Source organism: Ictidomys tridecemlineatus, chromosome 2, assembly GCF_052094955.1.
Source record: "Ictidomys tridecemlineatus isolate mIctTri1 chromosome 2, mIctTri1.hap1, whole genome shotgun sequence".
NCBI lineage: Eukaryota > Metazoa > Chordata > Mammalia > Rodentia > Sciuridae > Ictidomys > Ictidomys tridecemlineatus.
Genome location: NC_135478.1, coordinates 5,838,005 through 5,910,093, shown reverse-complemented (window position 1 = coordinate 5,910,093; position 72,089 = coordinate 5,838,005). Strand labels below are relative to the sequence as shown.

The 72,089-nt window shown below is 39.7% G+C and overlaps 6 protein-coding genes across 6 annotated transcripts; 1 reads left to right on the top strand and 5 right to left on the bottom strand.

Annotated features, from left to right (window-relative positions):
* Nucleotides 1–11,619: 11,619 nt before the first annotated feature.
* On the bottom strand, nt 11,620–12,556 carry LOC101954369 (olfactory receptor 7G2). Its single transcript, XM_005332160.3, is given in 2 exon segments — nt 11,620–12,079; nt 12,081–12,556. Coding segments are annotated over 2 exon segments (936 nt in total).
* A 16,393-nt stretch (nt 12,557–28,949) lies between these two features.
* Nucleotides 28,950–29,888, top strand: LOC101968650 (olfactory receptor 7G2). The gene has a single exon (XM_005332265.3). The coding sequence runs from the start codon at nt 28,950–28,952 to the stop codon at nt 29,886–29,888; it is 939 nt and encodes a 312-aa protein (XP_005332322.2).
* Nucleotides 29,889–33,195: 3,307 nt separating this feature from the next.
* LOC106145103 (olfactory receptor 7G2-like) lies at nt 33,196–41,752 on the bottom strand. The gene is made up of 2 exons (XM_078031600.1): nt 41,508–41,752; nt 33,196–34,135 (listed from the first exon to the last, which is right to left on the bottom strand). The coding sequence occupies exons 1-2, from the start codon at nt 41,750–41,752 to the stop codon at nt 33,196–33,198; spliced, it is 1,185 nt and encodes a 394-aa protein (XP_077887726.1).
* Nucleotides 41,753–44,316: 2,564 nt separating this feature from the next.
* On the bottom strand, nt 44,317–45,421 carry LOC144370712 (olfactory receptor 7G2-like). The gene is made up of 2 exons (XM_078031586.1): nt 45,375–45,421; nt 44,317–45,268 (listed from the first exon to the last, which is right to left on the bottom strand). Exons 1-2 carry the CDS (start codon nt 45,419–45,421, stop codon nt 44,317–44,319), a joined length of 999 nt encoding a protein of 332 aa, XP_077887712.1.
* A 6,842-nt stretch (nt 45,422–52,263) lies between these two features.
* LOC101967785 (olfactory receptor 7G2) lies at nt 52,264–53,202 on the bottom strand. Its single transcript, XM_013361445.2, has one exon. It carries the CDS (start codon nt 53,200–53,202, stop codon nt 52,264–52,266), a length of 939 nt encoding a protein of 312 aa, XP_013216899.2.
* Nucleotides 53,203–58,529: 5,327 nt separating this feature from the next.
* Nucleotides 58,530–59,495, bottom strand: LOC144370710 (olfactory receptor 7G2-like). The gene has a single exon (XM_078031582.1). It carries the CDS (start codon nt 59,481–59,483, stop codon nt 58,530–58,532), a length of 954 nt encoding a protein of 317 aa, XP_077887708.1. The 5' UTR covers nt 59,484–59,495.
* Nucleotides 59,496–72,089: the final 12,594 nt, after the last annotated feature.

The window sequence follows — 72,089 nt, the reverse complement described above, 5'->3', positions numbered from 1 at the left end:
TCTGAGACTACACCATGAAAAAAGGTGCTGTCACTATAACCCCTGCTACTGGCTCTGTGTCACTGGACCCCAGCTAAGAAATTGTGGTTAGAGAATTGAAGTCATGCTATTTTCTCAAGATGGTGGGCCAGAGGGAGGCAGCATTCTGTGTTGCTCCATGGTCCAGATCTCACCTAGTTGGAATACTGCATCTCTGAGAGTGGTAGAGGACCCCTAGAGAGCTGCTCTCCACAGAAATCACCAGTGCTCTGACCCTGCGCAGGGCTCTGGGCCTCAGGGTTCAAGTAGGACACCTGGCATTGGAGCTGGGCCCAAAGCCCAAAGTTCTAGCCCACACAAGGCTCAGTGAGCACCATAACAGAATCACCTATCAGCACATTTGCAGATCTCCAAAACCTCACTCCGCTCCCACACAGGTCACTCAGATGCTCCCTACCCACAGTACAACACCATCACCCAGCTGCCCCCACCTTCCCAGGCTTCCCCCACCTCCCCAGACACCGTGCTGAAAGCAGGCCACTGCCATCTTGGCTCAACCTTTTCTCCATATTAGCTGGGGGCAGTTCCCAGATGGGATCTCCAGCGGCCAGGTACCAGGCTTCCAACCTTCCCCCTCCCCAGCAGCGGTGAACCAACACAGTAGCTGCCCAACACAGGTGTGCAGTGTGACCAAGGAGCCACCCACGGGAGCCCTGGGGTGAGAGGTTCCTCAACTGGGAACTGCCAGGGGAGAGGGAGGTGGGGCTAAAGTCTGGAGTCCAACAGAGAGACCAGGAGCTGGGAAATCTCCAGGTAGAGAGGTGATAGGACTGGGCACTCAAGTCATACCAGTGGTCCCAGAAAGAGACCCGTGAGGTCAGTCTCCCTGCAGGGCTGACAGTGCCACTCCCCATTCCAGGCACCCTGCACCAGGACCTGTCTTCCCACCTGGTTACCTCCGCCATCCCGAGGGCAGAGACACCAGCTTCAGCAGAGGACGTCACCTACTGGAGGAGAAGAGAAGCAGGACAGACACGGAGCTCCAAAGCTAGCTACAACCCTGGCTTCTCCCCCGGCCCTCACACACCAACATATGTGAAACCAAGAACTTTGCATGAAACACGGCTTTGAGGACTGAGTCATCTGAATGATATAATATAGAGGTGTTGTATATGCCATTTTTTCTTTTCTTTTCCTTTTTCTTCTTTCATTTTTCTTTCCCCTCCAAATTTTACTGTTTTAACATCCTGTATTTTTCTAAATACATACGTGTGCTTGTTTTATGTGCTCTACTGTCGTCCCACACACGTGCCTACCCTAAATTACTTCCAGTCTATTCTCTTCCTACTAACCCTCTTCACTAGATTTCCCTTCCACACTTCCTAAGATCTATTAACTCTGTATCCTCACATCCTACCTCCTCTGCACATCGTCCTACGCCCCACCCCCAGTCACTGTCCACCATCAGAATCTGTAAGCCTTTTTACAAAACTACTGATTATAGTTTAGATAATAATTGAATCCAACATTTCTGTACATTGAGACTAAGCTGTAAACGTCTTAATAACAACAAATTGTTCATAGGTGGTATATTGTTGTCATTGGGATCTGTTAACATAAATATATGTGTCCCAATTGTCCTTCCCCACAAAGGAGAGGTCTTGGAACCCTACAAGAGCACTACAAACCTATAGGGTAAAAACAATGACAGTCTACCCCAGACCCACAGAGCTGGAAAGGAAGACCCACGAGCAACATGAAAAGACAAGGGAAGAAAGTGCCCCAAACAAATGAGACACCACTTCATTAGAATCATTGGCAGCCACAGCAGGAGGAATGACAGAGAAGGGGTTCAGGGTGCACAAGGTTACAATGTTCTGTGAACTCAAGGAAGATATAAGAGAGCAAATACAGGCAGTGAAAGTTCACTTCATCAAGGAGATACATAAACATTTACAGAAAGCAAAAGATCACCTCAACAGGAAGATAGATATTCTAAAAAAAAAATGGAAATCCTTTAAATAAAATAAACAATAAGCCAAATTAAAAGCTCAAAGGAAAGCATCACCAACAGAGTAAACTACTTGGAAGATAAGACACCAGACAATGAAGACAAAATATATAATCTTGAGAAGAAGATAGATCACACAGTGATAAAGGTAAGAAACCATGAGCAGAACATTCAAGAAGTATGGGATAGCATAAAAAGACCAAATTTAAGAGTTCTTGATATATAGGAAGGCATAGAGGTCCAAATCAAAGGAATGAACAATCTATTCAATGAAATAATGTGAGAAAACTTTCCAAACATGAAGAATGAATTGGAAATTCAAATTCAAGAAGTCTACAGAGTGCTGAATGTACAAAATCACAACAGATCCACACCAAGGCACATTATAATAAAAATGCCAAACATATAGAATAAGGAGAGAATTTTAAAAACCACAACAGAAAGGAATCAGATTACATATAGGGGAAAATCAATTAGGATAACAGCAGATCTCTTAACACAGACCCTGAAAGCTAGAAGAACCTGGAACAACATATCCAAGCTCTGAAAGAAAATGGGTGCCAATTAAAATCTTGTATCCAGAAAAATCCAGCTTTATATTTGAAGATGAAATAAAAATCTTCCATGAATAACAAAAGTTAAAAGAATTTATAGTGAGAAAACTGACACTACAAAATATCCTTGGAAAAATATTCCATGAAGAGGAAGCAAAAACCAACAATGAAAATCAGCAGAGGGGGCTGGGGATGTGGCTCAAGCAGTAATGCGCTCGACTGGCATGTGTGGGGCGCTGGGTTCGATCCTCAGCACACACATAAAAATAAAATAAAGATGTTGTGTCCACTGAAAACTGAAAAATAAATATTTAAAACTTCTCTCTCTCTCTCTCTCTCTCTCTCTCTCTCTCTCTCTCTCTCTCTCTCTCCCTCTCTCTCCTCTCTTTAAAAAAAAGTAAAAGAAAAAGAAAATCAGCAGAGGAAGGTAGTACCTTAAAGAAAAAACTAATCAAAGAAGAAAATCAAGCCAAGTTAAATAACAAACATAAACAAATATGGCTGGAAATACAAACCATGTCTCAATAGTAAATGTTAATTGCTTAAACTCACCAATCAAAAGACACCAGCTAGCAGATTGAATTTAAAAAAAAAAAAAGACCCAACAATATGCTGCCTCCAGGAGACTCATAGGAAAAGACATACACAGACTGAAGGTGAAAGGTTGGGAAAAATCATACCACTCACATGGAATGCAGAAGCAAGCAGGGGTTTCCATCCTCATATCAAATAGACTTCAAGCCAAAGTTAATCAAAAGAGATAAAGATGGACATTACATACTTCTCAAGAGAACCATACACCAACAAGACAGAACAATCATAAACATATGTGCCCCAAACAATGGTGCAGCTATGTTTGTCAAACAAACTCTTCTCAAGTTCAAGAGCCAAATTGAACACAACACAATAATCTTGAGTGACTTTAATACACCTCTTACACCACTGGATAGATCTTCAGGACAAAATTTAAATAAAGAAACTATAGAACTCAATAATACAATCAATAACTTAGACTTAACTGACATATATAGAATATATATGTATCCTGCATCAAGTGGATACACTTTCTTCAGCAGCACATGGATCCTTCTCTAAAATAGACCACAAACCATGCCACTAAACAACTCTTAGCAAATAAAAAAAATAGAGATACTACCGTGCATTTTATCAGATCATGATGGAATGAAATTGGAAATTAATGACAAAATAAAAAATAAAAATTTCTCCATCACCTGGAGACTAAACAATATGTTACTGAATGAACAATGAGTTACAGAAGACATCAAGGAGGAAATTAAAAAATTCTTAGAGGTAAATGAGAACATATGAAAGCAGTTCTAAAAGGAAAGTTCATTGTATGGAGTTTGTTCCTTAAAAGAAGAAAAAGTCAACAAATAAATGACCTCACACTACATCTCAAAGCCCTAGAAACAGAAGAACAAATCAACAGCAAAAGCAGTAGAAGGCAAGAAATAATTAAAATTAAAGCTGAAATCCATGAAATCGAAACAAAAGAAATAATTGAAAAAATTGACAAAATAAAAAGTTGGTTCATTGAAAAAAATTAAAATTGACAGACCCTTAGCTACCCTAACGAAGAGAAAGAAAGAGAGAGAGAACTCAAATTACCAGCATTCATGATGAAAAAGGAAATATCACAACAGACACTACAGAAATAAAGAGGATAATTAGAAATTATTTTGAAAATTTACACTCCAATAAAATAGAAGATATTGAAGGCATCGACAAATTTCCTAAGTCATATGACTTGTCCAGACTGAATCAGGAAGATATACACAATTTAAACAGACCAATATCAAGTGATGAAATACAAGACACCATCAGAAGCCTACCAACCAAGAAATGCCCAGGACCAGATGGATACACAGCCAAGTTCTACAAGTCTTTAAGAAAGAACTAATACCAATACTCTTCAATTTATTTCAGGAAGTAGAAAAACAGGCAGCACTTCCAAACACATTCTATGAGGCCAATATCACCCTGATCCCAAAACCAGACAAAGACACATCAAAGAAAGAAAACTTCAGACCAATATCTCTAATGAATATAGATGCAAAAATTCTCAATAAAATTCTGACAAATTGAATACAAAAACGTATCAAAAAGATCATGCACCATGATCATGTGGGATTCATCCCAGGGATGCATGCAAGGTTGGTTCAACACAAGGAAATCAATAAATGTAATTCATCACATCAAAAGACTCAAAAATAAGAGTCATATGATCATCTCAATAGATGCAGAAAAAGCATTTGACAAAATACAGCACCCCTTCAAAACACTAGAAAAACTAAGGATAACAGGAACATATCTCAATACTGAAAGAGGGTTGCCCTCTTTCACCCCTTCTATTTAATATAGTTCTTGAAACACTGGCCAGAGCAATTAGACAAATGAAAGAAATTAAAGGGATACACATAGGAAAAGAAGAACTTAAATTAGCACTATTTGCTGATGATATGATTCTATACCTTGAAGACCCAAAAAGCTCCACCTGAAAACTTCTAGAACTAGTAAATGAATTCAGCAAAATAGCAGGTTATAAAATCAACAGCCATAAATCAAAGGCATTTCTGTATATCAGTGACAAATCCTCTGAGAGGGAAATGAGGAAAACTACCCCATTTATAATAGTCTCAAAAAAATACTTGGGAATAAACTTAACAAAAGAAGTGAAAGACCTCTACAATGAAAACTACAACATGCTAAAGAAAGAAATCAAAGAAGACCTTAGAAGATGGAAAGATCTACCTTGCTATTAGATAGGCAGAATTAATATTATCAAAATGACCATACTACCAAAAACACTATACAGATTTAATGCAAATCTGATCAAAATCCCAATGGCATTCCTCATAGAAATAGAAAAAGCAATCATGAAGTTCATCTGGAAAAATAGAAGACCCAGAATAGTTAAAGCAATCCTTAGCAGAAAGAGTGAAGCAGGAAATAGTGGCATCACTATACCAGACCTTAAAGTATACTACAGAGTAATAGTAACAAAAACAGCATGGTATTGGCACCAAAACAGACTGGTAGACCAATGGTACAGAATAGAGTACACAGAGATTAACCCATAAAATTAAAATTATCTTATATTAGCCAAAAGTGCCAAAAACATGCACTGCAGAAAAGATATCATCTTCAACAAATGATGCTGGGAAAACTGGAAATCCATATGCAACAAAATGAAATTAAACCCCTATCTCTCACCATACACAAAACTTAACTCAAAATGGATCAAGGACCTGGGAAATAAACCAGAGACTGAGTCTAATAGAATAAAAATTAGGTCCTAATCTTCATCATGTGGGATTAGACCCCAACCTCCTTAATAAGATTCCTATAGTGCAAGAATTAAAACCAAGAATCAATAAATTCAATGGGCTCAAACTAAAAAGTTTCTTCTCACAAAAGAAACAATCTTTGAGTTTAACAGAGAGATAGCCTACATCTTGGGAGCAAATTTTTACCCCTCACACATCAGATAGAGCACTAATCTCTAGAGTATATAAAGAACTCAAAAAGCTAAACACCAAAAAAACAAATAACCCAATCAATAAATGGGCCAAGGACCTGAACAGACACTTCTCAGAAGAGGATAACCAATCAATCAACAAATACATGAAAAAATGTTCATTATCTCTAGCAATTAGAGAAATGCAAATCAAAACTACTCTAAGATGCCATCAGTCAGAATGGCAGCTATTGTGAAGACAAACAATAATAATCCTTGGCGAGGATCTGGGGGGAAAGGCACACTCATACACAGCTGGTGGGACTGCAAATTGGTGAAGCCAATATGGAAAGCAGTATGCAGATTCCTTTGTAAACTTGGAATGGAACCACCATTTGACCTAGCTATCTCTCGCCTTGGTCTATACCCAAAGAACTTTAAAAAAGCATACTACAGGGACACAGCCACATCAATGTTTATAGCAGCACAATTCATAATAGTTAAACTATGGAACCAACCTAGATGCCCTTCCGTAGATGAATGGATTTTAAAAATGTGACATTTATACACAATGGAATATTACTCAGCAATAAAAGAGAATAAATTCATGGCATTTACAGATCAATAGATGGCATTGGAGAAGATAATGCTAAGTGAAGTTAGCCAATCCGCAAAAAACAAATGACAAATGTTTTCTCTGATATAAGGTGACTGACTCATAGTGGGGTAGGGAGGGGGAGCATGGGAGGAACAGACAAACTCTAGATAGGGCAGAGGGGTGAGAGGGGAAGGGAGAGGGCAGGAAGTTAGCAATGATGGTGGAATGTGATGATCATTGTTATCCAAAGTACATGTATGAAGACATGAATTGGTGTGAACATACTTTATATACAAACAGAGATATGAAAAATTGTTCTATATGTGTAATAAGAATTGGGAGCATTCCACTGTCATGTATTTTAAAAGTAAAAGCAATTTTAAAAAAAGGGATCACCTACCTATTTCCTGTATAATTGCAAGTGACAATATAGAGAATCTAATACTTCTAACAAACTCGGAAATTTAAAGTGATGATCATATATATGAAATGGTGGAAATTGATCCATTTTTATTATTATACTTAACAATTTCTAAAATATTCTGTGTAATCATCTGAACTAAGTATGCCATATAACTATGTTCCATTGCCTTTTAAAAGTGACTCTACCAACTGTTCCCATAAATAAAAACTGTTTCCATAATAAAAAAAAAAGATGTAAGACATTAGGGTACAGAGAGTGTCGCAGTAGGCAAAGATGCAACTTACACAGTCGAGGGGGAGAAATACAGAATGTGCATGTGCTTCTGCTCTTTCAATGTTTTATTCACTAAAATCACTCAATACAATCAGTCTATAGGTTCTCTATCAAGAAAATGACAATCTTTAAGGCTGGGCACTGCAACAGAATCATTTCAAAGCACACAATGCTAATTCTAAGCGCTGCAAACACACTGAATCACGACAGACTCGTTACAGACATTCCCTCTGTGTGCTAAGCTCAAGTCTCAAGTCTTAGGTCTTCAGTCCAGCAGATGCACGCTCACTCAGACCACAGTGATCAGGTCAGGCACCCATGGAGGCTTCTCCTGGGGTGGAGTTGGCAGCTGGCTGAGGAGATGGTTGTAGGAAAAGTCGCTCTTCTCACCACTAGGGTCGGGAGACTACTGCAGAGATTGAGAGCCGTGAGGATGATGCAGAGGGTCAGGCAGATGATGATGAGAGTTGGATGTCAGTCCAGGTCCTCATTAGGCTCTCGGCTGGCTCTAATGTGTGTTCATTTGCTCCATCATTTATACTAAATTTGGAAACTTCTTCTCACCCTTTAGGTCCTACCAGCTGTTACCAGGGTTCTTAGTGGCATCTTGTATTTTAGAGCCAGGACATATGGCTTGATGATTTCCACCCTGAACTTGCACCTCTGACTCTTATCAGGGCAAAGGCAAGTCACCTGTGACTTCACCCTAACTCATATCTGGGTTGTGGAAAGTGACTTGTCTTTATCAGGCCATGCCTGATTGACATATTGGAGGGCTCTCAAGACTTATGCCTGGTGGGACTGCAGGTTTATTTTTAAACGGAGTTGCTTAGGCTAAGGCTATCCTAACAGTTAGGCTAAGACCATCCTTACAGAGAGATATTATTCCAACAAGAGAATGCAGAAAAATATGAGCACATAAATAATCAACTTATTTATTGATGAATTGGAGGAAAAAAAATCTGTGGATTTCTACCGGATGTCAAACAAACAAACAAAAAAAAACAAATTCTAGTGTCACTGAAAGCTCAGTCTTTGTCCCCAGTGCCAATTTAATAAGGAGGACACAGTTTTGAGAAAAAGAAAAAAAGAAGGTTTATTGCTTTGCTAGCAAAGGAGAAGCAAGGGGACTCCTGTCCCAGAGGCGGAGATTCTGCCCATCAGGGAAAACCGAGGACTTTCAGAGAAACGGTGCCAAGGCTACATTCCAGGTGCGCCCTGATGGTACGTTGAAATTCACCTGTCAATTTGGGAGACAGTCCTGTCCTAGATTTTCCAGTGACTTCTCCTTCCTGTGGTGGGTGTGTGCTCAAGAGGTGATAAGGAGGCCTAGGAAAGGAAATGGTAATCTCCTTCCCTGCCCCCAGGTTAGGGAGGGGGAGAGGGGGGGAGAGGAAAATAAAAACAAGCCCCTTTAAAATCACCTGAGAGCCAGGAGGACTCCATCCTAAAGGTGAAGTGGACGCAGCTACACGCCTTTCAACTACGAGTGAAACTCTAAACCTTTTATACCTTGAACACAGCCCTTGCTGCTCTGCCACTGCGACTTATTTTTAAAAGGACGTGTTTCTTTCTCTTCCTCTCCTTCCTCCTCCTAATCTCTCCACTCCCTCATCTCAGGGAACAGTATTCCCTTTCCTCCCCACCTCAGGCAGAGTTGTCTGTCCTTGACCCACACCCACCACAGGAACCAAGTTATACAGAGTTTGGGGATGGCACCAGAAGATCTCAAAAAAGACCATCTCCCAAATTAACGAAGGAATTACAATCTGACAGAGAAGGCACGGAATGTGGCCTTTGAATCGCCTCTTTAAAAGCCCCCTGCTCCCTTGGATGGAGAGAATCACAGCCTTTGGGACAGGAGGTGTCTGTATTTCTCCTTGTTGTCAAAGCACAAAATCTTTTTCCCAAAACCATGTTCTCACTACTGGATTGGCATCAGGAACAAGGACCGAGATAACAAGCCCACAGCATTGGAGGAAATACAGGCATATTCAACCCTAGTAAAGGGAACACCTGGCCTCCACTGTGCACTGTAACGCTGGTGTAAAAGAGTCAAACAGATAACTAAGACTTGGCAGTCACATGACTAAAAGGGGTTGACTCTAGTTAAAGAAAGACCTTCGGTATATTAACAGAAAAGACAAACACCTCAACCAAATATCTTCATCCAAATTGGCGAAAGTGGCTCATTTAATACATGGAAAAACAAAAATAAATAAGTAGCGGCAGAAAAAAAGTAAATTAGCAAAACCATATTTCACAAGACCAGATGGTCTGGGAGATGGAAGTTCACTGATTATGTGGAACACCAGCGTCACCTAGTGGCCAGGCAAGTTAGTTCAACCACTTAAGAAAATTCCACCTAACAGCACAAAGCGGTAATTTATACCCTTACAGACAGTAATTCCACCAGCAGGAAAAAAAACATGTCAAAACTCCATCGGGAATTCTCCATAGGGAGAATGTTAAACCAGCTTTATTCAAACTAGCAATAATGACTATGCAAAATTATTTTTTGTTGTAACCTCACATCATTTAAGAATGGGATTGAAAAGGAATGAACACCTGCTAAACCCAGTAAGATAAGGGACCCCCAGAAGTGCCACCAAGACCCAGAATCCATTTATAACATTGAATGTCAAAAAGAAGTAAATTGACATGCTAAGTGAAATAAGATAAGCCAATCCCAAAAAAACCAAAGGCCGAATGTTTTCTCTAATATGCAGATACTAGGGAAGAATAGAGTTACCTTAGATTAGGTAGAGAGAAGTGAAGGGAGGGGAGGAGAGGGAATGTGGGGATAGGAAAGACAGTAGAATGAAACATAAATCATTACTGTATGTATATATGTGGCTGCATGACCAATGTGATTCTGCAACATGTAAACTCAGAAAAATGAGAAATTATGTCCCATCTATGTGTGATCTGTCAAAGTGCATAAATGCATTCTACTGTCATGTCTAAATAATTAAAACAAATTTAAATTTTTTTAAAATTATTAGCAATCAAAACAGCCTGCCCTAATTCAGTTTCTATTCCCACTTCTATGTATCTTATAATGATATATGAAATTACAGTTAAGGCTCATCTATATTATCTGGAATAAGATGATTCTCTGCAAAAAATAAAATGCATTTCAACATGAAACGCTCCTATCACGTATGTACATTGAACAAGTGAGGAGATTTGGGACAGAAAGGTATCATTTTGAGGGTCCCCACTTACTCATTCAGTGACATAGATGGCTTCTGTGGGATTTTGCAAAGCTGCAACCAACTTGGAAAACAGAGGAGAAAAAAACCCATCACAGAGACCACCCCACATGGGATTCAATGAAGCAGTCGTCTCCAGAGCTACATAATCCTACATCAGAAATTCTCTACATGAACAATATTTCTCCTCCTTGTCTCAGTGTATCAGAGTTAGGGTTTCTTTTTCTATGAGAAGCGATGGCATTTCACACAGTGTCCAAGTACCACAAATCAACTTCAAGATACTGACATATTCAATTGATGTGAATTTTATAAATATGGAAACTGAGACGTGTGATGGGGTGTGACCTTATCAGGATGCAGCTTTCCAGGGAACATCTCAGTGATCACCTACCTGAGTGTGAATAGCCACATCATTGCCTTAGGGTCAGTCTAATTGTGAGAGGTGCAACACACATGGCCCTAACCATGGAATCAAGCTGAAGATAGTCTCTAGACATGATCTTGACCTTGCACACATCTTCCCCTACCCTACCAGCCTTCAACAACTCTCCTTATTCTGAGACTGATCCATAAAATATCACTAATATTCAACCCCCCAACCCAGGTTGCATTTGATGGACTCAAAGCAATTACACAGAGATTGAAGACTGAAATAATTTTTGCAAACATCATAAACAATGAGAAATATGAATTCTGAGTACAAATGCACTTCAATATCTTTTCCTCCCAACCACAGGATCTGGGGAAGCTACATTCTCCACGTGTCACTATTCACCTCCTCCAACTTCCCTACTTTTCAGAAGGCACCACATTCGCTAAAAATATTTATGATTTGCTAAAATTAGACCCCCTCCTTCAGGGTCTGCTTTTTTTAAACCAATGCAAAGCATTCCTGTTTGGAGAATTGAAATCCTGAGTCAAACGTCAGAGAGCAAGACAAAAAGCAATGGGAAGTTGAAAGAGAAGCTATATTTTCTTGTCATTTTAGAAGGATGTGGAGACAGAAGCATCAGGCATGTTGGCACATCATAAATCCCCTCACTTTGGCTGACTCTAGAAACACGAGTCTCAAGCGATCGACAGATCATAGAAAAGAAGCCAGTTTTCCCATGAGGTTCTTCAAGGCTTTCTTCATGTCCCTGTTCCTCAGGCTGTAGATAAAGGGATTCAGCATTTGAGGGACCACAGAGTACATCACTGAAGCCACTGCAGTCTTCCTGGGGGAGTCATTAACTACAGAGCTAATGTACACCCCCAAACCTGTCCCATAGAACAGGGAGACAACACACAGGTGAGACGCACAGGTGGAAAAGGCCTTGTGCTTTCCTTCTGCTGAGGGCATCCTCAAGACAGAGGACACAATGTGAGTGTAAGAGAAAACGATCCCAGAGAGAGGAACACCAGCAAAGATGCATATTGCAACATAGATCAGAATGTTATCCACGAGGGTGTCAGAACAGGCCAGCTTGATGACCTGAGCGAGTTCACAGAAGAAGTGGGGGACCTCGAGGTCCGTGCAGAAGGACAGCCGCAGCACCATCAGACTGCAGGAGGCCGTCCACCATGCTCATGGGCAGAGAGACCAGGACCAGCAGGACACAGAGGCGGGGGTTCATGATGACTGTGTACCTCAGGGGGTGACAAATGGCCACATAGCGGTCATAAGCCATCACCGCAAGCAGACAATTTTCCATGAGTGCAAAAATTATGACAAAGCAGGCTTGGGAGAGACAGCCTGTGTAAGTGACGCTCTGGTCCTGGGTGTGGATATTTTGCAGCATTTTGGGGACTGTGGTGGTGCTTAAGCAGATGTCATTAAAGGAAAGATTACAGAGGAAGAAGTACATGGGGGTGTGGAGGCGGGGGTCAGAGCTGACCACCAGGATGATGAGCAGGTTCCCCAGCACTGTGACCAGGTACATGGACAGGAACAGGCTGAAGATGAGGGGCTGCAGAGCTGGGTCATCTGTCAGTCCCAGGAGAAGGAATTCTGAAACAGCTGTGTGGTTTCTGGGTCCCATGTCACTGGTGAATCTGAAGAATGAAGCAGAAGGATAAAAAATGTGTGCAGAGCTCAATTCACAATAGCTCAACTGTGGAACCAACCTAGGTGTCCTTCAACAGATGAATGGATAAAGAAACTGTGGTATATGTGCACACTGGAATACTACTCATCTTTAAAGAAGAATGAAATTATGGCAATTGCCAGTAAATGGATGGAGAATATCATGCTAAGTGAAATAAACCAAATCCCCCCAAAACAAAGGCTGAATGTTTTTTCTGATATGTGGATGCTAATTAACAGTAGGGAGGGGCGAGGTAAAAACAGAAGTACTTTGGATTAGGCAGAAGGGAATGAAGGGAGGAGGTAGGAAGGATAGTAGAGTTAACTGGACATTATCCTATGGACATACATAATTACACGACCAGTGTGATTCTTCAAATTTACAACCAGGAGAATTAGAAGTTATACTCCATTTATTTATCATGTGTCAAAGTGCATTCTACTGTCATGTAAAACTAATTGGAACCAAAAAAATGAAGATCTTTCACTTGCACGTACACACAAAAAAAAAATGTGTGCAGAGCAGGAACAGTATTTGGAAAGATTATAGGAATGAAGGCTCTTTCTTTGTCCCTACTTTGTCCCCACTCCAGACTTACTAATAATACATGCTGAGGAGGAGGATGGTAGTATATATTTCAAGAAGCCCTCTAAACGGCTCCGATGTATGCTGAATTTTGAGAACGAGTACCTTAAAAACAAAACCTTTCTGATAGTTACGGTGAACTCAGTGTTCACATGTCTCCTCTACCGCTTCTCCATCTCCTCTTCTTCACTCATCCCTCCTTTTCCCTCCATGCCCTTTATTTAAATAAACTTTTATTGACCACCGCTTCATGCATCATCCTGAGTATAGAGAATGAAGCCAAGAAAAATATATAGTTTCCATTCAGGATTTTTCTAAGCCATATAAAAAAGAATGGAATTTTGAAATCTGTCTTCTAAAGAAATGGTTCCATGACTGTGGCTTGCTTCAGAATTGTCTCAGGAGTTTTTTGTTGTAGACGTCTCATTCCCTAATATCTTTTCCACTTACCCCTGAGGACCCTTAGGCAAGGGTCATGGATGTAAGACCCACCCTGGGTGCTTAGCTCAGACTGGGGCCAAGCTCCGATAGTCCAAATGCTGGGTGGACTCTGAATCAGTCTCTGTAAATGAGATTTACAGTACAGAATGCTAGCATTCCTGCATGCTTAGTCAGGTCTAATAATTTTTCTTTGCAATTTTAACGTTTTCTTCCTGATCAAATTCTCTAGTCTTTCCCTTGTCTTCAAAGTATGTCCATCTCTGGGGTAGATGGCACCCGGCCCTGTTATCTGAGGAAGACAGAAAATTCAGTCTCTATTCTTGAGTTCGCTGAACTATTCCACAGCACTGAATGTCATTGTTTTTGGCCATTAATTATAAGGGCAGAGAGGCTCCTTAATCTCTTAAATTCTCTATCTCATCCCAAGAGAATTCTCTTAAACTGATAGATGACATATAAATTTAATATATATATATAATATTTAATATTTAATACATAATATATATATATATTATACACACACACTAAAGGACAGAAAAGTGAGAATGGACATCTAAGAAAACAGGTCAAAATATAATGACTTTATGATACTCAGAGAAAAGAACTTTATAAGATAAATATAATTATAAGAACATCAGGGTCCAACTAGGAGCTTACTACAGAGCCATGGTCTCTGTCCTCCGAGGGAGACAAAAGATGCCATGACAGCATTTACCGTGTGGTGCAGTCTTGGTCCTACTCACTTTGAATGCCATCCAGACTTCATCACATGCTTTGTGAAGGGCAAAGACATCAACTCTATGAGAAGCCTGAGGTTCTATTTGTGTGATAGGAACTGCACGTTGGATATGCTAATCAACTTGGCGGTGGTCAGCATTTTGCAAAATATACAATGTGCACCTGATCGTCTCATTGTACACACACAAATTTTATTCAATTTTGTTCTATGAAGGTGGAGAAAAAAAACTGGGAATATTTCATGATGAGAAACACCTAGAACAAAAGTACCCAGCACAGTGATCTCCACATGGGACTCTCATACTGATATCTTCTATTGGTTTCTCTTGATTGTCATAAACTATTGACCTTGGAAGTATCCGTTTCTCAGAGAGAAACAATGTGTCTGGGAAGCTGAGAAAGGCAGAAAGCAAGGAAATAAAACTAGCAAGAGAAACACAAATATCAGAGAGGTGCTTCATGGGCAAAAGTCCCTTGGGCGTAATAGCCATTTAGAAAAATAGGAGGGAAACATGAGAGATTACGATATTTATTTGGCGTGGGCAAATGACAAAATAAATACAAATTTAAAATCAAGTGACTTTGAGCAAAATCGATCAGACAGGGTATTAGTCGGGGTGTTCTAGTCAGGAACAGAACCAACCAGATATGGACATGTTTAATCATAAAGGGGGATTTATCAGAAGGGCTTACACAGAAGCGAGATAGTCCCACAGTGGCCATCTGCATGCTGGAGAGCCAGAGGGAAAAGTAGCTACTCATTCCAGGAAGCTCGAGCCTCAGATTAAGAGGGACCAATGACACAGGAACAGGCTGAAGCTCTGAGGAGTCCTGGAGAAACGTGGGTGGGAGTCTGTGCTGGAAGAGTGAAGGAATGGAGTCTGAGGTCCCCAAATGATGGAATTTGTATTCACGCAGCTTCCTCCTTCTTCCTCTTGTGTTCCACCTGGGCTTCCAGCCTACTGGACAGTGCTGCCCTCTTTCAGGACTGGTGTCCCCCCTCAGTTTTCCCGCCCACAGGTCGATTGTTACTGCAAATGCCATTGGCACCCCCAGAAGTCCCTCATCCTCTACGTTTCCCACATCTCTCAATCCAAAAATCAAGGTGACAATTCAGATTTAATATCACACTCAGAGAAAAAGTGTCATGTTTTCTCTCATGTGGATAAAGAAGAGAGAAGAAAGGAATGATATCATGAAAGGAGAAGGGTGACCATTAAGGTAGAAGGAGGGTGTCACAGGGAGGGAGGAGGAGAGAGTGTGGGGAGGTGTTGGGAAAGAAAACTGATCAAACAGTGTTTTCACGTATGTGTGAATGAGCAACAAGGGAATCCACCATTCTGTATAGTGGATATGCATCAATAAAATGAACTAAATCATAAATAAATTAAAATTGCTATTGTGTGCATATATGAATGTGAAATAATTATAATGCAACAATTTTTAAAAATGAAAGTGAATTCATTAAATATATGAATCACACTTCCAAAGCATTAACTAAAGGAGCTACCATTACCTTGCTGGATTCAAGAAGAATGTTGTCCCAGACTTCACCTGGATATTGAAGATGAAAGATGGGTCTCCAGGAAATGAGGACAGACTGAATGAGGCAGTGTAACCCTGGTCAGGAAGGCTCATCTGTGGGAGGAAGCCCAGGTGCTGCTTCCCGACTGGGCAGGGATGCTGAGTGAGGTGGCCCCACAGTCACTCCTAGATTCTCTGTATCTCTGGAGATCAATATCCAGAGCTCCTCATTAAAATAGCTATTTTACAAACAATCTGATCCCAAGAGTGCAGGTCCTTGAAGACCAACTCTGCAGGAGTGAGGGATTTAGGGTGGCTGGATCCTGACCCTTGGGGCCATGATTGCACACTCAGCTCTCTGCCCTGTCTCTGCTCAGCTGCATTGCACGGGCCCTGATCATGCAAGACCAGGCACTTTTCCAGTCTTCCTTTTAGGTTACAAACAAAAGAATCTCTTTTAATGATTTCAGAAAGCCTTATTAAATTTTAGGTATAAAGATATTCCCTTTGCATGCGGGTATAATGTATTTGTAAATATTAGATAAGATGTTGTGTGAGTTAATTTGTAGCTGCTGTGATAAATAATTGAGATAAATCAAGATCAAAACAATAAAGATAAGGGCCTAATTTAAATAGAAAAGACGGAAACAGTACAGAGGATCAATGTATTAAAGGGTTAGCTTTTTGAAAGACAGACAAGATTGATAAACTCTTAGGCAAACTAACCAAAAGAAAGAGAGGGAAGTCTCAAATTAGTAAAATTAGAGATGAAAAAGGAGATATTACAACAGACAACACTGAAATCCAGAAGATCTGTAGGAACTATTTTGAAAACTTATATACCAAAATATTGGAAAAATCTGCCCAAAATGGATAAATTTATAAACATATATGACCTACCAAATTAAATCAAGGAAATATTGTTCTGAAAAGCCCAATAACAAGCAATTAGATTGAAGCAGTAATTAAAATAAACTTCCATCATAGAAGAGCTGAAGACCAGATGGATTCACAGCTGAATTTTACGAGATCATTTAAAGAAAAATGAACACCAGCATTCTTGAAATTATTCCATAGAAATTAACACTACAAAGCCAGTATCATACTGATACCTAAACCAGAAGGAGTCATCAAAGAAAGAAACTATGAAACAATGTCCTTGATGAACATGAAGGAAACACATGTCCATTTTCAAAATCAGTTCAGTGGCAGAGTAGCATAAAGTAGACCACTGTTAACAAACATAGATGCAAAAATCCTTAACAAAATATCTGAAAATCAAATTCAGAAGCACATCAATAAGATTATACATCATGATCAACACAATTTCCATCCAGGGATGCAGGAAGTTGGAAATCAATAAATGGAATACACCCCATGAATATCAGGGAAAAAAATATGTGATCATCTCAATAGGTGCAGAGAAACTTTTAATGAAATTCAACACCCTCTTTCACCACTGGATAGATCTTCCAAACAAAAGATAAACAAAGAAACTGTAGAACTCAATAATACAATCAATAATGTAGACTCAACTGACATATATAGAGTATATTATCCATCAACGAGGGAATACACTTTCTTCTCAGCAGCACATGGATCTTTCTCTAAAATAGACCATATCATATGCCACAAAGCAAATATTAGTAAATACAAAAAAAGTACAGATACTATCCTGAATTTTATCAGACCACAATGGAATGAGATTAGAAATCAATACTAAAATTAAAAAATAAAGGCTACTCCAACACCTGGAGACTATAAATAATATGTTATTGAATGAACAATGAATGGGTTGCAAAAGCTATCAAGGAGGAGATTAAAATTCTTAAAGGTAAATGAGAACTCTGATAAAACATATCAAAATCTCTGGGACACTCTAAAGGCAGCTCTAAGAGGAAAGTTCATTTGCATGGAGTTCATTCCTTCAAAGAAGAAAAAGTCAACAAATAAATGACCTAACATTACATCTCAAAGCCCTAGAAAGAAAAGAACAAATCAACCCCAAAAGCAGTAGGAGACAGGAAATAATTAAAATCAGAACTCAAATCAATGAAATTGAAACAAAAGAAACAATTGAAAAAATTGACAAAACAAAAATTTGATTCTTTGAGAAAATAAATAAAATTGTTAAGCATTAGCCAGGCTCACAAGAGAAGGAGAGAAAAAACTCAAATTACAACCATCTGTGATGAAAAGGGAAATATTGTGACAGACATTACAGAAACACAGAAGATAATTAGAAATTATTTTGAAAACTTGTACTCCAATAAAATGGATAATATTGAAGGCATCGACAAACTTCTAGAGGTATATAATATGCCCAAACTAAATCAGGATGATATAAACAATTTGAACAGATCAGTTTCAAGCAAGGAAATAGAGGATGCCATCAGAAGCCTACCAACCAAGAAAAGCCCAGGACCAGATGGATACACAGCTGAGTTCTACAAGACTTTTAAAAAAGAGCTAACACCAATACTTCTCACACTATTTCATGAAATAGAAAAAGAGGGAACACTTCCAAACACATTCTATGATGCCAATAAAACCCTAATTCCAAAACCAGACACATCAAAGAAAGAAAACTTCAGAGGAATATCTCTAAGGAATATAGATGCAAAAAGTTCTCAATAAAATTCTGGCAAATTGAATACAAAAACATATCAAAAAGATAGTGCATCATGATCAAGTAGGGTTCATCCCAGGAATGCAAGGTTGGTTCAACATATCAAAATCAATAAATGTAATTCATCAACCCAATAGACTCAAAGATAAAAATCATATGATCATCTTAATAGATGCTGAGAAAGCATTTGATAAAATACAGCATCCCTTTATGTTCAAAACACTAGAAAAACTAGGGATAACAGGAACATACCTCAATATTGTAAAGGCTATCTATGCTAAGCCCCAGGCCAACATCATTCTAAAAGGAGAAAAATTGAAAGCATTCCCTCTAAAAACTGGAGCAAGACAGAGATGCCCTCTGTCACCACTTCCATTTAACATAGTTCTTGAAACTCTAGCCAGAGCAATCAGACAGATGAAAGAAATTAAAGGAATATGGATAGGAAAAGAAGAACTCAAATTATCACTATTTGCAGATGATATGAGTCTGTACCAAGAAGACCCAAAACGTTCCACCAGAAATCTCCTAGAACTAATAAATGAATTCAGCAAAGTAGCTGGATATAAAAATCAACATCCATAAAGCAAAGGCATTTCTGTACATCAGTAACAAATCCATTGAAAGAGAAACTAGAAAAATCACCCCATTTACAATAGCCTCAAAAAAAATATAAAACACTTAGGAATAAACTTAACAAAAGAGGTGAAAGACCTTTACGATGAAAACTACACCATGCTAAAGAAAGAAATTATAGAAGGCCTTAGAAGATGAAAAGAACTTGTTCTTGGATAGGCAGAATTAATATTGTCAAAATGACATACTACCAAAAGCACTATACAGATTCAATGCAATCCCAGTCAAAATCCCAATGAAATTCCTTATAGAAATAGAAAAGGCAATCATGAAATTCATCTGGAAAAATAAGAGACCCAGAATAGCCAAAGCAATCCTTAGCAAGAAGAGTGAAGCAGGTGTCATTACTGTTCCAGACCTTAAATTATGCTACAGAGCAATAGTAATAAGAACAGCATGGTATTGGCACAAAATTAGGCCTGAAGACCAATGATAAAGAATAGAGGACACAGAATCTAACCCACATAACTACAGTTATCTTATATTAGACAAAGGTGCCAAAAACATACTTTGAAGAAAAGATAGCTTCTTCAACAAATGGTGCTGGGAAAACTGAAAATCCACATGTAACAAAATAAAATTAAATCTCTATCTCTCACCATGCACAAAACTCAACTCAAGGGCTGGGTTTTTGGCTCAGCGTTAGAGTGTTCGCCTCGCACGGGTGGGACCCCAGTTCTTTTCTCATCACCACATAAAAATAAAGGCATTATGTTGTGTCCATATATACCTAAATATATATAAACTCAAAGTGGATCAAAGACATATGAATTAAACCAGAGACTTTGCGCCTAATGGAAGAAAAAGTAGACCCAAATCTTCATCATGTTGGATTAGGCCCCCAACTTTCTTAACAAGCATCCTATAGTGCAAAAATTAAAACCAAGAATCAATAAATGGGATGGATTCAAACTAAAAAGTTTTCTTCTCAACAAAAGAAATCATCAGTGAGGTGAATAGAGAGCCTACAGAATGGAAGAAAATCTTTACCACAAGCACATCAGATAGAGCACTAATCTCTAGGATATATAAAGCACTCACAAACCTTAACACCAAAAAAACAAATAACCCAATCAATAAATGGGCCAAGGAACTGAACAGGCACTTCTCAGAAGAGGATATACAATCAATCAACAAACATATGAAAAAATGTTCAACTTCTCTAGCAATTAGAGAAATGCAAATCGAAATTACTTTAAGATTTCATCTCACTCCAGTCAGAATGGCAGCTATCAAGAATACAAACAACAATAAGTGTTAACAAGAATGTGGGGGAAAAGGCACACTCATACATTGCTAGTGGGACTGCAAATTGGTGCAGCCAATATGGAAAGCAGTATGGAGATTCCTTTGTAAACTTGGAATGGAACCACCATTTGACCCAGCTATCCCACTCCTTGATCTGTATCCAAAGGACTTAAAAACAGCATACTACAGGGACACAGTCATAGTGATGTTTATAGCAGCACAATTCACAATAATTAAATTATGGAACAACCTGGATGCCCTTCAGTAGATGAATGAGTAGGAAAACTTTGGTATATATACACAATGGAACATTCTCAGCATTTTCAGATAAAAGGATGAATTGGAGAATATAATACTAAGTAAAGCAAGTCAATCCCAAAAAAACAAAGGCCGAATGTTTTCTTTGATGTGAGGATGCTGATTTATAATGGCAATGAGTGCAGAGCATGAGAGGAACGGAGGAACTTTAGATAGGGCAAAGGGGAGGGAGGGGAGAGGAGGTGGTAGACGGGTAGAAATGATGGTGGGATGAGTTAGACATCAATACCCTAAGTACATGTATAAGACACAAATGTGTACAATCAGTGACTTGAAAACTTGTGCTCTATATGTGTAATATGAAATGAATTGCATTCTTCCATCATGTATAACAATTAGAATAAATAAATAATTTAATTAAAAAATTTAACACCCTGCTGATAAAAAGCCCCCCAAAAAATAGGAAAAGAAGGGATTCCCCTCAACATAACAAAGGCTGATATAACAAACCCAAATCCAGCATCATATTAAATGCAGAAGAACTACAAACATTTCCTCTAAAATCAGGAAGAAGAACAATGTCCAATCCCACTACACCTACTCAATTCAGTACTTGAAATTTTATCCAGGCAAGAGAAAGACATAAAATGGACACAGATAGGACAGGAAGGAGTCAAATTATCTCTATTTACAGTGATCGTCCTATACTTAAAAGACACTAAAAAAAATCCAGCAGAAGAATTCCATATCTGACAAACAAATTTGGCAAAGGAGCAGGACACAATATTTATATTGGAAATTAATTGTTTTCCTACCCCAAACCAACAAACCAATTTAGAAAGAAACAAGGGAAAGAATTACATCCATGATCACCTTAAAAAAATACCTAGGAATAAAACTAGCCAAAGAGGGTAAAGACCTCTACAAGAAAAATTATAGAACACTAGAAAAAGAGATTAAAGAGGTCACAAGAAGATGTTTCAGTAGGCAAAATCGATATTGTCAAAATGCCATACTACCAAAAGCGAATTACAGATTCAATGCAATCCCCAGCAAAATGCCAAGAGCCTTCTACAGTGAATTAGAAAATCAATTCTAAAATTAATAAAAAGAAATTAAAGACCCAGAGTAGCCAAAGCAATTCTGACCAATGAGACCAATGCTGAAGTACCACAATACCCAACCTGGAATTGTACTACAGAGTGATAGTAATACAAACAGCATGGTACAGGCACAGAAACAGACATGCAGACCAACGGAAAACAATAGAAGACAAGGAGACAAACCAACACAGATACAGTTGTCTGATCCTTGACAAAGGTGTCAAAAACATACATTGGTGAAAGACAGCTTTTTAAACAAATGGTGGTGGGGAGAATGGATAATTGTATGTTGAAGAATAAACCCAGCTCCTGTCTCTCAATCAGCACAAAAGTCAACTTAAAATAGATCAAAGCAATTAGACCAGAAACTTTTACAACTGCTAGAGGAAAACACAGGGGAAAACACCAGTGCATGTTAGCTGTATCTCTAGCTTTTTGAGTAGCCTCCTGCTGGTCCCCATAATGACTGTATTAGTTCACATTCTCTTCAACAGGATACAAGTCTTCTTTCTTCATGTCCTCACCAACACTCTCTCTCTCTTTTTTTCACAATTTTTATTCTCCCTGGAGCATCCTATTGTGGGTTTTTTTTTACATTTTCCCAAGAGCTAATGATATTGAGCATATGTTGTACATTTTTAAAACTCAAACAGGGGAATTAAAGGAAACATAAAATAAGCAAACATTTGGAAAAACTGACAAAAATAATAACAACTTGCTATTGTGTCTTAAACCAACTATTAGGATAAAAAAAAAAACCAAATTTCCAACACCAGTGTCCAGCCTGCTTGTGCACCTATGGGAGTCAATAGAAAAGGAATATTGCAAAGACAGATAGAAGGACACTCAGAAAATATGTCTAAATAGGTCAAAAGCTGTTGGACTTGCAGGAATTAAAACATTTAATCAGTACAAAAGGCTCAGGTAGCAGCTCATGCTTGGTAAGGGTGATGTCACCAAGTGAATGTAAGGTCATCACACTATGGGATGGAGGAGATGAACTTGAATTTGAAAAATTCTATATCCCTCCCCTAACTCAGATGAGGAAAGCTAGACCCTCATGGCTAATCAGTTACTCTCAAAGATACAACTAATTCTAATTCACTGTGGAAGGCTCTTGACATAAGGAAGCACATACTCAGTGTCATTCACAATAGCAGAAACAGCTACCCAAATTTTATCCACATCAGAAAAACTGTTTTTGATGGTAAGCACATATCATGTAAACTCAGAGAGCACTGGAAATAAAATACAGGTGCTGAACCTTGAAACATGGACTCTCATAAATGCAATGATAGAAATAACAACCAAGATGCAGAATCAATTCATCACCCTTGCCTTTTTCTTCTATGGTACTAGGAATTGAAACTGAGGGTGCTCTGTCACAGAATTACATCCTCAGCCCTTTTTAAAAAAATTTTATTGTTAGTGAGCTGCTTCCTCCAACTCAGTCCCACCTCCCAGTAATCCTCAGATATGATTCTTCTGGCTATTGGACCAATCAATGCACAGATGAGGTCAGAGCCCTTATGATCCATGATTATCTAAAAGTCCCATCTCTATACGTGGTTGCATTGGGGACCAGCCTTTCAATGCCTGAGTTTTGTGTATGCATAATATCTAAAGAAATGGGCTCAGCAAAACCCCATGCTCCTGTATGCTCCCTTTTTCTTCCCCAAAACCTAGACAAGACAAAGAAACGATGAGAGCAAGAGTGGGCTTGAATGTCCAGTCACATTGTATCTTGAAGGACACTGGGTTTCTCTTATGCATACTGGGAACAAGAGGAAGTGAGTATTATTTGGAGAAGCTGCTTTCTTGCATGTAAACTGGGACATTTGCTCCTCAGAGTGCTGGTCACACAATCAACTAAATGCTAGTGATATTGCTGCTTCTGTACTAACAGTGGGGACCTGGGTGGAACTTGGGCCACTGTGGAGATGAAATGTGTCACTTGTCCAGTACCTGCTTCTTCAGAATCTCCCAACGAGGGAGAGGAGGTGCTGCTTGGTAAGCACTGTAAGGCACAGAGGTGCTTCTGTGCCTTCTAGATCATGTGTCTCCCATGCCACCTCCATGCACTGTCTTTGGCCTTTCTTCAATCTACACCACTGACCTGGCACAAGTGGGTTGTAGACAAGACATTTGAAATCCAAACCTTATGCTCTACCTCTTGTCCCCAAATGTTCATGACCAATTCACAATATAAAACGCATTCACTCTGTCTCCCAGAGTCCCCATAGACTTCAGAGTTCCAACTTTGCTTTAAAAAAAAGTCCAAATCCAAAGTCTCCTTCAAGACACCATGTGGCTTCTGTCATCAGCTTGAGGAGTAGCCACCTTGGATCACAGCTGCAGTGGACTTGAGTGCCTGGGCAGCACAAGTGCATGGGGAAATGAATCCTGAGAGGAAAACTTGTTAGGTGACCCTGTGTGAACAGGCTGCTGCCAATCTCCTCTTTCAGCAAAAATTTCAAGTGAGTTTTATTGTTATACTCTTGAGCCTGAGATGAGCAGTGTATGGTCAATTCTGAGATTCTCTGAAAACATCTTACCTATTGTCAGGATGCAGAGTACTTAACTTCTCTGTAGTGACAGTAATGTCTTCAGCAGCATCACATTCCTGAGCCCCAATTTCATACATGCTTTTGGGTCCAAATGCAATTTTCAAGTCTTTTTGTTCTCTTTAACTCCTGCTTCTAATGTTAAACTTGACTAAAGCATCCAACAATACTCATGCAACTGCCAGAACCCTGTGATGTCTTGTAATTTCCTCCTTCAGCTTAATTAATTAAATTTAGTCTCATGTATCCTCAAGTCTTAGGGCATATATAAAATGTAGACAAGTTCTTTGACAGAATGTAACATAAATGGACTTCAGTCCAATTCCCTTTAGAATCCTCATTTCCGTCTGAAACATTGTGACCATATTCTTCACTGTTCACATTTCTAATGAGACTCTCATCTTCTGAGCTCCCACAGAATTTCCTCTTAAACTCTGCTCACTACATTCTACAGCTTCTCTATCCTGCACCTCCAACATTTTACAAACTCTTTTCACGAGTTCCAAAATCTTGTGTACAACAGGGTCAGGTATAGTCACAGCAATGACCCCAATATCTGTGTTAGTCAGATCGTTATTGTTGTAGACAAAATACCTGACATGAACTAGTTTGACAAGTAAAGGTTTATTTGGCCTCACAGTGTCAGGGGGTTCAGTACATAGTCAGCTGGCTCCAAAGCAAACATTTCATGCTGGAAGGGCCTGAAAGAGGAAAACTGCTCACTTTGTGGCATCCGGGCAGCAGGGAGGGCAGAGAGAGAATAATCCCTCCCAGGGAATGCCAATAGTGACTCACTTCCTCCAGCTATATCCTGCTTCCCAGTAATCCATCCAGTTATTAATAAATTAATCTGTCAAATGGAGTATCCACTAATGAGGTCAAAGTCCTCATTTACCAACCATTGTCTAAAAGTGCCACCTCTGAACCTTGCTGAGGCAGGAGGATTTCAACACAGGAGGTTTAGAGGGGGACATTGCAAATCCAAACCAAACACCTCCTCTACCATATGCTCATTCTATGATATACAGAGCTGTCATGGGCACAAAACAATAGCCAAAACAACCAGGAAACAAACACAAAACCATGAGCAAACATAGACCTTTCCTTGTTTCAACAGAAATGTGACCAAAAAAATTAGCAAATATTTATAAATATGTTATTTACACACACATATAAATGCCATAGTCACAGCTAAAATGGAGCCAAGATTCCTAAAAGCATTAATTAAATAGAGATGACTTTGATTTTGACCTAAAAGGAGACCTTGAATTCATTAGAGGAATGCCCCATGTTAGGTGGGCACCGTCTGCAAGATGGAGTTGAGCAGAAACAGTGGAGAGGATTGAGTGGTGTGAACATGGCCTCGGGGGTCAAGAGTCAGCCATCCTGGATCCCTCACTTCCGCAGAGTTGGTCTTTAAGGACATCCACTCTTGGGATCAGGATGCTTAGTAAAATATGTGGTCTAATGAGGAACTTTGGATATTGAGCCCCAGGGATACAGAGACTAGAGAAGTCAGCCTGGGACCACCTCACTCAGCAGCCCTGCCCCAGCCAGGAGGCAACAGCTGAGCGCTTCCCAGTAACTTGACTCCTTCAGTCTGCCTGCGTTTACTGAGGACACATCTTCCATCCTTAATATCCAGGTGAGATGTTGAACCACATTCTTCTTGAAGCCAATCATGTAACTAAAGTCCTTTAATTAATATTTGGAAAATGTTATTCATGTATCTATCTTATTTGATAATTTTTAAAATTTTTTAAATTTTTTTTTTAGTTGTAGATAGAATACCTTTATTTTGTTCATTTATTTTTATGTGGTGCTGAGGATGGAACCTAATGCCCCACACACGCAAGGCAAGTGCTCTACCACTGAGCCACAACCCCAGACCTGTCTGATAAATTTCAATTCATATGTATTTCATTGTATGTTCATACTAAATGAATATTGGTATCAATCATGTTTCCTTGATTTTTTTTTCTACCTGACCATCATTCCCAGAGGTAGTTTTAGTACTTTCAATGCTTCCCTAATATTTGCATTCATGAGGCTAGGGATGGTCCCTTTCTTTGCTCTTTCTTCAATTTCCTTGACATATGGCCCATTTCTGATGAATGAATAGTGCCACCTGTTCATGACTTTCCATAAAGAACCCAACAGAAAATGTCAGTGAGAGAATCTGATACGTGAAGCACTGCTCCAGGCACTTTGTTCTATCCATTTCTCATCTTGAAACATCCCTCCAAAGTTTTTTCCAATTTCCATTTAAGCATAATTGAATAAAATGTGTATATATATATATATATATATATATATATATATATATATATATGGTTAGTTAGTTAGTTAGTGGCCACGGTCAAGTTAATTAACACATCCACCACATAGTTTGCCTTGCACAAATACAACATCCAGGCTTCTCATAGAGTTGTTGATTTTCCCCTTCACAAGCATGTAAGGGAGTCTTGATTACCTTCAGAGTGTGTGAGACCAATGTGACACCAAAAGGTAAATGCTGTATAGCATCTTCCCCTTTAAGACGGGCACCATTGCCCTGCAGGCATGCTCATAGTTGGACCCTGATTAACTTATAAATGTGTTTATCTTATAACATTTTCTTTTCTGAATATCACACTTCCATCTGTTTTCTTAGATGTCTATTTTATGTATTTTCCCAGATTTTTGAAAAAAATGATATGCCACTTATCAACTTAAGAGAAGAACTCCCTTAAGATGAGACAGAAAATCCCACAAGGAATTCCCTGAATTCCTTAGAATTAACTGTTGACGGAGATGGTTTATGACACTATGGGGTAGTTTTATGAGCTTCAACTATGGGGGCACCGTTTTCTAATCTTTCCTCAGATTCGCATGGATGAATGTCATCTACCTGCTACCATTAATGTCGTGAGCAGAGATTGGCATATTTTTAAGGCAAGAGAAAGACTAGGGGTTTTGTTCAGGAAGGAAATATTAAAGTTGCACAGGAAAACGATGATGTCTGAGTCATCATTTAAGAGTGTAAGTTCTGAACTCTTCAGAGGCATGGAATAGGACTTAGTCTAGAATCAATGCGATACTCTGAGCCCAAGCCAGTCTTGGTCTCCGTGGATCTCACGTTCAAGCTGTAAACTCACCTGACTTAGTGTCCTCATGGATTACTGAGGACGATACCAACTAACACATGTGTGATCTGACAAGACGATCTGAAGCAAGCCAAAGGGAACAAATGCTATAGAAAAAAATTCAAAATTTCATTCTGGCCTTTTAAAAATATCTTTGAATAATTTTGATTGAAAAGTTATACCTTGTCTTTTGTTTCATTCTCAGCATTTCGCACATTAAAGAGGGTTGGCAAGCAATCAAATTTATTTTAATAAAGAGAGTGGAGGGAAAAGAGGAATGATTGAAAAGGGATAGAGGGAGAAAACAGCAGAGGAAAATATCATAAAATTCACTTGAGTACACAGTACCCACGATTTGGGTTTATTTATTTTTTATTTATTTATTTATTTATTTTACTTTTTAAGGAAGTGGTTCTTAAAATGCATCATATATTGCCTGGATGATGCATGACTCTGATTCCAATGGATTGGGAGGCTGAGGCAGGAGGATTGCAAGTTTAAAGCCAGCCTCAACAACTTAGAGGGGCCCTAAGCAACTAAGTAAGACTCTGTCTCTAAGTAAAAAATAAAAATGGCTTCAGATGTGGCTCTGTGGCTAAGCTTCCTGGTTTCAACCCTGGGTACCAAAAATTTTTTTTAAAAAATCATCATACATCAAAGACATTCAGAGGGCTTGTTGAATCATAGGCTGTAGGTCCACTACCCCCAATTAAAGAGTTTGTTTCTCTTACAAAACAAATGATAGAGGACAAAAATAATTCAGCATGTGTGAATCTAATAATCCCCCCTAATTATCTACACTCTGATGGCTACTCCTCTCTCAAAGAAGATCCACGTTCTACAGGAAGTAGAACCCAAAGAAGAAAACCCAAAGCTAAAGCTCTTTTATGTTATTGTCTTCTGAACACAAATTGTTGCTTTTTGTGCATTTTTACAAGCCCACACATTTAGGTTCTTCCCTTGTTATTTTTGTTTCTTTCAATCATTTGCCACCTACCGCCATACAGAAATAAATTCACTAAGGATGTGACAGAATTCATAATTTTGTGTGTGTGTGTGTATATATATATATATATATATATATATATTGAAAGCAAACAATAGTTCTGAAACAGAAGAGTCATCTCTATTTATTATATTCTCAGTATTCTTCACCAGGTTTGAGAAAATTAATTCTCAATAAAAACTAGGGTGAATAAATGTATACAGGGAGGAAGGTAAGGAAGATGAAAAGGGAAGGATTTCTGTATTCATTTGGGTTTTCATTTAAAAGAGAGAAGCCTGAGCAGCAATCCTCAAACATTAGCACGTGAGGGAGTCTGTTAAATCATGTACTGCTGTTCCTCATCCCCAGAGTTCATTATCTGTAGTCCTGCTGTGGGATCCACATATCAGCATTTCTAACAAGTCTCTAGGTCATGCTATTGCTGCATGGGCCCAGGAATCAGAACTTTACCTGTCATGTCACCCATCTTTTGCTTTAGATTCATTGTTAGCATGGAACCAAGAAACCACACAGCTGTTTCAGAATTCCTCCTCCTGGGACTGACAGAGGACCCAGCACTACAGCCCCTCATCTTCAGCCTGTTCCTGGCCATGTACCTGGTCACCATCCTGGGAAACCTGCTCATCATCCTGACTGTGAACTCTGATCTTCACCTCCACACCCCCATGTACTTCCTTCTGTCCAACCTGTCCTTTACTGACATCTGCTTGAGCACAAGCACCATCCCCAAGATGCTGGTGAACATCCAAGCACAGAGTCGGAGCGTCTCCTACACAGGCTGCCTCTCCCAGGTCTTTTTTGTCTTGTGTTTTCTTGTCTTAGAGAATTGTCTCCTCACAGCAATGGCCTATGACCGCTATGTGGCCATTTGTCACCCCCTGATGTACACCATCATCATGAATCCTTCTCTCTGTGTGATGCTGGTTCTGATCGCTCTCTTCATCAGCACTGTGGATGCCCTGCTGCACACACTGATGGTCCTGCAGCTGTCCTTTTGCACAAACCTGGAGATCCCCCACTTCTTCTGTGAACTTGCTCAGGTCATCAAGCCTGCCTGTTCTGATACCCTCATTAATAACATTTTGGTTTATTTTTTCTCTATTATTTTGGCTGGTAGTTCTCTGTTTGGAATCATTTTCTCATATGCTCAAATTGTCTCTTCTCTGTTGAGAATGCCATCAGCTGGCAGAAAATATAAAGCCTTTTCCACCTGTGGGTCTCACCTCTTAGTGGTATCCTTATTCTATGGCACAGGTTTTGGTGTGTATTTTAGCTCTGCAGTGACTGAGTCATCCAAGAATACTGCAGTGGCTTCCATGATGTACACTGTGGTCCCTCAAATGCTGAACCCCTTTATCTACAGCCTGAGAAACAGGGATATGAGGGAAGCTTTGAGGAAAAAATTAAGTAGACTAACATTCTTCAGGTGATTGTCATGAGATTAAAGTCAGCTTTCCAAAGTGCATACAGTGAACATTTAGGACTCTCATACAAAACTTTTTAATGTTGTATTTGTATTTTTTTTTCCTGTGGAGAAAGATGTTCATTTTAGAGGAGATATTAGGTGGGGTTTTTTTTAAAAAAAAAAAAAAAAAGCAGTGAAAGAGAAAACAAGCAGGTAGGATTAAAGATCATTACTTCCCAACAAACAAAAAAAGGCTTCTCAGAGCCATCTCTCCAGGTGTGGAAATGAAATCTCACAGGAGAATATGAGAGCCTGTCATTGGTGCAAGAGGTGAGGCACAGGAAGAGTGTTCAGCACCACCGTCGGTGGACAGCTCCCTGCCATCCCTATGGTCTCTTCCAGAGCAGAGCTTCCTCCCCTGGTGACCACAGAGCACCTTCAGGGGTGTCGCCTGAGGACCATGCTCATACTGATCTCACTCAAGAACTGTTGAGTTTGAATCTTTGTGGAGATGTCTAAAGTAGTGATTCATAAATAAGCCCTTTGTGAGGTTCTGAGGCTCTCAAGTGTGGGAAGACCGGTATTAATGTTTCCAGAACAAAAGAGAACGCATTTCTATGTGCCTCAATCGACATACCGTCAAGTATTAGACACTTAGTGTATAAAACTTACCTGCAGGCTTAACTGTGTCGTAATGTAATAAAAAACGTACAGGGGCTGGGGTTATAGCTCAGTTGGTAGAGTGCTTACCTAGCAAACACAAGGCCCTGGTCCAATCTCCAGCACCACCAAAATCAAAAAACAAAACAAAACAAAAAACCATACAGAAAGTCAGGTTAAAAATAAAGATAGAATATGTGTAACGAATCCTGCAGTTCCATCTTCCTCGCTCCTCTTCCAGGAAACAGCTCCACTGAAATTTATATTTATTCTTTTCAATATTATTTGATTTCCCTGAATCCTTTGAAATGGACAGTCATGGGTCATGTGTGCCAACACACTGGCTTTTTCACAGGATTCACTGCATGATTTTTGTCACCCTTATTAGGTAAGCAAGCAAAATTTATTAAATTAATTCATTAAATAAATTGTGTCATTTTGAACTTGTTGAATTCTTTAATGTCTTTTAAAATATTTTTATTAGTACATCATGCTTACACATAATATTAGGGTTTATTTTGACATAATCACACATATATGGATCCAGATTTGCAGCATTTAAGTTCCTAGTACTTCCACCTCCTCTCCTTTCCTCCTTCCCCTCTACTCTTCTGGTCCATCTTGTATTTATTGATTGTTTTTAAATTAGCTCTTTGAAGATATACATACATGTGGAACTCCCTGTGGTATAGTTATATATGTACAGAGCATAATTTGATCAATTTTATTCTGCAGTTCCCTCCCTTTCCCCATCCCTCCTCCTGTCTCCTGCCTCCTGAATTCTCTTTCTCTACTCCACTGATCTCTCTTATATTTTCATGTAACTGCCCACCACACTTTTCTCCTTATTTTTTTGTAGCTTTCACATATGAGAGAAAACATTTGACCCTTGACTTTCTGGGTCTAACTTATTTTATTTACCCTGTGGTTCTCCTATTAATTTATCAGCAAATGCCATTACTTCCTTTTTATGACTTAAACACCATTGTGTGTATATACCACATTTTCTTCTCTATTAATCTGTGGACAGACAATTGGCCTGATTCCATAATTTGGCTATTGTGAATCACACATCTATAAGCACTGATGTGTCTATATCATGATAGTATGTTGATCTTAGTTTTTCTGGATAAATACTGTGGGTTACAATAGCTGGGTCATATGGAGGTTCCATTCCTAGTCTTTCAAGGAATTCCCATATTGCTTTCCAAATTGGTTGAACTAATTTGCAGTCTCACCAACAATATATGAGTGTACTTTTCCCTCCACATTCTCACGAGCATTTTTTATTACTTAAATTCTTGATGATTGCCATTCTAACTGAGTATTGAGAATTATATTGATTAGAGGTGGTGAGAATGGCCATCCTTGTCTTAGTCCTGATTTTAAAGAAAATACTTAGTGACTCTGTGAGATCTGTCTCTTAATAAAATATGAAATAGGGCTGGGGATATGACTCAGTGGTCGAGTGCCCCTGAGTTCAATCCCCAGTATAAACAAACAAACAAACAAACAAACAAACCTCAATTGAATGTATTCCCAGTGGGCTAGATAAAGTGAAAGAGAGAATATCAGGGATTAAAGAAAAGGTAGATGATCTATGACTTCAGACAGTATTGAACACAGAAAAGCAACTTTGATAAAATGATATGGGGATCTCTGGGAAAACATTAGAAGACAAAATGCCTGAATCATAGGATTAAATGAGGGATTTGAGTTACATGCTAATGACATAGAATACATACTCAGTGATAAAATAGAAAATTTTCCAAATCCTGGACAAGATAAAAAATCTTGAAGAAATTGATTAATTTTTGGACATGTATTACCTACCAGATGGAACAAAGAGGACAGAAAAGCATAAATCTAAATCGGGGAATAACATATAATGAGCTTGAACCAGTAATATAATGTTTCCCCACCAAGAAAATCCCAGGACTGAACAGACTCACTATAGAATTTCTCCAGATTTTGAAGGAAGAGCTAATATCAATGCTTCACTATTCCATAAAATAGAAAGAAAATGAAGTCTTCCAAATTCATATTAAGAATCCAGTGTCACCCTGCTACCAAAATCTCATTAAGTATACAACAAAGAAAAAAACAATGGCCCAAAATACTTAATGAACATAGATATAAAAGCCCTCAATAAAATGATTGCTAATTGAATTCAACCTCACATTAATTAAGAAGATCATACACTGTGCTCAATTTTGTTTCATTCCAAGGATGTAAGATTGATTTCAAATATGCAAATCAATATATATAATTTATTTATAAGTAGAATCAGGAATAAAAACCAGATGGTTATCTCAAGAGATTCAGAAAAAAAAATACTAATGAAAAAGAAATCAGGAAATCTATCCCATTCACAGTATTCTCAAAAATATAAAACCCTTGGGAATAAATCTAAGCAAGAATGTGAAATTTCTCCACATAAAAGTGCTTTAGGAGCTGGGGTTGTGGCTCAGTGGTAGAGCACCTGCCTAGGATGGATGAGGCCCTGGGTTCGAGCCTCAGCACCACATAAAAACAAATCAACTTCAAATAAATAAAGGTTAAATTTTTTTTAAAGTGCTTTATCTCATAAAGAAATACTTAAAAGTTTTACAGAAGAGTGCTAAAGAGATATTTAGATACATCCTGGAAACTTGGTTTGATTATGGTGAAAATCACCTTAAAAATGTTGTCCTACAAAATATTTTTCCCAAAACCTCCTTCATGTCCCTGTTCCTCAGGCTGTAGATAAAGGGGTTCAGCATAGGAGGGACCACAGAGTACATCATTGAAGCCACTGCTGTCTTCCTGGATGACTCAGTCACCGAGCTAAGGTATACACCAAAACCTGTGCCATAGAACAAGGAGACCACTAAGAGGTGAGACCCACAGGTGGAAAAGGCTTTATATTTTCTGCCAGCTGATGGCATTCTCAAAAGACAAGAGACAATTTGAGCATAAGAAAAAATGATCCCAAAGAGAGCACTACCACCCAATATGACAGAGAAAAAATAAATCAAAATATGATTGATGAGGGTATCAGAACAGGCAGGTTTAATGACATGAGAAAGTTCACAGAAGAAGTCAGGGATCTCCAGGTCTGTGCAGAAGGACAGTCGCAGCAGCATCAGAGTGTGGAGGAGGCTATTCACAGTGCTGATGAAGAGGGAGATCAGAACCAGCATCACACAGAGGGAAGGATTCATGATGATGGTGTACATCAGGGGGTGACAAATGGCCACATAGCGGTCATAGGCCATTGCTGTGAGGAGACAATTTTCCAAGACAAGAAAAACCAAGAAGAAGAAGACCTGGGAGAGGCAGCCTGTGTAGGAGACGCTCCGACTCTGGGCTTGGATGTTCACCAGCATCTTGGGGATGGTGATTGTGCTCAAGCAGAGGTCGGTAAAGGACAGGTTGGAGAGGAAGAAGTACATGGGAGTGTGGAGGTGGGAGTCAGAGCTGATGGCCAGGATGATGAGCAGGTTCCCAAGCACCGTGACCAGGTACATGGACAGCAAGAGGCTGAAGAGAAGCGGCTGCAGTGCCGGATCATCTGTCAGTTCCAGGAGCAGGAATTCTGGAACAGCCGTTTGGTTTCTGGGTTTGGTGCCCCTGATGAATCTGATGTAAAAGATGGGTGACAGGACAATACAATCCTTAGTGCAGGGTCACAGCATTAGGAGCATCACCTAGGAACTTGGAAATGCTGATTGCCTGGACACACTCCATTCTTACTGACAACAAGCTCCAGGGTGGGGGACCCCAATGAGCAACTTAACGAGCCCTCCCACACTTGGCCATATTGGAGAACAGCTGATCAAGGTATAAACCCTCTTCTGTATTTTTAACCTAGGTGAATATTGAAATCCTTCCCTCTGTTTATCCCTCCTTCCCTCCTTCCTTCACCTTTGTCATTGGACACACTAATTCACCCCCCAATTTAAGTGAGCACAAACCCATTTACACTGTGCTATGACATAGAGATGGCTCTTTTCATTCAGAACAATGTTGCACCTTCAAACAAACAGAAATACATAAATACAATCATGAAGTATGCCCCATATCAGCTTTCTTAGGGAAGTTTTTTCACTAAGGTTGTAGGTGGCCAATGATTAAAAGAAACAGAAATGACTAAATAGAAAAAAAAAGGAATGAAAAATATAAGCTCTTAAAAAGGAATAGAAAGTAGCAAGAATCTGATGCTTAGAAAGTAGGGACATTCAGAATGGCATTAGCATGAGACATTCTAACAGGAATGTCACTGGAGAATCTGACCGAGTGGCCTTCAGCGCATCAGTCACTTGGGGTAATTGTTAGACTCACACACTCTGAATGAAATTAAGACTCCAGCACTTGCTTTGTAAATAGAAATGAATTCTTCATCTCTTTAAATAGCCCCAATATTCTCGTTGCTATCACAGGGCCTGTCCTACAACTCACAGAGTTGTTACAATGAGGAGAGATGGACAGACCCAAGTGGGCCAGCACTCACAGCACCCGGGGCCCTCACCATGACATTTCCTATTGGGACATTTTCTGTGTTACAACACACGCATCTGGCATGTTTCCTGACTAGGAGGGAAGTTGTCAGTGGGACAAATTGAGACAAAAGGACAGACAAAACATCCCTGGAATTATAACTGCAAATTTGAAGGGCAGCATATTTCATGTTGATTTCCTCATGGGAGTCTTGGTCATGTCCGGAAAAAAAGAAGTCAATAATCATGGCTTCACTATTCATTTGGCATGGACATGGTACAATTAAAATTATTTGAATGAAGAAAAACACATTAGATGTATGAATCAGCAAAAGTTACAAGAGAGTAAACATTTGATGATACATAGGGCGATTCATGAAAAAAAGTATTTACTTATCAAACCTGTTTGGGGATGTTTTGTCTACTGTAGATTTTTCTAGCACAACAAAAAGTATTGAAAATAACAACAAAGAACTGAGTAGCCACTGGTTAACATTATCAAATTCACACCCTTCTCCACTTTCCCTTTAGGCCTTATCATTGCACGAAAGAAAACATGTGTACCGTGTATGTAAAGGCATGTGCTCACACAATCATATCCTTTTCATTCCCCAGGGTAACCAGTTATAAGTTAACTAGTGCATATATGTGATGCCTTTGTGGTTTTTATTGTATTGTATACTACTTTTCCACAGCAATTGTACACACACAAAGGCCTATATTACAAGCATCATATTGTTCATGTCATTTACAACTGACTTTCTTGTGTGATTTTTAAAAATTACTGTTGAGGGGCTGGGGATGTGGCTCAAGTGGTAGCGCACTGGCCTGACATGTGTGCAGTCCAGATTCGATCCTCAGCACCACATACCAACAAAGATGTTGTGACCACCGAAAACATTTTAATATTTATTTCTTAAAATAAATATTAAAAAATTCTCTCTCTCTCTTTAAATAAATTCCTGTTGATAATTTCATTAACTTTAACTACCACAGAGTGTTCTGCTCTGTTATTACATCTCAACTTATTTCTGTTTTCTGCCTGCCTGATGTTATACAGTTTCCTTTTACCCTACATATACAGATGGATGCATATAAAATAAAAAATGCACAAGGAAAATTGTGTTGGTCTTGCTTCTGAGAAGAGATGACAAAATATGGTGAAATATGTAATGATGCCTATCATTTTTAAATAAAATGATTAAACTGATAATAATGGTGTTATTATTTGTGAGTTCTGGGAAAGGGTGAATGTAGTATATTTTAAACTATGATTATACACTCTCTGTTGCTGTCACAATTAAAAATAGTCTATTGCTGTCACAATTAAAAATAGGTAGAGAAGGGAAATCGCTTACTGGGTCTGCCTAGGTCTCTGCATCCTTCCCCAAGGTCCTCACAGCCAGTGAACAGAGATGACACCCAAGTTGTTCTGCAAAACGATGTGGGACAGGTGATAGAAAGATAAGGTAAAGTTTTCCGACACACCTCCCCTCCTCCACCCAAAGGGCATAAGAAAATGCCGGAGAATTGGTTACATCCATCCTTTTTGAAAAGGGAAGGTTTATTCTGAAGAGGAAAACGGTACTTGTCATTATATAGACAGAGAAAACCACCAGATTGAGAGCTGTGTTGAATGAGTTTACAAGGTACCAAGGAACACATCACAATGGTGTCAGACAGCCAGGCTCAGAACCCCCTGGGAGACTTGGTCTGGATCATCCTCAGGTATTTTCCTCACAGCGGCATCACCAGGATCTAACTGTACTCAACTCCTGCTTCCTTCCCATTGCCTAAGGGGCTTCAGGTTACCTGGCTGGCATCATTGTGCAGTGATCATGGTCATCTCCCCTGGATGGTGGATGGACACAGAAGGTCTGTCCTCAGGAAGGCAGAGGGGCAGAGTGAGACTCTGAGCTCAAACCAAATAGATGAATTCTGAGGGGATTCCCAGCTTGTGTCTCCTGACTGGTCACAGGGAATTTGCAGTTTCTGCATCCCTGGGGACTCAGTGTCCAAAGCTCCTTATTAGACAAAAGCCATTATTGTTATTTGGATCCTATGGCACTGTAAATCCTTATAGGCCAAGACTTTACAAACACAGAATTCAATATGGCTAAGTCCCTCCATCTGCAAAACCAAGTGACTCATCCACTACTCACCGCCTGCCTCTCAGCCACGTTTCACATACTCACACACATGCACATACCACCCTTCTCTAACTTTATCCCAGTCTTGGTTTTTCTTGCCTCAGTAGAAGCAGTGGCCTCTCTAAATCCTGATTGTAGTTTTATTATGGAAGTATTTTATATGTGGGAGTACACAGCATATTTCTAAATACAGCTAAGATAATGTAAAAATGCAAGCACTCAAACTTTCTCTAAGAATCACTGAATGTTTCCTGAGCCTTAATCTTCATTCTGGACATTAGATTCATCAGATTCCATCTGCAACCTGTAGCTCATTCTGACTGTTATTGATACAGACATATGGGTTGATGCTTTCTAGAACTTCATAACCGTGTTTTTAATTTTCATCAAAATCTTCGTCACAATCCAAGTGCCTGGTTACATTTTATTTCACATAAAGGTAAATAAATAAGTACAACCCATGAACTTGGGACTCTTGGTTTTTTTATAGAGTTACAGGACATTACATCAAGGGAAATGCAGTTTATCCTTCCCCCTCGTAAACACAGATTTCAACCATGGTTAGGAGAAGACCCATCTCCATGTTAAAACTAAATTACAAAATTTCATCTTTAAAGAGTTCAATATTTTCACAGGTTTATCATACATGTCACTCCTTGTTAAATCTTTCTATATGAGCTTCTTTTTAAATCAATGGTGCTTGACTACACTATTTGATAATGGCCCAAGACAAGATGGCATTATTATGTCAGTCTATACCTTCTTATCTCCATTAATTTCAAACACATGAAATAATCAATAAAGCTTAAATAAAATAGCTGGTTCTCATATAACAACATATAAGTTTTGCTCCATACCCCCCAAAAATGAATTCAAACACAAAGAGTGGTTGCGATTATCAAGGGGCTCAAAGAATTTATAACCATACGGATAAAATGTTACTGCCTCCATGTAATAGGGCTAAACATTCTAGAAGAGATTAGGTGCTTGAAGCCTGGGGCTTCAAGTGGGACTTCAATATTTGGAAAATGTGGGCAAACTGAAATTGTTGAACTGTCTTGGGTTATAAACATGACTTAGGACAGCTGAAGATTTCAGAAAATCTACTGAGAAGCAAGTGAACTGTGCTAGTGAACCTGCTGCCTTCTTGGCTGGCCATTTTTGTACATTTAAAATGGCAAGCAGAGGAATCATTAAAGTTTAATAAAATAGAAGAGAAGTAATTGATAATTGGTGAAAATCTCTGAGAACCTTTGTTATTAGAAAAAAGTAAGGTCACAGACAGAAATAAGGGGGAACTCATTCCCACTCACGTAAGATCTGCAAATCAAACTTTAAGCAGAGAAGAAAGTAATTCTGAAATAGTATCTTAATCTATTCCATGCTGCTATTACAGAATAGCACAGACCAGGTAATTTAAGAAGAACAGGAATATCTTGTCTCACAGTTCTGGGCGACATGAGTTTAAATTCAAGGCTACGGGAAGTTTAGAGTCTGGCTAAGGGTCCTGTCTCTGCTTACAAGCTGGTGCCTTGAATGCGGCATCCTGCAGAAGACACCAATGTGTTCTCACTTGGAAACACAGCACATGAAGACAACCGCCCCCCCCCGAAAGCCCTTTGTACGGCATCATTGATCTTTTGATGAGGGCAGACCTCTCTTGGCCTAAGCACCTCTAAGGTCCCCAGTTCTCAAAACTACTACAATGACAATTGCATTTCAATGTGACCTTTGAAAGGACAAACTTTCAAAGTACGGCACAGAGAATCACCAAATGACTAATTAGTACCTAATCATCCCATCAGTATTCTAATGGAATGATCTACAGGCTCACCCAGATTGTCAAGGATAAGCTACCCCTCCTCAAAGATAATTTACCTATGTATGCAACAGTTACCCTTCTGTCATTTACGCTAAGGGCACAAGTGAGAGAATTAGAACTCAGACGTCCCATTTTGAGTGACATAATTCAATTCATGAAAGAGATGTCATCTGATTGACTAAATGGAAATGTTACTATCAACCGACCCAGCGAAGGACGCTCAGGTTTCTCTCTCTGGGAACCACATCTAGGGTGACACCTGAATCTTCTGCAACCACCTGGTGTCTCTGGAAGAGCAAGTCCTAGGAAGACCCACATCATGGTAGACTGAATGACACTCTGCTCCCAATTCAGGTACTTGCCCTAACTCTGAGATTCTCATAATGAGGTTATCATGTGGCAAGCTCTCCTTGGTTTTCACCAATCACCAGTCTCTTCAGTATAAACTCTCTCTAGTGTTTGAGCACATTAGAATCAGGCTTCCTTTTTATTGGAACCTGAAGTGTCCTCATTGACAAAGTTCAAATATCTTAATTAGCTCAGTATGATAGATGCTAATATTACCCTCAGAAGAATGTGATCAACTAGTGACTGGTCCCAACAATTATTAAATTTTGTACAAAATGTGGCTCCCGTTCTGCACTTTGAGCTTATCCTGGGTTCAATGGATGAGACCCAAGGCCTGCAATGAGGTCAGAAGCCAGCCTCCAGATATGACAACAGCCTCTTTGGCCTTCTTCTGACCTATCCACCCTCTACTACATTCCCTCCTCTGAGACTGATCCATAAAAAGATCCTAAGACTTACCAGGATATAGAATAAATCCTCCCCCTCAAAAAAAATCCAATTTTAAAATGTACAAAAGACATGATTAGATATTTCTCAAAGAATATATACATATAAACAACAACTGCATGAAAAACGTGTTCCATTTCACTAATCATCAGGGAAACACAAGTCAAAACCATATACAGATATTATTTTTACCCCAGAATGATTATTATTTCATTGGAAATAAATAACGAGTGTTTGTGAGGACGCAGAAAAAAAGGAACTCTTATACACTGTTGGTGGAACCGTCACCATCACACCCATTATAGAATACAGTGTGCAACCTCCTTAAAAAACTGTAAATAGAAATTCCACACAATTCAGCAATCCCACTACTGGCTGTGCATCCAGAGGTGATTTTATCAGTACCTACAAGAGACATCACACTCCCTGAATATTGCAGCACTCTTCACAGTAGCCAAGACAGAAATCAAATGAGGTGCCAGTCATGGGTGAGTGGAGAAAGGAATTGGAATACAGAGTGCAGTATTATTCAGACATTAAAAAGTGGATTTCTGTCATTTGCAGCAGCATGAATGGAACCAGAAGATTCTAGGTGAAAAGAAGTCAGGCACAGAAGGAAAATGCCACACATTCCCACTTACATGTGTGTGATAATACTAGTCTCACAGGAGGAGAGAGCAGAGAGTGGTGACCAGAGCTTCAGAAGATGTGGAAGGAAGGGGAGGGTCAACAGGTACAGAGTACAGTGGGATGAGAAAAATGACTTCTGATGTTCTATGGTGACGTAGAATAACTATGGTTGACAACAACTGATAGATATTTCAAAATGAAAGATTCTGAATTTTCCCAACAAAAAGAAATAATAAATATTTGAAAACAAAATATTCGAGGTGGTTAATATACCATTTCTCCTAATCTGTTTATAATTACACTAAAATCTATAAAAATGTATGATTGCTATTTGTCAAGAAAAATTATATATACATACCTTATATCATTAAAATCACTAAAACTAGAACAAGTAGCTCAGCCTTTAACTCTCTGACCTGAAAAAAATAGAGTTTAAAGAGTTGAAACCATTTGTCAAACCTCACAGATCTAGAAAGAAAAGCAAAGTTAGGCAATTAACCCAAGATGGCATATATAATTTTTATTTCATCTGGTCATTTGATAAAAAAGAATCAGGCATTCTGGCTCATCAGTTTTCCTGTCACTTTATCTTAGTCTAAAATCCGTCCTATCTTTACCCTGTATACAGATTGCAGAATCACATCAGTTACACATCCACTTTTTTACATATTGCCATACTAGTGTCTGATGTGTTCTGTGAAAATGGGAGTTCATAACCCACTTGAATCAAATGTGTGAAATATGATATGTCAAGAACTATGTAATGTTTTGAACAACCAATAATAAAAATAGTAAAATAAAATCCATCCTATCAAAGAGCTTCCTCAAGGCCTCCTTCATGTCCCTGATCCTCAGGCTGTAGATAAAGGGGTTCAGCATCTGAGGGACCACAGTGTACATCACAGAAGCCACTGCAGTCTTCCTGGGGGAGTCAGTCACTGCAGAGCTAATGTACACCCCAAAACCTGTCCCATAGAACAAGGAGACAACACACAGGTGAGACCCACAGGTGGAAAAGGCTTTATACCTACCTCTTTCTGGTGGGATTTTCAAAACAAAGGAGACAATTTGAATACAAGAGAAAATTATTCCAGGGAGAGGAATTCCACCAAATAGGGAGGTTATTGACGAGGGTGTCAGAACAGGCCAGCTTGATGACCTGAGTGAGTTCACAGAAGTGGGGGATCTCCAGGTCTGTGCAGAAGGACAGCCGTAGGACCATCAGACTGAGCAGCAGGACATTCACAAGGCTAATGACCAGGGAAAATATAATCAGCAGACCACAGAGGTGGGCATTCATGATGACTGTATAGCTCAGAGGGTGACAAATGGCCATGTAGTGGTAATAGGCCATTGCTTCAAGAAGACAGTTTTCCAAGCCAGCAAAATTGAAAACAAAGGAGGTCTAGGAGGGACATCCTGAGTAGGTGATGCTTGATCTGGGCTGTGGGTGTAGTTCAGTAGTACAGCACATGACTGAGATTCAATCCCAAGCATCCCCCACAACACAAACACAAACACACACACACACACACACACACACACACACACAGCAAAATTATCATATCCATGTAGGAATATGACCCAATGAAACCCATCATTGTGTATAACTATAATTCACTAGTAAAAACATTTTGAAAACAAGCAAGGGAGTCTTACAAAACAGATGGAGATGTTGCACAATCAACTTCGGGCAATTTCATTGGATTCAGAATAATTGAACGATGTTTTATTTAGTTTTATTAGAGCATTATAATTATACATAATATTGAGGTTCATTGTGATTTTTGTGTGTATGTGGTGTTGGGATTAAACCCAGAGCCTTGTGCATGCAAGGCAAGCACTCTACCAGCTAAGCTATATCCTCAGCCTTCATTGTGATATGTTTTACAGGCACAGAGTATAATTTTGTCAGTTTTGTTCTCCAGCATCTCTGATCATGTACTTAAATGCCCACCAGCAACTTTGTGTGCTCATAATTATCTGGAACACAAAAACATTCTATTAGGAACATAAATTGGTTCTATTACTTAGGAAAGCACTTTGGAACTACCTAAAGGAGAGGAAAGGCTCTCATATACAAAATAACTCCACTCCAACAGTAAGACTCTTGCTTATTTCCAGAAGGGGACATGTGAAAGATTATTCAAATATGTTAATTCACAATAGTAAAAAATTTGGACTAAGGATATAGCTCAGTGGTAGTATTTGTAGAGCATGTACAAGGCCCTGGGTCTGATCCACAGCACCGTATTTTTCAAAATCCACAAAGAGAAGAAAACTAGCCACTGAAAATTGCATCAACATCAAACAAGATAACTGTATTTTTAAAATATTTTTAGTTATAGATGGACACAATACTGCTTTTTTAATGTGTTTTTATGTGGTGCTGAGAATTGAATCCATTGCCTCAGACATGGTAGGCAAGTGCTCTACCACTGAGCCACAACCCCAGCCTAGGATGAACATATTTTAACATATACAATGTAAAACTATATTCCATTCAAAGAAATTAACTGGTGTCTCAATGAACAGCAAGTTTGAATTTTAAAGCACAATGATGCAAAAACAATCATAAACAGAATTCATACACAAAGATTAAAGTCTTTAGTTCAAAATGAGGCAATTTCTTTAGTAAAACTATCTCATAAATGATGCAAGGTTACATGCAAGCATGAAAAAAATATCCAGTTGAGGGCTGGGGTGCAGCTCAGTGGTAGAGCACTGACCCAGGATTCATGAGGCCTGGGATTCAATCCACAGCACCATTTAAAAATGTTTTTTAAAACAAAAACATTTTTAAAACAAGCAAATGACTCCCACAAAAATGATAGGGATGATGCACAATGAACTATGGGCAATTTCATAAGACTCAGAGTAATTTAACAATGCTTTACTTCTCTTTTTATTCAGTTTGATTGGTGCATTATAATTATACATAATATTGGGATTCATGGTAGTATATTTTAGAAGAACTTAATATAATTTGCTCAGTTTTGTTTCCAAGTATATACCCTTTTGATACATTCCTTCCTTTCCCTGACCCCAACTTCTTCTCTTATTTTTCTACTGTTCTCCTAAAGAATATTTTTTAAATAATGAAAAAAAAATTCAGCAAAACTATTAATATTAGAGACCACAAAGAAATATGAGTGGAGAACTCTCCAAAAATACTCCATGATTCCTCTTAATCCATTGATTTGCATGTATGTTTTTATTATACTACAACAATTTTTAAGCTACTGATAAGTTTTACATACCAAGTATATAATGTATGAACAAGCAAATTGAAACCAGGGTCTTTTATGTTGCATATTATGAATACATTGTCCTGTTCTTGAAATATTAATTTCTATATGCTCCGACTTGAAACAGTATCAGAATCTCACACAAAACTTACTTACTAAGCACATACTTGCAACAATCCCCCAAAGATTCAAACTTAGTACTTTGGGGGGGATGCCTATGAACCTGCAGTGTGCATGTACTCCTCAGGTGACTCATCCCCACAGGTGCTCTGTAGACTGAAAACCTCTACACTTGAAGATATCATGGAATCCAGGCTTGGAGCTGTCCAAGGGTGGTGGTGCTGAACACTTTTCCTTTGCCCAACCACCAGCTCTGTCCCAGGCTCTCAGGTTCTCCTGTAAGAATTCATTGTTTACACTCTATACACGAAGAGATCATTCTGACTTTCAGACAACATTTCACCTTAGAAAATGATGGCCATTAATCTTTCCTGTTTCTATTTTCTCTTGCTCAGTCTTTATTTTTCAAACCTAATGGTGCTCAAAAAAAATGGAAGCCTTTCTCCATATGAAAATGGTTTAACTCATAGGGAAAGAATTAAAGTTTTACATGAGAGTGCTAAATGATCATTTACCTGCATTCATAAACCAGGTTTAAATATGATGAATATTACCTTAAAAACTTTATTCTACTAAATATTTTTTCCAATGCTTCCTTCATGTCCCTGTTCCTCAGGCTGTATATAAAGGGATTCAGCATTTGAGGGACCACAGAGTACATCATTGAAGCCACTGCTGTCTTCCTGGATGACTCAGTCACTGCAGAGCTAATGTACACCCCAAAAGCTGTCCCATAGAACAAGAAAACAACAAAGAGATGAGACCCACAGGTGGAAAAGGCTTTATATTTTCTTCCAGCTGATGGCATTCTCAAAAGACAAGAGACAATTTGAGCATAAGAAAAAATGATCCCAAAGAGAGCACTACCACCCAATATGACAGAGGAAAAATAAATCAAAATATGATTGATGAGGGTATCAGAACAGGCAGGTTTAATGACTTGAGAAAGTTCACAGAAGAAGTCAGGGATCTCCAGGTCTGTGCAGAAGAACAGTCGCAGCAGCATCAGAGTGTGGAGGAGGCTATTCACAGTGCTGATGAAGAGGGAGATCAGAACCAGCATCACACAGAGGGATGGATTCATGATGATGGTGTACATCAGAGGGTGACAAATGGCCACATATCGGTCATAGGCCATTGCTGTGAGGAGACAATTTTCCAAGACAAGAAGAGCCATGAGAAAGAATATCTGGGAGAGGCAGCCTGTGTAGGAGACACTCCGACTGTGTGTTTGGATGTTCACCAGCATCTTGGGGATGGTGCTTGTGCTTATACAGATGTCAGTAAAGGACAGGTTGGAGAGGAAGAAGTACATGGGGGTATGGAGGTGGGAGTCAGAGCTGATGGCCAAGATGATGAGCAAGTTCCCAAGCACCGAGACCAGGTACATGGACAGCAGGAGGCTGAAGAGAAGCGGCTGCAGTGCCGGATCATCTGTCAGTTCCAGGAGCAGGAATTCTGAAACAGCTGTTTGGTTTCTGGATTTGGTGCCACTGATGAATCTGATGTAAAAGATGGGTGACAGGACAATAAAATCCTTAGTTCAGGGTCACAGCATTAGGAGCATCACCTGGTACTTGTTAGAACTATTTGTACCCCATTCCATACCTACGACAACAAGCTCGAGGGAGGGACGAAGTCCAGCAATCCGCCATCTAACAAGCTCCCCCTCCCACACATGGCCACATTGGAGAATGGGGCTCTGGAAAAACTCTCTTCTGCATTTTTAACCTAGATGAATATTGAAATCCTTCCCTCTCCTTATCTCTCCTTTCATCCTCTCTGTCCCTCACCTGCTTCCTTGGACACATTAATTCAGCCCAGTTAATTCTTGGACTCACACACTCTAAATGAAATCCATACTCCAGCATTTGCTTTGTAAATAGAAGAAAATTCTTCAGCTGTTTAAATAGCCCCAATGTTCTTGTTGCTATCACAGGGCCTGTCATAAAACTCACAGAATTGTCACAGTGATGAGAAATGGACAGACCCAAGTGGGACAGCACTCACACTGCACCTGGGGCCCTCACCGTGACACTTCCTATTGGGACATTTTGTGTTCCATGACACATGCATCTGGCATGTTTCCTGCCTAGGAAGGAAGTTGTCTCTGGGACAAATGAGAAAAAGAGGTCAGAGAAACAGAACATCCCTGGAATTAAAACTGCAAATTTGAAGGGCAGCCTATTTCGTGTGTTAACTTCCTCGTGGGAGTCTTGGTCATGTCCAGAGGAAAGGAAATTGGTATTAATAGCATCACTATTAATTTGGCATGGACATAATACAAATAAAATGATTTAAATGATGAAAACAAATTATATGTATAAATCAATATAAACATTGAAAAGTTACAAGAGAGTAAAACTTGGATGATACACAGGGTCCTTCATGAAAATAATGTTTAAATATTTAACAAACCTCTACAGAGACTTTTTTTTCTTTTGGTCTATTGTAGAAAATGTTACATAACAAAAAGGACACAAAATAACACACAGGTCTGAGTATCCACCAGTCAATTTTCAAATTTAAACCTTTTTCCATTTTCTTTTTAGGGTTTATCATTGCAATAAATAAAAAATGTATGTGGAGGAATGGGTTCATACAATTATATTTCCTTTTGTTCACAGGGTAAAAAGTTATAACTTAACAAACACATACATGTGATTTCCTCATATTTTATTGTATTTCATACTATTCTTCCACAAGCAATTTTATAGTATTTTATTTTACAAAGGTCTATATTATAAGCATCTTATTGTTCATGTCATTTTACAATTGACTTGCTTATGTGATTTTTTAAAATTACTGTTCATAATTTTATTAACTTGAACTACCACATGGTATTCTGCTATATTTTTTACATCTAAATTCATTTCTCCATTTTCTGCCTCATTGATGTTATACAGTTTTCCTTTTACCCTACCTATATGGATGGACACCTATAAAATCTGAAAAACTGCACAAGGAAATTTGTTGCATTGATCTTGCTTCTGAGAAGAGAAGATGAATACGGTGAAATGTGTAATGAGCCCTTCAGCACATATTATTTTTTCTAAATTTTTTTTAGTTGTCAATGGACCTTTATTTTATTTGTTTACATGTGTTGCTGAGAATCAAACCTCGTGCCTCACACATACTAGGCAGGTGCTCCTCCACTGAGCCACAACCCCAACCCCATTACATATAATTTTTAATGAAAATGATTAAATTGATACTAGTAGAACATCAACGTTTATGAATCATGGGAAAGGGTGAATGGTGGTATATTTTAAATTATTATTACACGCTCTGTGTTGCTGTTACAATTAAAAATAATCTATGGTTTTAAAATGACAAACAAGTAGATAAGAGCAGTAGCTTACTGATTCTGCCTAGGTCTCTGCATCCCCCCTCCATGTCCTCACAGCCAAAAAACAGAGACAACACCCAAGTTCCTCCACAAAATGATGTAGGACAGGTGATAGAGACAAGGTAAAGCTGACCGACACATCTCCCCTCCACCACCCAAAGAGCAAAGAAAATGGTGAAGAATTTGGTCACTTTCATCCATTTTGAAAAAGGAGGGTTTATGCTCAAGAAGAAAATGGTCCTTGTCATTATGTACACAGAGAAGACCACCAGATTGAGAGCTGTGTTGAATGAGTTTACAAAGGCAGCAAAGAGCATATCACAGTGGTGAAAGACAGCCAGGCACAAGAGTGCCCTGGGAGACTTGGTCTGGATCATCCTCAGGTATTTTCCTCACAGCGGCATCACCAGGATCTAACTGTACTCAACTCCTGCTTCTTTCCCATTGCCTAAGGGACTTCAGGTTACCTGGCTGGCATCATTGTGCAGTGATCATGGTCATCTCTCCTGGATGGTGGATGGACACAGAAGATCTGTCCTCAGGAAGGCAGAGGGGCAGAGTGAGACTCTGAGCTCAAGCCAAATAGATGAATTCTGAAGGTGTTCCCAGTTCGTGTCTCCTGACTGGTCACAGGGAATTTGCAGTTTCTGTATCCCTGGGGACCTAATATCCAAAGCTCCTTATTACACGAAGGCTGTTATTAGTTTTTGAATCCTATGGCACTGGAAATCCTTAAAGGCCAAGACTCTACAAACAGAATTCAATATGGCTGAGTCCCTCGCTCTGCAAAAACAAGTGACTCATCCACTTCTCACAGCCTGCCTGTCTCAGACATGCCACCCTAGTCTGTATCCCAAGCTCCCTTTTTCATTCTCAGTAGAAACAACGGCCTCTCTGAATCCTGATTCTAGTTTTATGTACAGAAGCATAGCTCTTCTGTGTGGGTATGTACAATACATTTGTAAATATAGCTAAGACATAGTTATATATATATATAATGTAAATATGCAAACATTCATTTTTTCTTAAGTATCATTGAATGTTTACTGAGACTTAATCTATATTCTGAGCATTTACTTCATCAGATTCCAATCTACAATCTGTAACTAATGTGGATATGTGGGTTAATTTTTATCACAATAGTTCCAGTTTACATTTTATTTCACATCAGGGGAAATAAATTAGTTCAACACATGAACTCATGCATTGATTTTTATAAAGTTTTGGGAAATTACATCACAGGCAAGACAGTTTATCCAACCTCCCAGTAAACACAGTCAGATTTCAACCACAGTTAGGTGAAGACACTTCCCCATTCTGAAACTTAATTACAAGCTTTCACTTTAAAGAGTTCAGTATTTTCACGTGTTTTGTAATGCCAGATTCGTGAGACCCCAGTAGACCTCCGGGAGCCAAATCCGATGCAATCCCACAAGAGTCTTCATTGCAAGCTCGAGCCTGGACTCACAACTGTTTCCAATGCAGCAGTCCCAGGGAGTGAGTCCAGGCCCTTAGTTCAGTGAGGATCTATAGGCTTTAGGGGGATACTCTATGCATCACAACATCACACAGCAAATCATTTCAATCAAACAACAACTCTTAACATTGATTAGCACATTCACTGGCGGGAACAAGTTGGGTAAGGGTAATTGGTGAGTTCAAGAGGTGGATACATTTGAACTGATTGGTTTGTATGCACTAATCTACACGGTTTCCTAACATGTTATCAATCACCGAGACTACTGGGCGGGGGGAGTCACCTGGAATTTCAGGTATTTTCCCTGTCTACACTGATTGGTGGTTGTTAGGGGGATGCTATGGGTCCCCATCTAGCGTAACTGAGTCAGTGATACCTGGTGCCACAGATCTCTCCGCAATTTACAGACAAACAACTCAGCAGGATGGCTATGTGTGTAGGAGTGCTCTGTGGGTTTTTCCAAGGACAAGGGCCATGCCCCCTCCCTTTGGACAGGCCTTGAGGTAGAAGCTGGGTTTTCAAAAATGGAGTCACATCAGTTTCTCAGTTTATCGTACATTTCATTGCATGTTAACCCTTTCTATTTGAACTGATTTTTTAATCAGTGGTGCTTTAATATATTATTTCAAAATGACATGAGACAAGATGGCATTTTTATGTCAGTCCACACCTTGCTACCACCATTAATTTCAAACACATGAAATAATCAATAAATTTTTAAAAGATATAGCTGATTCCCATAAAACAACTTATAAATTTTTCTGCATACCAAAAAAAAAATGATTGGGATGATCAAAGGGCTCAACAAATTATGGAAAAAATGAAACTGCCTCCATGTAATAGGGCAAAACATTTTCAAAGAGATTAGGTGGTTGAAGCCTGGAGCAAAAGTGGAACTTCCATATTGGGGAAATGTGGCTAAACAGAAATTATTAAAATGTCTGGATTATAATAGAATAGCTAAAGATTTCAGGAAATCTACCAGGAAGCAAGTGAGCCATGCTACCTTGCTGCCTCTTGGCTGGATTTTTTATTATTAAAATCATGCTAGGCGCAGTGGCTCACACCTAATCCCAGTGGCTTGGAGGCTGAAGCAGGGGGATCACACGTTCAAAGCCATCCTCAGCAAAATGAGGTGCTAAGCAACTCAGTGAGACCCTGTCTCTAAATAAAATACAAAATAGGGCTGGGAATGTAGCTCAGGCCTAGTGCTCCTGAGTTCAATCCCTGGTATCAAAAAAAAAAATTACAAGAAAAGGAATCATTAAACTTAATGAAGGACAAGAGAGGTGATTGATGATTGGTGGAAACCACTGAGAGCCTTCTATATTAGAAAAATGTGAGCTCCCAGACAGAAATAAGAACAGAACTTCATTCTCACTCACATGAGATCTGCAAATCAAAATTTAAACACAGAAGAGAAAAAATCCTGAAACAGTGTTTTTTTTTGTCTATTCTGTGCTGCTATAACAGAATACCACAGAGAAGTTTCATTTATAAAGAAGAGAAATACCTTGTGCCACAGTTCTGTAAGCCACGAGTTCCCTGCCAAGGCCCAAGTTCCCAAGCAAAGCACAGAGAATCACCAAATGACTATAAACAGCACCTAATGATCCCAGGAGGGTTGTAATGGAATGAGTTCCAGGCCCACCCAGATAGTCAAGGACAAGCCACCACTCCCCAAGACACTTCTCCTATGTATGAAACATTCACCTTCCCATCATTTAAGTTACTGTCACAAGTGGGGGAATTAGAACCTAACATATCATTTTGAGTGACGTAAAGCGATTCATAAAAGAGATGTCATCTGGTTGACACGACGGAAACGTTATGATCAACTGACCCCGGGAAGGACGCTCAGGTTTCTGTCTCTGGCAGCCACATCTAGGTGTGACACCAGCATCTGCTGCAAACACCAGGGGACCCTGGAAGAGCAAGTCCTAGGAAGACCCTCATTATGGTAGACTGAGCGACTCTTCAGGTACATGCCCACTCTGAGGTTCTCCTGTGGCCAGTCCTGGGCGGTGGTCAACAATCACCAGTCAGCTCTCTTTAGTATGAGCTCTCTATAGTGTTTGAGTCAGGCTTCCTTTTCATTGGAAACTTTAGTGATCTCACGGATAAATTCAGATTCTTAACATTATCTCAAATGCTGAGATGATCTAATTATCTAACTGAGTATGTGAGAGGCTGAAGAAGAATGTCGTCAACTAGTGACTGGTCCCAATATTTATGGAACAGGGTTCAGAATGTAGCTCTTTCTGTGCACCATGGGCCTCTCCTGGGGTGCAATGTGACCATAGACACGCAATAAAGACAGAAGCCAGCCTCCAGATAGGACAACAGCCTCTTTGGCCTTCTTCTGACCTATCCTCCCTCTACTACATTCCTGCCTCTAAGACTGACCCATAAAAGCATCCCTAAGACTCTCCAGAATATAGAACGAATTCCACAGCTCCTCCTCATCAAAAAAAAAAAATCCCATTTAAAAATGTACAAATGACCTGACAAGGCATCTCTCAAAGAAGGTATATAAATGAACAACAACTGTAAGAGAACAAAAGTTCCATTTCACTAATCATGAGACAAATCCAAATCAAAACACAAGGCAATATCATCTCACCTCAGAATGACTATTATTAAAAAGACAAAAAATAACAAATGCTGGTGAGGATGCAGAGAAAGGGGAACTCTTATGCATTCTTGGTTGGACTGTCAATTGCTACACCCCTTATAGCATGCAGTGTGCAACTTCCCTAAAAAAAAAAATGTATAAACAACTTCCATTGGATTCAGCAATCCCGTTACTGGGTATGTATTCAGCGGTGATTTTATCTGTACATACAAGAGACATCTCACTCCCTGTGTATTACAGCACTCTTCACAGTAGACTGGAGAGGAAATCAAACCAGGCACCCATCAATGGGTGAATGGACAAAGTAAGTGGAATGCAGAGTGGACTATTATTTTGACATTAAAAGGTAGAATTCTATCATTTGCAGCACCATGAATGAAACCAGAAGATATTGGGTGAACAGAAATCAGGCCGAGAAAGAAAAATACCACACATTCTCACTTACATGTGGGTGCTAATGCTCATGACCAGAGTTTGGTGGTGACCAGAGTTTCAGAAGATGTGGGAGAAAGGGAGGGTTAGCAGGTACAGAGGCACAGTGGGACAGGAGAAATGACTTCTTTACTGTTCCATAGCAAAGTAGAACAACTGTGGTTGACAATGATGGATAGATATTTCAAAACGAGAAGATTCTGAATGTCCCCAACAAAAGGAACGTGGTTGATATCCCAGTTGACTTGTTCTGATTATACATCACAGTGAAGCCCATAAGTTGTGTCTTTGCTATTTGTCAAGAAAAATTATATGTTAGTAAATATTTTTGTATCTATTAAAATCACTAAAGCTGGAACACCTAGCTCAGCCTCTGACTCTATGACCTGAACAAAGAAATGGAGTTTAAAGAGTCGATACATTTGTCAAACACCCTGATCTAGAAAGAAAATCAGGGTTAGGTAACAAACCCAAGATGGAATATATTTAGCTTTTATTTCATCGGGCCATTTGACAACAAAAAAAAAGGGTCAGGCATTCTGGCTCACCAGGATTCCTGTCACTTGACCTTACTCTAAAACCCAAATCCAAAGAAAATGGCACATCATAGCAAAGAACCCATCCTACCAAAGAGTTTCCTCAAGGCCTCCTTCATGTCCCTGTTCCTCAGGCTGTAGATAAAGGGGTTCAGCATCTGAGGGACCACAGAGTACATCACAGAAGCCACTGCAGTCTTCCTGGGGGAGTCAGTCACTGCAGAGCTAATGTACACACCAAAACCTGTCCCATAGAACAGGGAGACAACACACATGTGAGACCCACAGGTGGAAAAGGCTTTATATCTCCCTCTTACGGATGGGATTTTCAAAACAGAAGACACAATTTGAATATAAGAGAAAATTATTCCAGAGAGAGGAATTCCACCAAATAGGAAAGCTGCAACATATACCAGGAGGTTATTGACGAGGGTGTCAGAACAGGCCAGCCTGATGACCTGAGCGAGTTCACAGAAGAAGTGGGGGATCTCCAGGGCTGAGCAGAAGGTCAGCCGTAGGACCGTCAGACTGAGCAGTAGGGCATTCACAAGGCTAATGACCAGGGAAAATACAATCAGCAGACCACAGAGGCCGGCATTCATGATGACGGTATACCTCAGAGGGTGACAAATGGCTACATAGCGGTCATAGGCCATTGCTGCAAGAAGACAGTTTTCCAAGCCTGCAAAATCCAAAACAAAGCAGACCTGGGAGAGACACCCTGCATAGGTGATGCTGTGCTGCTGTGCTTGGATGTTCACCAGCATCTTTGGAATCGTGCTTGTGCTTAAACAGATGTCAGCCAAGGACAGGTTGGAGAGGAAGAAGTACATGGGGGTGTGGAGGCGGGAGTCACAGCTGATGGCCAGGATGATGAGCAAGTTCCCCAGAATGGTGACCAGGTAGATGGACAGGAACAGGCTGAAGATGAGGGGCTGCAGGGCTGGGTCATCTGTCAGTCCCAGGAGGAGGAAGTTGGAAACATCTGTTTCATTTCTAGCCCCCATGTTGTTGAAGAATCTGATGGAGGGAAACATTGAGTGGATTAAAATGTATGAACCAGCAGCAGCAGCATTTGGGAACATGTTAAAAGTACAGGTTTTTTATTCCCCAATCGGACTGACTCCTCATGAACTCTGAAGGTAAGGACCTGCTTCTACACTTTAAAAAGCCCCTCTGGTAGTTCTGATATATGCTGACTTTTGAGAATATGTACATTCAGTGCAGAACCTTCTTAGGATGCCAAGTGAATATTCAAATATTTTTATTTTCTAATTCTTCCTCCATGCTCCTTCCCTCCTTCCCTCACTCCTCTTCCTCCACTCCCTTGAAGCACAGGTTGGTACCGCATCACACTGTGCACCTCAAACAGATAAAATCATGTTTAATTATATTTCAATGAAACTGGAAAAAAACCTGGAGATTTTTCACGATAAGAAATGAATCGAACAAAAGCAGTGCTCGCCACAGGGGACCCTCACATGACTATTGGGTTCTTTCCCCCCACACACCATCATAAATGATGGCGTGGCTATTTATTCCTCAAAAAGAAGTAACATGTTGGGGAGGTTGAGGGAAGAGGAGAGAAAGAACACATTCCCAATACGACAAATGAAAATATCAGGAAGCGTGTAACGCACTGGAGCTACCTCTGGAAACGCTGGTCATAATCAGAAAGAAACATCAATAACACCAGCACTGACTGTGACAGAGTAACACCAACGGCAGCATCCTGCCTGATTGTCTGCTCTGCCACGGAGGCTTTATTTAAATGGATGTTGTGTTTTCTATTCCTCTTCTCCCTCTTCCCCTCCCTACCCTCGCAGGAAGCAGGATCACCTTTTCCCATCCTAGGCCCAGTTCTCTGTCCTTGAGCACACCCTGCCACACACACACACACACACACACACACACACACACACACACAGGAACCATGGAATTCAGACGCTAGGGATGGCACCAGAAGATCTAAGAAATGGCTATCTCCCTGGTCATGTACATCTAAAAAGAACAAATAAAATTAAATTCAAAAAAGAAATGACTGTCTGCCAAATTAACAAGTAAATTACAAACCCCCGGACAGGAAACACCTGAAATGCAGCCTTTGAATAGCGTCTTTAAAAACCCTCTGTCCCCCCTGATGCAGAAACACAGTCTCTGGGACAAGAGTACCCTGTTTCTCCTTTGCTAGCAAAGCAATAAAATTTCTTCCTTTTTCTCAAAATCTTGTCCTTGTTATTGGCTTGGCATCGGGGACAAGGATAAGCTTTTGGTGACAAAAATAAGGGACATTCAGTATGATGATGTCAAAATGAACCTCACTACTATGTATGATTGTAACACACGAATAAAAACATTTTAAAAAGCAATAGTGATCAGTATTGCACCTGGGATATTGAAGATGGAGGAGGTGCCCACAGGAAATGCAGACAGCGTGACCAACTCGACAGGTCCTGGTGCGGAAGGCTCATCTCCGGGAGGAGCTCAGAGGCTGCTTCCTGGCTGGGCAGAGCGATTTGAGGGAGGCGGTCATATGTGACTCCTGCAGCTCTCTTTCCCTGGGGCCCAATATCCAGAGCTCCTCATTAGACCAGCTATGTTACTATCTTCCTGATCCCAGACGTGCACATCCTTAAAGACCAAGAATATACAGTGAGGAGTTCAGGCTGGTTTCCGGACCCCTGAGGCCAGGCATCCAGCCATCCAGCTGTCACCCTGGTGTCTGCTCATCTCTTTCTTGGCCCTTGCTTAAATAACGCATGTGACTTCTCTAATAAGTAAAGTGCTCCTTTTTAAATATTTATTTTTAGTTTTTGGTGGACACAACATCTTTATCTTATTTTTATGTGGTGCTGAGGATAGAACCCAGCGCCCTGGGCATGCCAGGAGAGCGCTCTACCGCTTGAGCCACTTCCCCAGCCGCTAAAGTGGTCCTTTTAAACTTCAAATGAAATCATCTCCACATAACTACTGATATCAGGAAGACTTGTAGCCATTTTAGGAGTGAAAATATGTGTCATATGTGGATATAAATACTATAATTAATAGTAGCTAAGGTAAGGCAAAAAGGCAAATGCTCAGCCTTTTCATGTAAGATTGATGTCGACTGACCCTTAAGATTGCTTTTTGTATTTTCCACGGAAGATTTTAATCCATGTGATTGATGCGGACTGCCAGATATATACATAGGACCACTGTTTAATTGGGTTATTGTGTCTTTACTGTTAAGTTGTTTGAGCTCCATACGCATTCTGGATATTAACACCTTGCCAGACATGTAGTTGACAAATATTTTCTCCCACTCTGTGGTTCACTTTGTTGAATTTGTCAATTTTTGTTCTGTAACCTGTACATTTGGGGACTTAAAAAAAATATTATTGCCCAGGCCAATGTCCTGTACAGTTTCTACTCTGTTTCCTTCTAATAATTTGAGAGCTTTGGGTCTTACACTTAAGTGCCTAATCCATTTTGAGTGAATATTTCAACTGATGACACATAAGGGTTTTATTTACAACGTCCTAAAGGATTTCTACTATATTTCCTGCGAATAATTTGATAGCTTTGAGACTTACACTTAAGTGGCTAATGCATTTTGCGTGGGTATTTATAACCAATAACATGTAAGCGTCTAGTTTTATTCTTCTGCACAGTGCTTTTTACTTGAAAAATATGAGTGAACTCATATTTTTCATATGAGTTGAGCACTGCCAAGACCAGGACTGTGGACTTACAGCACCTCAACGTTTCAAGAAAGTCCCCAAGAAACAATTTAACCAAGATCACTGTTGGGTTGGTAGATGGGTTTGTGATGCTTTCCATAATATGAAGCACAGATGTCAGTACGCTGAGTTAAGGAGCACAGAGCTGACTGCTGATGGGTGAGGACAACCCAGGACGTGCCACATAAGTAATTAGACCAAAGCCCAATTGGAATGACCTCAGAAAAATGTGGTAGATCTCTCTGAGACTATAGCTAGAGCGGGATGAGGGGTCTAGAAAGGGTTTTGCATTTAGCAAAGATTCATGGACGTTTGAAGTGACGATATCACACCTCACGGTGGCCTTCTGAAGTAAGCAATGCTAGTTCCAGATCAGAAATCCTCAGGTGTCAACAGGACTCCATCAAGAGCCTTCTGAAACGCCCACCTGGAATAATACACCTATAGGCCTCCTTTAACATCCAAGGTGTCCAGTTCTGTGGCCTCGTGGGTAGGATGAAGCCAGGTGGAGTGTGGAAGCAAACCCACGCTCCTGATCTGAGAACTCACCTCCTGAAGCCAAAGCTGCTGTGTGACTACTATTTTGAATATTTCAAATATTGTTTGAAGATTAAATCATTATCTTTTTTTATTTCACAAAAGACATTTTTATTTAACTTTCAACATTTCACAGTGGTGAAAATTATGTGTATGTTTTCCATCTTTTCGTTGGTGCATTATAGTTGCACATACTGATGACAGTTGGCATGACATATTTCTACGTGCACAGGATGTAACAGTTTAGCCAATATCACTCCCCATCACTTCCCCCTCCTTCCCCACCTCCCACTCCCTGTTCCCTTTCCTCTAACGGTTTCCCATTGATTTTCAGGAGGTTTTTGTTTTCCTTTTTCCTCTCTAGCTTCTGCAAACCGTTATCTTTTAAGGTAATGTGTTCCACGTATTTTTTTCCAAAACAGAAAAATGAGAAAATAAAATATGCAGGGTTTGGATGGGGGGGAAACTAAAGGGAAAAATGACAGTTTGTTAGTGCATATCCTAAAATGGGTCTTAGGATGAGCAAGACACAAGCCCCTCACACCCGGGTTCAGGGTGCAGCTGCAGTACAAGGATGAAGAAGACGGCAGAGACGAGCAGGAGACTGAGCAAAGTCCACCTGCATATGTCAATCACACTGGAGGAGGGGCTTAACACATTGAGTCAATACAAAGGGCTTAGCAGGAAACTCACACTTGGCAGGTGTGATGTCCCTGTTATGAAAGATTATCAGGATAGAGAGTTGAGGGAAAGGCCTTGAATTGGACAAGTCCCTTACTCCCCTCAACTAGGTACTGGCTGATGTCCTCTCCCTGTGACACGGAAGTGTGCCACTGTTCTCCCTCCACCCCTTCCTGCTCACACCTGTCTCAAGTGCTAATCACATATGGAGATGCTTCTGTACTGGACTGTGCTTTCTTTACAGTTCCCGTTATCCTAACACACATTGTGGAGACCCGGCGCAATGGTGCATGCCTGTAATCCCAGCAACTCAGGAGGCTGAGACAGGAGGATCACGAGTTCAAAGCCAGCCTCGGTAATGGTGAAGTGCTAAGCAACTCAGTGAGACCCTGCCCCTAAATAAAATATAAAATAGGGCTGGGGGTGTGGCTCAGAGGCTGAGTACCCCCTGAAAAAAATTCTGGGGGAGTTCGACACCAATTTCACTAAAAAAAATACAACAATTCTAAAGATATCTATTTGTCCATATCCTGTATAAATACAAGTGATAATAAAGAGAATGTACCCAAAAATATAGATACTAAAGTCCCAATTCTGTGTATAGGTCAGAGAGAACAAATCCATCTTTAATGTTATACTAAGATGTTTCTAAAATAATACCTGTAACGACTATGGACTAAGTGTGTACTGTAAGAAAGTTTCATTGTCTTTTTTAGAAATGTCCTAGTTTTCCCAATTTCACAATAGTAGTTTGAACACAGACATTTGTTAAACACAACAAGGCAGGGGGAAGATTAGAAGTTCTGTGGATCAGACAAAGGGGAATGAAGGGAAGAGGGGGGACTGGAATAGGAAAGACAGTGAAAGGGATCTGAAATAACGTTCCTATGTACATATATGAACGTCCCACTGTGAATCTCTCCATCATGTGGATACCATTGTCCAGGATGAGTCTCAGTAACCTCTTAGTGGATTGTGAAATAGTACTTTTGCTTCACATTAGGTCCATCTGTGTGAGAGCAACCCACCTGGTCCTAACCCTGGGATCAGGCATAAGCTATTCTTCAGATAGTAACAGGGCCCTCCTGAGACCTCTCCCTGCCCTATTCTCCTCCTCCAGTGTTCCTTCTTCCAAAACTGATCCATCAATAATTGCTAAAAACTGAACATCCAACTTGGGCTCTCGTTCTGTGGAGTCAGAACAACACAAAGCAGTTTAGAGATGAGATTGAAATCATTTGCCAGACAGATATCACAGATCCAGACAAATGCCAATGTCAGGTTTGAAATCCACGTTGCCACGTACTTAGACACCATATTATCTTGTCATTTTGGAGGAAATTGATGATGCAAGAGCCAGGCATCCTGTCACTTTAGCTCATTCCAGAGACCCAAACCTAAAAGCCATGACACAACCCCAGAGAAGACTTCCCACTGATGAGATGTCTCAGGGCTCCCTTCATTTCCCTGTTCCTCAAGCTGTAGATGAAGGGGTTCAGCATTTGAGGGACCAACATGTACATTATTGAAGCCACTGCAGTCTTCATGGAAGATTCAGTCACTGCAGAACTCATGTACACTCCAAAACCTGTCCCATAGAATAAGGACACAACTGAGAGGTGAGATCCACAGGTGGAAAAGGCTTTATACCTTGCACCCACTGATGGGATCCTCAAAATAGAGGAGATAATTTGGATATAAGAGAAAATAATCCCAAAGAGAGGGACACCAAAAAATATGATACTCACTAAATACACCAGGAGGTTATTGACGAGGGTGTCAGAACAGGCCAGCTTGATGACCTGAGAAAGTTCACAGAAGAAGTGGGGGATCTCCAGGGCTGTGCAGAAGGACAGTCGCAGCAACATCAGAGTGTGGAGGAGGCCATGCACAATGCTAAGGAGCAGGCAGAGGAGACACAGCAGGACACACAGGCAGGGGTTCATGATGACTGTGTACCTCAGGGGGTGACAAATGGCCACAAAGCGATCATAGGCCATCACTGCAAGGAGAAAATTTTCTAAACTACCAAAAATCAAGACAAAGCAGGTCTGGGAGAGGCAGCCTGTGTATGAGATGCTCTGATCCTGAGTTTGGATGTTCATCAGCAGCTTGGGGATCGTGGTTGTACCCATACAGATGTCATTGAAGGACAGGTTGGAGAGGAAGAAGTACATGGGGGTGTGGAGGTGGGGGTCAGAGCTGACAGCCAGGATGATGAGCAGGTTCCCCAGGATGGTGACCAGGTACATGGACAGGAACAGGCTGAAGATGAGGGGCTGCAGGGCTGGGTCCTCTGTCAGTCCCAGGAGCAGGAATTCTGAAACAGCTGTGTGGTTTGTGGGTTCCATGTTGCTGGTGAATCTTATGAAAAATGTGGGGCAAAAATAAAATAAGATGAACGGTGTCTGTACAACCAAAAAGAGTATCGGATGGTGACTTGGTAGAAATGAAAAATCTTGGAATGACCCAGACCTTCCTGATGATAAGATCTGAAGCTATGGACCAGCAAGACGTGTCTGAACAAACACTCCAGAATAATTTCATATCTCTAAAGATGAAGATCCAGCTCTTTAAACAAAAAAGGAAAAATATCCTTCCTGTATACTGTGAGGCCAAGACAACATTCAGTGCTCACCTCTGCTTCCTATTTCTCTCCTTCCACGGCGCTCATATCTACTCTCGTTCCCATGCTCTTTACTGGACAGCAGCACTTTTCCCACATTGTGTTTAGAGCTGATAACTCTCAGCCTCTCACCTGGCTGCTGAAGATGGAAGGCCTGTTCTCAGCCCAGGTCGACAGGTCTACTGAGGCAGCAGGCTCCAGGTCAGGAAGGCTCATCTCTGGGAGGAGGCCGTGCAGGTGCTGCTTCCTGGCTTCCCAGGAGGACTCCTGCAGTTCTGTATCCCTGGGGTTCAACATCCAGAGCTCCTCATTAGAGCAGCTATTTCATTATCATTCTCTTCCCAGGAGGACACATCCTTAAAGATCCAGACTATGAAAGTAAAGAATACCAAGGGACGGATTTCCTGGCCCCAGATTTCCAGTACCTCCCCCAGCTCTCTCTGCGGTTCATGCTCATAATTTCTAAGACCTTGCCCACGTAACACATGGCACTACCCTAAGAAATGATAGTGTTGCCTTTTGGCTATAAACAAAAGCATCTCTACCTATGTCATGATATTAGAAAAACTGATTCGATTTAGGGGTGAAAATAAGGCTCGGGCCCTCAAGAATACATAATACAATGATAAAGATGGCTAGGATGGAACACTGCAAACATCAAGGTGTCTCTTCTGAATTGTCATTGATTGTTTGTTGAATCTTAATTTTTGTTCTCTACATTTTGCCCAGAACATCCTAATCTGTTTCTTTAATGCTGCTGACTTCAAAATATATATACACAGGCATCGTCCAGAATCTTTTTAGTTTGATGCAATCCCGTTGTCTGTTTTTACTTCTGTTTCCTGTGCTTTGGGGGGTTGTATTAGTCAGGGTTCTCTAGAGGAACAGAACCGGTGTGAGGTCTGATTATACAAGGGGATTTATTAGATTGGCTTACACAACCAGAAGCTGGCCAGTCCGCAGTAGCCGTCTACAGGCTGGACAGCTGGAGGAACCAGTGGCTGAGCAGGCCAACAGGCTGAAGCTCCAGAGTAAGATCAATAATTCTACCCCAGTGCGAGGCTGAAGGCTTCTGGAAACTCACTGTCAGAGTCTTCTGGAAAAGTGAAGGAGCAAGAGTCTGATGTCCCCAGGTGACAGCAACAGCAATCAAGAACCCACTCGGGAAGAATTGAGCTGGTATCTGCTGCTGCTTCCTTGTTTTTCTGCTTGTCCATCCAAGCCTCCAGCCTATTGGATGGTGCCGTCCACACTTAGGGAGGGTCTCCACTTCAGTTGGCTATCCCACATGCCAATCATTCTACACACACCCTCAATGACACACCTCAACCTCTTAATCTTCTCCATGTCTTAATCCAATCAAGTTGAAAATTCATATTAACTATGACCGGGGTCCTATCCACACTATTATTTTCTACACCCCTAAGTTTCTGTCTTGTCGTTCCAGGTATTCATGCCTTACATTTAGGTCTTTGATCAATGTTGTGCCGATTTTTGTACAGCAAGAGAGAAGTGTTCATTTTCAGCCTTTGACCTATGGATATCATTGGCCCAGAACCCTATATTGGAAGCTCTGTTCTTACTCCAGATTAAGTCACTGACATCTTTATCAAGAATAAGATGGTGCGCATGTGCGGGTTTATTTCTGGGATCTCTATTCTGTTCTATCCACGTGTCTTGTTTTCATGCAAGCCCTGTGCTGCTTTGGCTACTGTGGCTCATATGACAGCTCTGATTTCTTTCATCAGTGTTGTGTCATTTTCTTTGTAGAGATCTTCTACTTCCTTGGTTAAATTTATTATTCAGTATTTTAATTTTGTAGCCAGTGTGAAAGGGAGGGCTTTCCTGAGGTCTTCCTTGGCAATCTTGTGATTGATGTACAAAGGTGCATTTGCTTTGTGTGCCAATTTGTATTCTGCAACTCTATGGGATGCACTTACACATTCCGGTGAAGCATTTGGTTTCCGACATACAGAATCATATAACCTGCCATGAAACCACTAGAAGAAAACTTAGGGGAGACACTTCAAGACTTTAGTATAGGCAATGGTTTTGGGATGTGATACCCAAGGGAACTGGGAACAAAAGCAAAAGGAGACAAATGGGGTTATATCAAACTGGAAAGCTTCTGTACAACAGAGGAAGGAATAAGAATAGAAATCAATGGAGCAAAGTACAGGGATTGAGGGGGAGAGAGGAGAGACAAGAAAAGGGAGGAATGATGAGATGAATCCAACTATACTATTCTCTATATGAATATATCACATTGAATTCCACTTTTATGTATACCCATAATACACTTATTTTAAAAAACTATAAAAGAAATATCAGAATAGTAGAGGAAAAGTAATGGGGGAGGGAGGGGAGAGGGAAAGAGGAAGTACTGGGAACAGAATTGGAGCAAATTATATCCTGTGCTGGTAAAGGTATGTCAAAATGAAACCCAATATCCTGGATAAATATAATGCACTAATAAAAAATCTTAAGAGACAAACTACATAATGGGAGAAATATTTGTTAATTATCCTTCTAACAAAGGATTAATAACCATAATATATAAGGTACTCAAAAAATCTCAACAATAAAAATACACATAAAACAACTTTTAAAATATGCAAATGATCTGCATAGACATTTTCAAAAAAAAGATGAAAATATGAAAAAAAATGCTCAATGTCTGTAGTCATCAGAGAAATGCAAATCAAAATCACAATGAAATACCATCCCAATCCAGTTAGAATCCCTACTATCAAAAAATAGTAATAGCAACAAATGCTGGTAAAGTGTAGAAGGAACCGAGTTACACTGTTGGTACAAGTGTAGATTAGTACAGGCACTGTGTAAAACAGCACAGAGGTCTCAAAAGACTGAAGATAGAGCCACTCTCTGATCCAAATGTCCCGGTGCTGGGAATAAAGCTGAAGGAAATGAAGAAATGAAGTCAGTATGTGAAAGGGATACCTGCTTACTCACGTGTATTGCAAAACTACTCACAACAGCCAAGGTATGGAATCAGCTCAGGCTCTAATCAAAAGAGGGATGGATAAAGAAAATGCAGCATCGATACACAATTGAATAGCATTCAGCTATAAAGAAGCATGAAATCTTGTCATTTGCAGCAATGTAGGTAGAACTGGAGGACACCATGTTAAGTGAAATAAGCCAGACCCCGAAAGCCAGTGTAGCCTGTTCTCTCTCGTGTGTCAGGACTGAAGAACTTTTAAAATTTGACAACCTGAAAGTAGAAGAGGGATTATCAGACCCCAGGTATGGGGCTTAGAGGAGGGTGAGTAGGGAAGGAATGAGAGAGTAGAAAAGGATGGGTGGATACAATCAGCATATGCTATATAGCAAGAGCACAGAGAATTTCATTATTTTGTATAACAAAATGTATAATATGTATAATATGTATTCAGAATTATAATAATTTTTTAAATCAAGAAATAAAAGTTTCTACTTTACAAAAGATGCTGTCAAGTCAGGTCCATACCTGGGTTGGTAGTGCACACATATAATACCAGCAATTCAGGAGGCTGAGGCAGGAGGATCACAAAATTCAAGGCCAACCTGGCCAATTTAGTTGAGACTCTGTCTCAAACTAAAGAAACAAAAAGGATTGGAGATGAAACTCAGTGGTAGAGCACCCCTGGGTTCAATCCCTAGTAACACACACACACACACACACACACACACACACACATACACACACACACACACACACACACACACACACAATACAATAGAATGAGAAAACTACCCACAGATTGAGAAAACATATCTTCAAAAAAATATATGCCTGATGAAAGAACTGCTATCCAAAATATATAAAGAGCTTTTAAAACTCAACAATAAGAAAATCACTTAACTTTTAAATGGATCAAGGATCCAAACAATATTACAAATTTGCTTTTATTGAGAATACAATCATGGAAGAAACCAGAAAAAATAAAAATTGTTACTTATGAAGAACTGAACAGAGGAGGAGGATAGAATAGAATGGAAGAAAAAAATCCAGACATCTCTGAATTCTTCTTTTTATGAATTTAATTTGGGAAACCTACTAGGTTTTTATACATTTATTAGATTCAATTCATTTAAACATAAAAGTCAAAATGAACAATTTGTAACCTGTATGTTTCATTGGAGGCTTTACAATAGAAAATTTCTTTAGATACTTTAAAACTATCATAACTTGACTGAACATTCTTAGTGGGATACATTCTTTTTAGAATGTTTTTAATCCTCCCAAATAAATCTATTTTTAATGGTCTATTTTTGGTGAGAATGCTGATGTTGTTTTGCTGCATTCAACTTAGGGAAATTATAAAATAATGCTGCTAATTTGTCGTCTTGGGAACTAAGAATTTCAGAACATCCAAAGGATTTCCAGATTGAATAAAAAAAGCAATTTTTAAATTAAAAATTAATAATCCCAGGGACTGGAGATGCAGGTCATGGCAGGTGTTTATGCAGGCTCCAGACCCTGGGTTCAATTCCCAGCACTGCAAAAAATACATATATATGGCCAAGTAGTTACGCTGGGCACAACTGTCCCAGCTACTCAGCAGGATGAAGCAGCAGGATCACTTGAGCCCAAGAGTTTGAAGCTGGCCTGGACAACATGGCAAAATCTTGTCTCAAAAAAAGGTCCTATAGCCCCTAATTTGAATTAAAATGATCTTCTGAACACTTGATATATTTTGTCTTCAAATATCTATTTCCTGACTTTGTCTATTTTAAAGCCTAGAAATAATGACCAACCAAGAAGCAAGAAACATAACTGGAAGCCACATTGTGGTTTTGAAATATATATTTTTTTAAGATCTGGAACTCTTTAAAGAATTCTGGGAAGCCAGCTTGAAAGACTCTTACTGAAAAACGATAAGACAATATGAGAACCAGCAGGACAAGTGACCAAGACTAAGATCATGAGTTTATAATAATAGCTTAAAAAAAGAGAAAAGGAGGCTCACTCATTGGTCGTGCTTGAGAGAGGCTGGGGAACCAAATCATTGTTTGGAAAGCCATCAAGCAAAGGGAAAGAATCTGGAGACGAGAGAGAGCATTGTGCTGCTGTCCCATATAAAAAGTCCCTCAGAGCAGGCAGAACGGGCTGGGGGGTGTGACTCAGTGGTAGACTACCTGCCCGGCATGCAGAGGGCCCTGGGTTCAATGTCCAGAACTACAAGAAAATTAGGAAGTTTCTTTGGGTAGAAATATTCTAGCTAATAAACAAAGATAGGATTAAAAAGATCCTCATTCTCCATGATTACAGGCATGATGCATCTGATGGGCCAGGGAGTGTGACAAATGGAGTATCCTAGGTGAGAATAAATGTGGACTTACAGGCTGGGTGGATGCCTTGTCGGGGAGAGCAAGGATCTGGAAGGAGATGCACTGGAATGTTACCAACAGGAGGTTCTAGAAAGAGTCACGCAGACAAATGTGACGTGCTAGGAGCCACAGCAAAGTATTATGATGCATGGCACTTTTGGTTGTAAGGTGACGCCAGCTAGTCATTGAGAAGATTCACATTCATATGGAAATTGGACTCCTGCTGTTCACCTTGGCCTGCTATGGGACTGGACACCTGGAGAGTTCCCATTGGTTGGGGAAGGATAATAGGAGGGAATTCCGGGGGAGGTCCTGGGCCGGGGTTCCGGTAGACGTAACTGCATGGGTGGACCGGCTTGCTGGCCAGACACTTACAGGGTATTGGCGGCATTTTCAAAAATAAAGTTTTGTTCCTGCTTGAGTGGCTCGTGATTCTGTGCCCAGCCAAACTGCGGCAATTGGTGGCCCCCCCCACGGGGAACTCCTGAAGCTTAGAGGTGAGTAAAATTGCTCGCCCCTGAGGGAAGGCGACAGAATGGGTGACCATTTCAAAAAACAATGTGTTCTTGTTTTGATTTATTTTGTTTTTATTTCAAGCTCCCTAGCCCTAGAATTTTCTCAGGCGAACTGGGAAAAATGGTTGGCTCAAGGTTTGAAGTTATTCGGCCCTGAGAAAGAGAAAATTGATACAACCATTCTCTGCTCCATTTTTGTTTCATTCTGTTTTGGCTTTGTTCTATCCTATCTTATTGGGTTGTGTTATCTTTATAGTAGATTAGAATCTAGTAAAAAAAACAAACCGAAAGACTGTTAAGTAAATTGTTAGAGGTCCAGGCTATGGTAGAAAACATGTTAGGTCAAGCAAAAGAGAAGGTCTCTCAAGCTAGTCAGACAGAGGAAGATTTGAAGAAAGCAAGCTTAGAAGAAAAACAGCCATCAGGTGGGGAGGCTGCTACTAACTCCGTTCTATCACCAGAGGGCGTAATTCAACCAACAGCTCCATCTGCAGCTGAGCGGCCCTAAACTCCCGTAGTTGATGGACGGAATCCTGAGGCAGGACCCCAAAGATTAGCATGCCCTGTACTTGAGCAGGCAGAAGGGCAACGAGTTCACCGTGCTTTAGATTTCAAAAAAGTAAAGCAATTAAAGGAGGCTGTAACAACCTATGGTCCACAAGCACCCTTCACCATAAGTATGGTCGAATCTATTACCAACTTGGACATGACACCAGCAGATTGGGCTAACATGTGTCGATCTGTGCTAAATGGGGGACAATATTTGTTATGGAAGGTTGCCAATGAGGAATTTTGCATGGAGACAGCTAGGCAAAATGCAGCAGCCTGTTACCCTCAAAGAAATCTAGAGATGTTATTAGGAAAGGGACCTTATGAGGGTCAAAGACAGCAAATTGAATATGACCCTGGCGTATACGCACAAATTGCTGTAGATGCAGTTAGGGCATGGAAAACTTTACAGGGGCATGGAGACTTACAAGGTCAATTATCTAAGATAATACAAGGAACTAATGAACCTTACGCTGAGTTTGTAGATAGGCTTATTCAAGCAGCTTCCAGAATTTTTGGGGATACAGAACAAGCAATGCCATTTATAAAACAACTGGCAAATGACCAAGCAAATCGTTGATGCAGAGAGGTCATTAGACCATGGAGACATGAAGATTTAAACACATATATTAAATTATGTAGAGACATTAATGAACAAGGGTAAGTCTTAGCAGCAGTACAACAGGCTTTAGATGCCAGGCCAAAAACATGCTACAATTGTGAACAAACAGGACATTTTAAAAGGAGTTGCCCCATAGAAGGAGAGTTTAACAAAGCTAGGTATCAAAGGGGTAGGATACCGGGTATTTGCCCACGATGCCATAGAGGGAGACATTGGGCTAATGAATGCCGTTCTCAAACCACCATAGAGGGTATTCCGTTATCAAAAAACGGACAAGGACCAAGTGTTTACCCATGATCTCGTGGAGAAAAGTATCAGGCTCCATTGCCAAAAAACGGACTAGAGGGCCCAATGCCCCGGGGCCCAAAACCACAAATATACGGGGCAATGGAGGAACCCAGCAGCACCATCAGGGTAGTGCCCAGGACACATTATCCATTAGATACCTCATCAGACAAACAAGAGGGAGCACAGGGTTGGACATCTGTGCCTCTGCCAGAGCAGTACTAACTCCAGAGATGGGAGTTCAAATCATTCCCACAGGAGTAAAAGGACCTCTTCCCCAAGGAACAGTAGGCTTATTATTGGGACGCAGTTCTTCTACACTAAAAGGACTTATGATAAGTCCTGGGGTAATTGATCCCGATTATGAGGGTGAAATAAAAATTATAGCTAGTTCTCCAAGAGGTATATCAGTAATTTCACCAGGAGATAGAATAGCACAGTTATTAATAATACCCAGCCTACATGATAAATTTTCCAGTTGTAATGTAGAAAGAGGTTCCACAGGTGTAGATTGGGCTATGCTGTCTTTAAATTTTGATTCCCGCCCAATGCTAAAATTAAATACTCAAGGACATGACTTTAATGGGCTGCTGGACACAGGTGCTGACCTCAGCATCATATCTCGTCAAGAATGGCCAAAACATTGGCCATTACAACAAGCCACTCAAACGCTTCAAGGCCTAGGAGTGGCAACAAATCCCCATAGAAGTGCTATGGTATTACATTGGAGGGATCCTGAAGGATGTGAAGGAACTATACAGCCCTATGTATTGGATCATCTTCCCGTAAATTTATGGGGACGAGATGTCCTAGATCAATTAGGACTAACATTAACAAATAACATCAATCCTAATGCGCCCACTACTAGGGCTAGACAAGGCTTTAGGAAAGAAAAAAGATTAAGAGAACAAGAACAAGGTATGACAGCACCAATTCAAATAGATCAAGAAATAAATAGACATGGATTGGGTTTTCAGAAAGGGCCACTGAGACAATCAAAATTACTTGGAAATCAGAAAGACCAGTGTGGGTTCCTCAGTGGCCCCTGACTAAAGAAAAGATACAAGCAGCCCATGACCTGGTCAAACAACAATTAGTGGAAGGACATATACAACCTTCCGTATCTCCCCATAATACTCCCATTTTTGTCATTAAAAAGAAATCTGGTAAATGGAGATTATTACAAGATTTAAGAGCCATTAATAATGAGATGGTTATTATGGGACCTGCTCAATCAGGGATTCCCCAATTGTCTGCTTTACCAAAAACCTGGCATGTTTTAGCTATAGATATTAAAGATTGTTTCTTTTCAATTCCAATTCATTCTGAAGATAGTCCACATTTTGCATTTACTATCCCTGCACTAAATCATGAAGGTCCTGATCAGAGATATGAATGGAAAGTACTCCCTCAAGGGATGGCTAATAGTCCAACTATGTGTCAAATTTATGTTAATAAAGCAATCCAGCCACTTAGAAATCAAAATCCTGAACTACAAATATTTCACTATATGGGTGATGTGTTATTGGCACATAAAGATAAAAACACATTGCTAGAATTTTATGCCACACTTACAAATTTATTAAAAAATTATAATCTAGAGATAGCAATAGATAAAGTACAATTAAATCTTTCAATTAATTATTTAGGAGTTCTATTATCCTCAACCATGGTCCGTCCACCAAAAATTCAAATACGAGTAGATAAACTCAAATCACTTAATGACTTTCAAAAGTTATTGGGAGACATAAATTGGATAAGGCCTTATTTAGGCATACCAACAGGAGAGTTGGGACCTTTATTTGATATTCTAAAAGGTCCATCAGATCCAAATTCACCCCGCATGTTAACGCCTGAAGCAAGAAAAGCATTAAAAATCATTGAAACATATATGGAAAATATGCATTTGGATAGAATTGATATGTTTGCCTTTATTATTTATTGTACTACCAACAAAAAATATTCCTACAGGAATATTTTGGCAAGAAGGTCCATTATTGTGGATACATTTATCTTATTCTCCTAACACTATTCTTACTAGATATACTGAGGCTGTAGGACAATGAATACTCAAAGGAATAAAAGCAGCAAAGGGAATGTTTGGGATTTCTCCCAATAAAATTATTATTCCATATACTATGGATCAAATTGATGAGTTAGCTAATGAGTTAAATACTTGGGCAATAATCATGTGTAAATCTAGTGTTTCATTTGATAATCACTTACCATCTAATCCTTTGTTGTCTTTTTGGTCTAAGCATCCTGTAGTTTTTCCAAAAATGACAAGAAAAACCCCTATCATGAATGCTCCAAATATATTCACTGATGGGTCAAACAATGGTACAGCAGCAGTAGTTACTCCTGATCAAACTTTTACATTTTTAGTACCCAAACAATCAGCTCAAAAGGTAGAGCTTAATGCAGTATTACAAGCTTTTATGATGTTTAAAGATTCTGTATTTAATTTATTTTCTGATAGTCAGTATGTAGTTAATGCTATAGTATCCCTTGAAGATGCTGGTAGGATTTCACCTTGTTCTACTGTTTTCTCTTTGTTTTCCACTATACAAAGTCTAATCTGGGACAGAAAAGATCCATTCTTTATAGGACATATCAGGGCACATACAGGATTGCCTGGAGCCCTTAGCTTGGGCAATGAACTAGCAGATAAATCTACACATGATATACATATTTTCTCCACAATAGAAGAAATTTTCACAAAATAGAAATTTTCATAAAAGGTTCCATGTCAATGCTAATACTTTACAAAAGTGTTTTAAAATAACTAAAGAACAAGCCAGACATATAATAAAACAATGTCAAAATTGTGTGACATTTTTACCACAAGTTAATCTTGGAGTCAATCCTAGAGGACTGATACCTAACCATATTTGGCAGATGGATGTCACACACTTGCCAGAATTTGGAAAATTAAAATATTTGCATGTTACAGTTGATACTTCTTCCGGATTTTTGATGGGCTCCCTTCATGCCGGAGAAAAAACTAAAGATGTTATAGCTCATTGCTTACAAAATTTTGCCACTGTGGGCGTTCCAAAACAGTTAAAAATGGATAATGGTCCTGGTTATACTTCTACCTCTTTTAAACAATTTTGCTCATCATTTGGCATTACTCACATAACAGGAATTCCATACAATCCACAAGGACAAGGCATAGTTGAAAGAGCTCATCAAACTATTAAAATGTACTTATTAAAACAAAAGGAGGGAATTAGAAAGGGGTACATATCCCCCAAAGATAAACTTAAAATAACCCTTTTTACTCTAAAATTTTAAAATTTGGATTCATCAGGGCTTAGTGCTGCGGAAAGACATTTATATCCAAAAAATGTACATAAGCCTAAGGTACTTTGGAAAGATATTCTAACAGGACAATGGAAAGGTCCTGATCCAGTGATAGTCTGGAGTCGGGGCTCTTTCTGTGTGTTTCCACAGGGAGAACAGCAGCTGATTTGGATTCCAGAGAGGTTAACCAAAACAATTTCTACAGACCAAAAGGAAGATGATTTGACTCAAATCCATAACAGCTGATATCCAGAACTCCAGCTTGGCTATTCTTACATCTGCAACAGTGATTAACCAGGATGCTTTTTTCAATATCTATTTTATTATTGCTTTTCCCACATCATAAAGTTCCATTTTATTTTTGAGCTCATACAGACATAAATTAATGTTTTTCTGATTAGTTTTATTTTTTGACTATGGAGTTTTTAAACATTGCAATGGAGATTTCACCTAGGTAAAGCTACAAGGCCTTTACTATTGTCTTATGTGTTGTATGTTACGTGTACACATTTCTGTTTTGTGTTGTATGTCTGTATGTGCGTATGTCCATATATCATATATGAGGAGCGCTCATAAAAATATGGATCCAAAAAAATTTTTTTTATTATTCACGTGATTTTAATGGTTTAATTTAATTTGGGTAAACAGCTGTTGAAGACTGTTTTAATATGTGTACAAATAAGCAGGTTACTTTCACCTTTCCTTTTCATTATATCTAATAATTCTGTTCAGGATAATGTAAATTGTTCTAAAAATTGTTTTCTTAATACCTGTTGAAATGTTACATTTTTTTTTCTTAACATCATTGTCAAAATCCCTATTTTCATCCCAGTGCCGGTGAAGACAAAGATGAAACCAAACTACAACTTCTTCAATAATTATCACAACAAACTGTATAAACTGACGCATCAATGAATAATAACTCAACAAGTAATGCTCAATCACTGAGTCGATTTATTTTGGGAGGAAATGGACATATTGATAGATTCCTCCACTTTGAACTGTTTACAAAACTTGCCTGGACTATGTATCACTTGTATGCATTGTGCTCTATTTGTTGATACAACAAATTATAGTAGTGCTGGCGTATCTTAGCTGATGTGTCACCAGTGTTACAATTTTTCCTAAGGAGCCGTCAATTGACTTGATGTCGTGGCATTTCTGTATCCTCCTCCCTTCTACTAGTGATGGTCTAATTTTGGGAGCCAACTGAGGTGAGGCAAAGAACCTCACCCCCCCCACCAGCACCAAGGCCAAATTTGGGGGCCAACAGAGGTGAGGCAAAGAACCTCACCCCCCCCCCCACTGGTGCATAGGCCTATCCACAGGTATGGCTATATACTGGACCGGTAGTCAGTAACGGGTATGATTCGGTTGCAGTGGTATCAACCTAAGACAGGAGGCTGACTCCTAGAGGTCAGTTTTCCGATGATGGGTAAGAACCATATGTTGAATTGGACATACCTAACAGGCACCGTCCCTAGCCACATTTCCTGTTGCTTAATTAAACAGAAGGGGGCAGATGCTAGGAGCCACAGCAAAGTATTATGATACATGGCACTTTTGGTTGTAAGGTGATGCCAGCAAGCCATTGAGAAGATTTACATTCATATGGAAATTGGACTCCTGCTGTTCACCTTGGCCTGCTAAAGGACTGGACTCCTGGAGAGTTCCCATTGGTTGGGGAAGGATAATAGGAGGGAATTCCGGGGGAGGTCCT

Bases quoted from the DNA above. Each gene is read 5' to 3' on its own strand.
- LOC101967785 (XM_013361445.2), bottom strand. From the start codon at position 53,202: ATGGGGGCTAGAAATGAAACAGATGTTTCCAACTTCCTCCTCCTGGGA.
- LOC144370712 (XM_078031586.1), bottom strand. From the start codon at position 45,421: ATGGCGGATTGCTGGACTTCGTCCCTCCCTCGAGCTTGTTGTCGTAG. The intron at 45,269-45,374 runs GTATGGAATGGG...CTTTTACATCAG, and splicing joins CCTCGAGCTTGTTGTCGTAG to ATTCATCAGTGGCACCAAAT.
- LOC144370710 (XM_078031582.1), bottom strand. From the start codon at position 59,483: ATGGAACCCACAAACCACACAGCTGTTTCAGAATTCCTGCTCCTGGGA.
- LOC106145103 (XM_078031600.1), bottom strand. From the start codon at position 41,752: ATGGCCTATTACCACTACATGGCCATTTGTCACCCTCTGAGCTATACA. The intron at 34,136-41,507 runs GTGGAATTCCTC...CAGATTCATCAG, and splicing joins GTCAATAACCTCCCTATTTG to GGGCACCAAACCCAGAAACC.
- LOC101968650 (XM_005332265.3), top strand. From the start codon at position 28,950: ATGGAACCAAGAAACCACACAGCTGTTTCAGAATTCCTCCTCCTGGGA.